Source organism: Cavia porcellus, unplaced genomic scaffold (assembly GCF_034190915.1).
Source record: "Cavia porcellus strain 051 isolate PalLab524CR breed Dunkin Hartley unplaced genomic scaffold, mCavPor4.1 scaffold_29, whole genome shotgun sequence".
NCBI lineage: Eukaryota > Metazoa > Chordata > Mammalia > Rodentia > Caviidae > Cavia > Cavia porcellus.
In genome coordinates this window covers 28,235,255-28,307,343 of record NW_026947512.1, presented here as the reverse complement: position 1 = coordinate 28,307,343, position 72,089 = coordinate 28,235,255, and the positions used below count along the sequence as shown (strand labels likewise).

Genomic DNA, 72,089 nt, shown 5'->3' with positions numbered 1-72,089 from the left:
AATGCAATTTGCAATTTCCACAGTAAATTTTCTGCAAATTTTGTTGATAATTAATTATAGGAGTAAGAGTTTCTTTGTAATTAATTAAATATGTCCTACAAATCTATTCTTATATGTATATCACAGGATCTTGATTATTGTAGCTTTATTATATGCTTTAAAATAAGATATGTGAGACTTCCAAATTTGTTTATTTTTTCAAGTATTTTGGCTTTTCTTGGTTTCTTGTACCTTATCATAATTTTCTTAAGTGAGCTGCTCAATTTGCAGCCAAAGTTTTTGTTAACTTAATAGACTTCAGAGATTGATTTGAGAACTCTGCTATCTTAACGATGTTAAAATTTCCAATTATAAACATGACAACTTAATTTATTTAAACATTCTTCAAATCATTTAAAAACCTTTGTAAAATTATCAAGGGGCAATTTTTACACTTAACTTGTTATATTAGTCCTAAGAATTTTATTATTTTGTGCTATTATAAATGGATTTTTAAAATTTTCTTTCTTTATTATGTATAAATGCAATAATTTACAACATATTTGTATCAAATAAACTTTTTGTATTGGGACATTAGTTCTATTAGTTTATTTTGTATGATTCTTTGGAATTTTCTGTATAGAAGATTATGACATCCACATGCGGAGTTTTACTTTCCACCTTTCACATCAAAGTACTCTAGTCTTGCCTGATTTTACGACTAGAAAAGAGTGTAAAATCTTGAATAGTAGTGGGATAAATTAAAGTATTTGTTTTGTTTTTGATCTTATGGCTTCTACCCTTTGAGGCAAATCAACAGAAAAAAGAAACCCTGAGCTTTTATTGTGTATTCCTGTGATAGGTTATTTGCTCATATCTGGTGGCATCATGAGAAATATTGGTAGTCAGTACCACTTGCTCTAAAAACTTAACTTTGCTTGGAAAATTAAAGGAAATAAAAGCCCAATGCAGGGGCTGGGGATTTAGCTCAGCGGCATAAACGCCTCCTTGCAAGCAGGCAGTCGTGAGTTCGATCCCTGATACGGATTAAATAAATAAATAAATAAATAAATAAATAAATAAATAAAAGCCCAATGATTACAGCTACATTCTCTTGCAGTAATTCTCTGTCTTGATAAGTGGCGGGATAGAAGTTAGCAAGTTGTTGCTCAGGTGCACAGGCTGTCATTTTTGGTAAGATTTGATTCATTTATTAAAACATAATTCTCTTTTGTTGCATGCTTTAAGCCTATTTATAGAACTTCTAATATTTATCTGTTTATCACTTGTTTAATATTTGCTTCACTAAAAGGAATCTTTCCAGCACCTCACATGGTCGTTGTAAAGTCTCGCCCATTATACCCAGACGCAGCGCTATTGCTTGTTAGTTTCTTAACTTTCACATTTTGATTGTTTAGAATCTTCACCAGCAAGACAGAGAAAATAGCAAATATCTGAAGGATAAAGTTAAGGCGCAACGACAGGCTCACCTGTTAGAGGCTTCTGCTTTATGAACAGCTTGATCCTTGCAGTTTTGTTCACCTTCATAACCTCTACCTCCACTGTTTGTCCAGCTGTATGAGGCTCTTTATGTTTAGTTTTTTCCTTTTCTTTGACCTTTGAGCTGAATACCAATTAAGAGCCAGTAAGTTTCTTAGGAAAAAAAAAAAAAAAAAGAAAGAAAGCAACACCAGAGAATATAATGATAACCTCACTGCGTTTCCATTCTCTCCTACATTCATCCCTAAATCTCAGTTGTCTTGGATGCTTCCTAATGCCCTACAGTGTAATCACTTTTGCAGTGCATCCAGCTTGTACAGTTGCTTTTATGGTGTTTGTGTACTTTTCAGTCATATCCAGTGTTCATGTTTGTTCTTAGAATTAAGTTAAACAGTGCTCTTTAAAGCATGTTTAGGAGAAAGTACCTGAAATAAACCCCTTATGTTAATGTATCTGTTATCTTTGGCATACAGTTTTCCTTTTTAACATGATAATGTGTAATAAAATTGCTTCTTCTGAAGCGATTTTACCCTGAAATTGCTTGAATGGTCACTTCTTGTTTCTGGTATTTTTAGATGTGGGTGAATGGCATTGATTATTACAGGTGACAGAAAATCTTTTAGGGAAAGAGATATAAAAGAAAAATAATTTTGGTTATTTCAGTTTATAAATTCACAAAGGTTTATTTGATCATAATTTTTGACATGGTTCACAGTTCGCAGATAGTATGTTCTCTTATTAATCAACATGATATCTTAAATATACATTTACATCTTCAAAATACTTGGACTAATTCAACATTATTGTGCATAGCTATAGTAGAAAAGGGCAGGAAAAAAGAGAAGAAAGTATAATTTAAAGTTAAAGCAAATATTTATCTTTAGTGGGATAACTAGAACCCTATTTTACCCTTGAAAGGCGGACAAAAAATGTTTTATACTTACAATTCAGGAATATCCTCAGAGATAGATAAAGCTAGCTGTTTTGCTTTTAAGACAAATGCACAGGGATTTCCCATCACATACAAAGCAATGCAAATGAAGCAAGAAGAATTAGAAAATCAAAAAAATAAGTGAACAGAAAAAAATGACAACAATGACAGGGAGCTAGAAGCAATCCCCGAGTGGTGCTGGTTCTTTTTAAAGCATTTTATAGTGTTTCAATTGCACATGTTTTTTAAGTTACATAAAAATTAATGGCACATCTTAACAGTTGATGACATTCTTAAATGTATAAAACAGAATACTATATATATTTTTTTTTCTGTACTAAAAACTCAATGTCATATAGATCACAACACAAGCAACATTTGTGCATGTTTAAATAATAGAATTTCTTGCTTGCAAAGTCAACTATAAAATATGATTTTATACATATTTTTGAAATAATTTGTATTTAAGTATATATTTAAAGTTAACTTTTTTTTTTTTTTTATCGGTACCTGGGATTGAGCTCACAACTGCCTGCTTGCAAGGCAAGTGCTTATGCCGCTGAGCTAAATCCCCTGCCCCTAAAGCTATCTTTTTATACATAATGTTGATATGTACTTTAAATGACAAATTTTTATAAATTTTCATATACAGTTTGCACTTTGCAGTTAGTGAAAATTTGATATTTTGAAATTTACTAAGGATATATAATAAAATTTATAAAATGCCATATTTGAGGTCTATAGAAAATATTTTTATTATTTATTGACAACTGAAATGCTTATTTTTGTAAGTTTTATAGCAAAGATATATCACTAGATTATTTTGTGTGTTTCCATTGAAAAAATGAAAAAATAGAAAATGATTATTAACTTGAAAGTGATTGTTAGAGAGACAACACTTTAGGGAACTATGAATTTTTCCTTCCCATTATTTTCAATAAAATGTCCTTCAATGACATTTCTTCACATTTTTTTTGAGAACGCCAGCAAATATGACAGAATTTTTCTCAGGTTATTGTTCGGGCAAGCTAGTATGAGATGTGCTTATAAAAATCCTGGAGAATAAAGATGATTTTCCAGGTAAGCCAAATTACCTCAGAGGTGTAATTTTGAACAATGTAAACTCTTTAGGATTATAGTTTGTTCACATAAATTTTGTGAATGTTGGGTGTTAACTAAGTTTCTTTTTCGCCCAAATTTGTTAAATTCTCTGGTTTGTTGTCATAATCAAAAACAAATTATTAAATTTCTCGTTATACATGTCAGAAAACACTTTGACAATGTTTACAGAAATTATTAGCATGTTGAAGGTAAAGCCATCTCAAATGAGAAGCTATTGTTTTGAATTTTCTTAGAGAGTTACTCATTAATGTTCTAGTGGTACTTTTTCTGAGACATTTGTATACACATTAGAAATATTGTGTTGTATTTCTGTTTTAGAACATTTAAATACTTAAAAATACAACAGAATTTTTGTAGCAATATACTCTGAGAATACCTTTGTTCTAGTTCTCAATTTTTTAGTTACAATATAAAATAAATGAGTACAGTAAAGTCTACTGTACATATTTTTAAATCCCTTTTTTCTACATTAAGGCAACAGAAAAAATTGCCCATAATATTTCTATCTAACTCAATTGCCTATAACACTACAAAACAGCTAGCAAAGCAAAACACATGCTGTTACTGTAAGCGATGTGGTTGTAGCAACATGTTGTTGTCGTGTACAAAAACTGACTTGAATAATTGAAATGTGATGGTTGAAGTAAACATAATTTTTGTTGTAGAATTATATGGGTACTTTCATTTAGTTCACATAGGAATTTATTTTTTCTCTTACTTTTTAGACTTTGTATATCAAAAAATACTCTGAAACTTTGATGTTTTAAATAAATACTAAAAACTCAGTTTTATTTTTGGTATTTTTTTCTGTTAAACATTCATTGTTTAATACATTAAAACTCATGAACTAAAATTAACAAATCATCAGTAGAAATTTTCTAGAAAATAAACATGCATATATATACATCCACAATAATGTGCCTTTATGACAAAATTTGTGTTATGTCCTTAAATATATGTACAATATTTTCAAAATACTGAGAGAATTACTGGATGCATACCTTATAGATTCTAAAAATTAAATAGAAGAATGATTCCATTGGCTTCATAATCCTAGAATTCTCCAAGACTCAGGCAGGAGGATCTTATGATCAAGTCAGGACTCAATAATTTAACAAATTAGTAAAACTATGCATGAAAATAAAAAAAAATTAAATGAACCTGGGGAAATGACTCAGATTAAAAATTCTGGTTCAATTTTAGCTTATGAGTTTTCTTCATGAAAAAAATATAATCAGAAAAAATCAGTTTTAAAAAATAAAATATTTTCTTTTGCTCATAAGTGAAAATAAGAAGAATATGAGGATAATTGGTAAACTCAAACTTTTATATCAAAAATAAATGAATTTGTCGCTTTAATTTCATTTTCTAATTGCATTTTTATTTCCACAAGTTTATTCATGAATGAAATTTTTTAAAAAGATCAAAGTAATTTTCCACAGAAATTTTCATTTTGCTAAGATTTTGATATAATTTTAAGATACTCTATTATCATAACATTATGGATCAGTTCATTTGTAATCATAATTTATTTGTAGACAATATAAAGAGCAATTATAAAAAAATGTTCATAGCTAGGAAAGCACTAAATTATTTTCATTCTCTGTGTATGCCTCTACATTGGACTCATAAACTTAAAATGTTTTGGAGCCAACATTTTTCAATAATAGATCACTTGACAGAATTGACCTGGCAAACTGGTAGAAAATGGAAAAAGACATCATTGCCAAAGTATCCACAAAAATATTGAAATGTCAAGTATCAGCTATAGTAGTGCCAGCAATGGAATGTTGTCTCTTGGCATTATCTATTTAATACATATTCCTTTAGATTGCATTCATTTCAATATTCTACATTTGTCCTAAGTACTATTCTTCTCCAAAGAGAGAAAATATCTCAAATAGAATAGGATACTCATGATTTTATGCAAAGGAGTAAATGATCCCAAGTATTATTATATGGGTTGAGTTTATAGATGTGTTATATTATGTGAGGAACATAGTCACTGCTGTTACTTTTTTGTTCAGAGGCCAGCTTCAGAAATCCATTCGTTATTGAGTTTTGACTCTTGATCTTTAGGGCTTAAACTTTAGAGATACTGAGAACAATCACTACAGAGATGTGTAGCATCTCTTGTTGCTTCACTGAGCACAAAGCCTTAGGAATAACCCGAGGGAGAAATTGACTCTCTGGCTGCATACTTAAAAATCATTTATGCTTCCTAGATTCAGCATTCAAGCAAGCCATGGTAAGAGAGCAATGCAATTAACCTTTCCTATAAATTAAATGCACAAATATTCTATGCAGTCTCCAGTTAGAATAATTCTCCATCATTTACAGCATGTGTTAAAAATGATTTTCCATCAGTTTGCTAGGCAGGTTAAAGATTAATTACAAATTTACTTTTTAAAAACACATTACATTTTCACAGGGAAGAGAATAAACTATATGCATCTTTGAGTTTAAATAATAAAACTGTTTTTGTGTATGTGTTTCATTCTTTTTAGCATCTTAAAAAGGTACATAAATTCAAAAAATGAAATAAAATGATTGCTCTATATTTTGTGGAATATATTTACAGTATAAATGATAATATTTATTAATATTATTTTTCAAAGTAGTTTAATTTCATAATTTCAACACATCTTTGCTGAACATTTTTATAAACACTCACTGAAAATGGTGATTGTGTCTTTGTTCTTTAGAATTATCCATATATATATATATATATATATATATCGCATATATGCAATGAAAAATCACTAAGAAGGTAATGTTTATAAGATGCAATTATTATAATTTTAAAAGTTAAATAATTATATATAAGTAAGAAAAAGAAACATGTTAGATATAGAAATAAAAAAAACACAATTCTTAGTTGATTTTTGAAATTTTGTTCCACTCCCTATGTTTAATAAATATATTTTTTGGGAAATATACAGTTTATAAAGCAAGATTCTACATAAGCATATTTTGAAAAAGCATGATCTTAGTATATCTACAACTATGCTTATGAAGCATGGTAGATAATATGCTAGGTGATAGTAATGCTTTCTAGGCAAAACCCGGTAACTGCTTCATATTTTGTTCTTTAAATTATCTAACAGAAATAAAATTAACAAAATTATATGAGAAGTTTTTGGATAACTTATTTATATTGATCAAAAGTTTAGTAGGCTGAATACAAAAGATCTCTTTATTAGAGAGCTCGAAAAATCCATTTAACTTCATCTTTGATTCAAAGGCAAAAACGCAAGGTGAAGAAAATTATTCTAAATTTCATCAAAATACATTTTCTAAGTGCCAAAAACATTTCTTATACATTAATAATTAAAATGATTATACTTGTAAAAAATCTAAATACTTATTAAAAATGTACCTCAATGTGCTAAGTTTTATCCCTGGATAATATGGCAGCATAAATTACAAGGTACTGAACAAGATTAATTAGTAGTTTTAAATATTTCAAGAAAGAAATCATTGTTGCTGACAATGTGAATCTTCAAAGACAGAATTTTGAACACTGTGGTAATTATTTATTAATTAATATTTTCAGTAATAAACATAGAATCAGCTAGCTCCTTTACTTTACTAGTGTAATATTTTTCCAACTTTGTTAATTAGGCAATTTCAGATATATACAAGGATAGAATCATAGAAGTTTACGCTATACAGAAGTGCTGTGCTGACCTTTACCTGTAAAATTACCATTATCATTTATATAGCAAGAGATATTTAGTAAAACATGTATTCAAAGACCTGAAAGATAGCACAGTTAATTTTTCAAGTTAATATGAATTTAGTCAGAGCTATTAAAATGCATTTGTTGTATTTCACTTCACTATTTAAATCATTCTTCTGAGTGCTCCATTTTGTCTACATTCTAACATTAGAAATTTATCAATCATGCTTGACAGCAATCGTCATGTGGCCTGTACTGAAAAGTGTTTAAAATGATATAATACATTCTTAGTAAATATAAGAAGATCCATGCCAACATGTACAAGTTGGTTTCCTATTTGAATTTTAAATGTTTGTCTAAGTTAATACCAGGGCTATGATATACTGTCATTAATTTCCCCCTGATATTTTCTTTTATCCTCTTAACTGTTATCTGGAAAATAAATTTTTCTTAATCCTAATTTTTACTTTTTTTAACTTTTGTTTCTTTTGCTTATAAAATGTCACTTTTGTCTTCTTAGTTTTATAATCAATAAATTCTGTTTTTCACTCTGCAGTACCTTACTGTGACATTGCTAAACCCCTGTAGCATGCTAGTGTGGCTTTTTTCTTTATACATATTGTATTTCAATCGATATAATTTTACAATGGATCATATACAAAAATTTTTATGTGAGAGTGAATTCCTATAAAATTCTTAAAATTAAAATCTAAATATACTAGCTTGCTTATATGATAAAAGCTTTCCTAGTCTATTTAGACTTGTATCATATAAATATGTTTTATTAACCTTTAATTCATAATAAAGTCATTAGAAGAACATGTTATAAACAATAAATAAATATATATTTTACATCAATTTGTCATTTTATGGTAACTAAAAGACTGGTACTTATAGAAAAATATTAGCTTTGGGCTGAATTTATATTTTACTGATCCTTTGGCAAGAATGGATTTGCGGGGGTTTTAAGCTAGATAGAAGCTTTGAAATCATTTACTGCTCAAAGAAGCAGAGACATAGTTCACAACTTAGCTTCCTAAATGTGAATATTCTAGTAAAAGGAAAGTCAATAGGTTAGATTCTAACTGAGGGTGACTAAAATCTGGTAAAACTAAGAAAGGAGCTTAGATTGTCTTATCATTAAATACGACAATAAGATAATGCATAATAAAATTTCCACTAATATTAAATTCTTAGATATTGACCATAAAATTTTTGCATAATAATCATTATTGTTTAGGATGAGTCACTTATTTGCTCTAAAAAGATTTCCAGTTATGCCTTCATTAGTACATTCACATCTATTTTATCCATTTGTTTTATCAGTGTGTTTTAATTTCCCTACATGCTTAATTTAATTTTCTCATTATTTTTATTGAATTCCAAGATGTATATACAGTTATAAATTGCTATTTTTATTCTAAGTTTACTTGTCACCTGTCATTTTGCTAATTAAGAGTAAAATTCCCTTATTGTGTATACTGGTCATATTATTAAATTTTTCTTCTTATTTATGTATTTTTTGGCTACTACATTTTAATCATTGTTTTATAGAGAATTAATAAATAGACAAAATCAGAAATTCTGAAAGTCTTTACTAGCTGAATTCACATAAATAAATATTGATTATATGCATAAATTGTTTGTTGCATTAAGTTTAATATGCCATTATAATGGATTTCTGAAGGAACAACATAATCAAAAGCATCACAATTTGAGTGAATCACTTGAGTTACATAAAAATTTTCATTGAAACTTCATAGTTTAAAGTATTCCATTCATTTTCTTTGCCAATTTTTTAAAAAAAGTATATTACAGAATGAAAAATATATTCAATATTGTTAACCTCTAGTACTGATTTTCCTATCATATGAAAAATACTGAGCCTTTTTGTTTTGTTTAAAACATTTCACTGATACAAGCTTGTTTCAACAAACAAAAGATACATTAGCTTCTCTTTATAGGTATTGAAACATTGGCTACAGTATTTTTGTTTTTATGATCTTCAACATATTAATTGTCTCAGATTATTTGCAGTAGATTTCTGAAGAATTACGTTATTGTTTCTTCTTACAATTAAGTTTAAGATTTCTAAACTCAAGCATCTGTTTCTTATGTTTACAAACTACATTTCTTCCAGGAAAAAAATACATGCTACATTCATTGTTCAACAAGCATATACACAGTGAAACATCAACGGTTGACTTTATGAAGTCAGACTTTTTCACTTTGTTTCAATTATATTCAAAGTTTGATCAAATTCCAGTTTCCTGTCTTAATCAACCACATAGATTTCATAATTACATTACTTTGTTACAGCTCGACTGTTTATAGAGTTACCGAACTTGACTATTCCTACCCGTATGATAAAAATACTAACCATAAAACCATCTATCATTTTGTAGACAATCATCCATTTAACAAGTGCATGGTTTTCAGGTAGAGTAAACTGCATCATTACAAGTAAATGAAAAGGGGAGATAAAACTTGGTTGCTTTTACTTTCCTAATAACTAATTTTTAAACATTGAATATGTCTGTATCCTAACACTGACAAAAATATGATTTCACAATTACTTTCTATATAATATGTAAAAGTTCCTGTGTCACCTTAAAATTATTAATATGTACTTAATTAAACTAAGTAACTTATAAATATGGTTCAATTCATTTCTAGCAACATATAAGAAACATATGTGATTGACTATACACAAACAGATTGATGATTATGAAGGCTAAAAGACTTCATCAACAGACTCCATTCTATCAAATTGTTAAAGGGATACAATTCTTAAGTATTAGAATACTTGTGGAAATTCTGACTGATTTATGTTATAATTGTATTTTGCCCCATCAGTTTCACTGAATCTAAAAAACACTTCAATCATTAAAAATAGTAAGTGAAATCTTGATTATTAGTCACTCTTTTATTGCTAGGACCAATTACCTGACAATGTTACTTATGAAGAAATGTTTATTTGCTTCATATTTTAGTGGGTTTGATCAATGATTGGCTGGTTCCAAGGCAGAAATGGCATCATGAAAGAGTGGAAAGGTGCTCACTCCTTTGTACCTAAGAATCATAGAGAAAAGGGAAGAGACAGAAAAAAAAAAAAATATATATATATATATATATATATATATATATATATATATACCTCCTTCTCAGAGATACAACCTTAGTGAACCCCTTTTTCAACCAGCGAAAGCATGAGAGCATGAGACTTTGGGGATACATTTTAGATCTGAACCATATCTTTCCATCACGGCTCCCTAAAAGATTATCTCATTATGCAAGATGAAAAGATTCATCTCATTATGCAAAATGCATTTAGTCTAAGTGTAAACAAAATTTTAAAGGTCTAGCATTGCTGAAATGTCTATGTTCATAGTCTTCTCTGGAACTCAAGGCAAACAGTTCTCTCTGAAACTTTGTCAAACAGGAAAATAAATATAACCAACATATGATGGCACTGAGTAACGAGTTTTGTTACAACAAGGAGAGCTAAAGGAATGGGAAGGAATCAAACAAAAACAAGATCAGCAGGGTAAATATTCTATCCTGTAAAGCTAAACATTCATTACCCAAAGTGAGTTATGGTAAGACTCATGCTTTGAGGATCTTGGGCATCCAGCACTATGGCTTTGCTTGGTGCCCTCTTTCAACAGACTCTGCTTACTGTCTGAAATTTTACTCAATACAATATCTATATTTCTGGAATTTCCTGGAGTCTACACTACATCTTTGGCTTCATTCTCATAGTTCTAAAATAGTGCATTTAGGAGGTTTGAGACCACATTCCTCCACTCACTCTACCTGGGCAATGGCCCATGTCCTTTATGATGAGGTCCACTACCTAGAAAAAGAGTGAAAATAATAATAAAGACTTCTGGAAATTCCTAAAACTTCAGGCCAGGACACATGCGTGTTACACCTGCTGTCATGATCTACAATGACTTTCTTTACTTGGAACTCTTTAAAAGTTCATAAATATGAACACTGTCTCCTGTCTAAAATTATAGCAGTGAAATATGGGAAATTACATGGGCAATAGGTACAGCTGACTCAGCACCTTAATCACACTGCCAATCACGAAAGGCCCAAGGAAAGAAACCTTAGGCCAAGAGTACAATTCAAATCCTTATGTGAAGCCCATTCGGTATCCACCCCATTTTGCTTTCTGTTTATACAGTTTTCCCTTTTCTAGTATAAGCCTGTCTGTTCTAACTTTAAATTCCATCATATTTAGCTCTCTTTCCTTACCATTGCATGCAACATCCAGCCCTTCATATCTCACACACAAAAACAGGGATACCTGGCCACAAGCATCCTACGATGCTCAGCAGTAGCTTCACACACTGCCTTCTCAAGACCATGATGCCTGGCATTCAGTATAAGGAAGCCTTCATGAACCCACAATTCTTTCATTGTACTTGTCCAAGAAACCAATACTAAGTGGGTGGTTTCAAGTTCAAGCACGCTAGGCCCCTTCAACTATATTTTCAGCCCTCTCCTAACACAATTTTCCCAAAGTAAATTCTATTAGAAAATAAGTTCTAGTGAGATTTTTGAAGACATATCCCCTGAAAATGATCCCTACTGAATTTCTGGAAACAATAACTTTAAGTCAAGCAAAAGTAAACATGATCCCACTGGATATGAGGCAAACCCATGAGGAAGAAGCTGTTGCTGTCAGGGTACATCATGTTTTACAGTAAACAGTTTTTGGTAAGTAGAAGGAGTATTGCCCAAAATAAAGATAAAATTACAATACAGAATTGTATAGTATGTACTTAAGTCAATAATAATGAAACATTAATCTTTATAAAATGTTTTCCTCTGTACTTTCACAACACTAGCAATTCTTAGCACACATTAAAAGAATAAAATTTACTATGTGCCCAGAATTATAAAAAAAATTCTATTTTATGGTATATTGGAAAATGTCCACAAATTTCCTATTTTGCATTTGTATATTTAGCTTCTTTTACGGATAATTTTCTTACTCAATTGTTCTAATTCAATTGTCAAAAGCCCTAAAATATCTGAAAGGCAGAAATAGGTCTTTTGGAAGAAACTAGTTATCTAAATGGCTGGACTCAAAAAATGCAAATAGTCAACAGGAGAAAAGGAAATTTAAAAAATTGATGAATGATCGTGCAATACATTTAAGTACTGCTATTTTGGAATACAGATTATTTGCAGTTAATTTCTACAACTAATTCTTAAATGTATCTGGATCACATGAATATATAACTTTCATTTCATTTTCTTCAACCTCCTTAAGTCAGAAAATTTGGGCCTAAATCTTTATAGCAATTTTATTATCCACCATTAAAGAATAAACAGTTGTAAACACAAGGCCTTCTATGAACTTTTGTAATGATAAACAAATTTTAATATGAACAGTTTAAATTAACATAAAATAAGGTGTCTCACAATGCAAAAGAGTTGAAAATAATAACTAATATATATTGTGATACTAAAATTTGACTTTGTAGTCATGTGAACTTAATATTTTCTTGGAAATAATATTGTGGTTTCAGCAAACACTTGACTGGGTAAAACACAGGCAGTTCAGTTACATTTTAATTCCCTGTTTCAAGTTTCATTTATGGGTAGCTGGTGTTAAGTGTGTATAATTCTAGAGTAAAATGTAATGATATGTTACATGCTACATTGTATATTGATAACTGGCATATTCATCATTTTAAACTTCTGCCATTTTTTTATGATGAGAAATTCAAAATCTCTCTTCTAGCTAGTTTGACTCATCCAGTACACTTTGTTAAATCTGGTCATCCAACCATGGAAGATCAGCAGAGCATCTTCCTCAAATTTCACTGTAGCTGTTTACCCCTTGACCAACCTCCAGCCTTTTCCTGTCTTTCATTTCTATTTCCCTACTCTTCTCAGCTTCAGGGGACAACTATTCTCTCTGCTAATATGTGTGTGTGAGTGTGTGTGTGTGTGTGAGTGTGTGTGTGTGTGTGTGTGTGTGTGTGTGTGTGTGTGTGTGTGCTACTGAGGATCAAACTGTCAGGGTGCTCTGTCCCTGAGTTCTATCTCCAATCCCTTTATGTTTCTTTTATTTCTTTATTGGTACATTTTAGATATTGATCATATTCACCATAGGGAATTTACCTATACACGACAGATTTTGCTTTTCCTATTTTTTCCATTCCCCTTCCTTCCTTTCAACCCCTCTTCCCCTCCTTATTTGTAAAAGTTTGTTTTCATTTTTTTGTCCATTCCTTCTTTTCTCCCTCCTCCCCCCCCCCCCCCCGGTTATCCTCTATTGTACAGGTAGAACTTAAATTTACAATCTTCCTACCTCAGTCTCCCAAAGCTCTGGTATTTTAACTGTATACTACCATACCCAGTTTATTTTCTCCGCTTATATGAGGGTAACAGTTTAGATTCCACATATTAGTCAACCACACAGTCTTTGTGTTAACTCTTACAAGAAATATGTACTGAGCATATTTACACTAAGAAGTAAAAACTGTTTAGCTGAAGTACAAATTTCATTAAGCTTTCTGTACATTTATGAACTTTAATCTACAAACTCTATTGCCATCCCAAATTTACTGGTGCATTTCAGCAGCAGCAATCAGTGACTGAACTTCCAACACAGCACTGCCGCTATTCTGCTGAGCTCTCAGAGACAGCTCTGAAATACACAAACCTGATTCCGCTTGCCACCTCTTTTCTAAAACTTCATGCTAATTTTATTTCAATTTCCTTTCTGCTACATTTATCTAGATAATGGCTTTCAAAAGGTCTATAATCAAAATTCAGTTTTAAGCATAAGTAGTTAGTTAATATGTATGTGTAATTCTTGGCATATGCACTTATTTAATATGTATTAATTGCATAATGCTTTTTTGCTTTAAAGTTCACTGTGGGATGTATAATTTTTTCAATTTACTCATCTTTTAGGGTTGGATCGTGGCCATATAAGAATTTAAAAAGACAGAAAACTAACAGAAATTCATAGTTTCACTAATGACTGAACATTATCAAGTGGTAAATTTTAATATGTCTTAGAGATTAAATCTATTGAATATATGAATGTATAGAATCTTGATTCAGCATTATGAAATACTATTATTTCCTTATACATGAAGCTCACGCAAATATAACAAATATATTACATACAAGTAATAATTGGTTGGATAGTTGAAGAACAATCCTCTAACTGTATTGCCCATATTTTACTTTACTATAATACAAACATTGCAATCTTGATTCATTAGAGACAAAAACATTTTCTGGAAAACTGAGAGGAGAAGTGAAAGAAACTAATTGTCATGGTTTAGGTCTGTGGCCCTCAGACCTCATGAGTTTGTATTGTGCATTTGTGATTGGTTCATTGTCTAGTGCTTGGATTGATGGTGTCAATGCTACACCCACAAAGGGGTGGAGCCATGATGTGATGTAATGGCAGGAAGAAGGTGTGTCTTGCTCTTTGCTGGGTCCTGCTTGCTGTTTGAAGCCACCATGAACTGCAGTGTAGCCATGCCAGCCTGCCTTAGAGCCAACTGAGTGTGGACTGAAACCTCCAAAAACTGTAAGAAATAAACCTTTCCTTTTTCAACTTGGACTTGAGGTATTTCGTCTCAGCAATGAGTAAAAAGTAAGTAAGACACTAATAGAATTAGTGCCTGAATTTACAGGGACATTTCACTGAGTAAGTTGGGTCTACACTGATTAAGAAGAAACCAATTACTGAAATAACTGCAATAAATAATTTTAGGAGATGTTTTTGAAACTTGAACAGTATACACAGAAGAGTTGAGATGGGAATAAGAGTGGTGCTCTTAAATATACTGATTTATATGAAGAATAGGAAAACTGAGTTTTTATATGGATTGGACACATTTAGCTCCTCTTTGGTAGGTGACACTACTGGTGAATAGAAAAGACCCTCAGGCTACGCAGGCTTTGTACTATTCTTTTACAGAATAATTGCTCAAAATGTTTTGATTTTAAAGTACCAAACTACTAGAAATTAACCTGCTTTGAACTATGCGAAGTGATTAATTATAAGCTTTTAAAGATAGAGAAAAGTATAAAGTAGTTTGGATTTACTTGGGGGTGGCTCACAGGCTAGAAGATTACCAGACAAAAAGAGGAGATTAAGGCATGCATGTAATCTTGATAACTTCGAAAGGGTATGTCTTTGTCACTCAGTATTTAACATGTACCCTAAGTCGAAATTGGAATTTCTGAAATTGCAGCAATTTGTGGCTTAAGGATATATGTGATCCGTTTTTGAAAAAATATTTTATATATTTATAGAGATATCCAAGTAGATATACAGTCAGTGTATTTAGATCTCAAAAACCAAATCATGACTAAATATATCAAATGTAAATATCTCTGCCTAATTTGATTTTAGAGAGTATGAATATATAATGACACAATTCATCCAGCATTTAAAGGTCAAATTAAAGATGCCCAACATGAGACTTACTAAAAGTAGTGGTTTTAGCTGGAAAAAAAAAATTAACGAAATCAAATTTTGAAAAAGTAATAGTGAGCAGCATTGGCAAAGGCTCCTGGAAGGCTAGAAAAGATGAAGATTTTGAATATACAGACTGTAAAATACTGGTTGGTTTTTTAAAGTACTTTGGAAAGATACATGGAAAAATCTTCTATTCCAATGAGTACAAGGAAAATGTACACATGGCAGGGAATTTCTTATTCCGTGATTTAATCTAGAAATATACTATTTTGTTGACAAATAACTTGATATTTTATAGTGTATTATGAATAATGCTAAAGTATATAATGCTGCCTTTATGCATCACTACAGTGATATTGCAGGGATAATGGAAAGCAAACTCATATTTGTAAACACTGAAAAGTAAATTAGGAGAATGATATGGGTTTCTATGTTTTTATATTTTCACAAGAAGTAAATGATGAACAAAAGTTATAGCTTAGAGGTATCTTTTTCAGGATAATATTTTTCTAAAACACAATGCCTATTGCTTTTAATAAACATAAAATTTTAAGTTACTATCTCAAGATAGCAAGCAGAAAGTAATGGCAATGAAAATAGAATGATCAATAGTAGACTCCTGGAACAGCATTTTACAGATGCATGATGCCCATACTATCTAAGTATGTGTTATATGATTTTGAAATTTTACTTGGCCTCTCTAAGAGTCAGTTGTCTTACCTACAAAAATAAATTATTGGTGTTGTTTAAGAGATCATTCCCAAATTCAAATATTTTTCCAATATTTGGTTTTTTATACTGGTATTGAGAATATAATTGCAGTTATAAACTCTTTAGAATTGCAGAATTTTAAATATTTTGTTCACTTATTTAAGTAATTCAGAATAAATATAGGTCTTAAGATTTCTTTTCACTTATGAACCCAGATACATTTGTTTATACCATAATTAAGCAATAGAAGAAATGTTGTAGTTATTAAAGTTCAAAGATTATACCCTGAATAGTAATTGAAAACCAATGTTTCAACATTCTGAACATGAAGTTAACAATTAATGAGACTATTTTTCTTCTCTGTACATAGAGTGATTATATTCTTCAGTAGGTACCACTTATAACTAATCATTTGAAAACCTCTATAATTTTATCTATTTATTTTTAACTAGGATATTTGAGATGGGTAAAAGTTTATTGGATTGAAGAATAAACAACTGATGACAGAAATTAAATTCTTTTTTCTGAAACTATTTCAACAAGTAACACCACAAAAAAAACCTGCATTAATGAATGTATTGTTTGCTTTTTATACAGTTATAGTAGATCTCACTCCCAAACAATACACAAAAAATGGTGGAAAAATAGGCGCTCACTGTTTTAAAATCCTAACTGAAACAAATGCTGCAGGTGTGTGTATAAACAGGGCTGTTCAGATCCTAACTTTCTATTATCAATGCTGCATGTGTATCCTAGAAAAAAATCTGGAGAAAAACAAACAAAAGCATAATGTTACTCAATAGTAACTCTTGGGACAATTCCTAGTATATTTCCTCAGAGTACAATCTGAAGTAATGTGACAGAATGAGAAAAAAAAGTGCCCGCTGACAGTTCTTGCATGGGCTTTTGCTAAGGACTTTCTCACATGATCCACTACATAACTGAAAATATCCCTGTGTTTTTCAGGTGTTCTGATTTTAGGATGTCACAGTGATCTGCTACCAATGCTTGATTCCTATTCAGTCGTTACTCAAGACTCTCATACTAGTAATCAGGCTGTCTAATTAAATTACTTTCAAGAAAAAATGGTAATCATAATATACGATATTTTCATTAATTTTACCTGACATAATCCTTCCCAAATTAGTAGTAGTTCTAGAATGCATTACTTTTGTCTGTATCTCACTTAATAAAGTTATAGAAAGACACACATCTGATTACTGTCTAATACAAGTCAGGAAAACTGAAAATAATTGAAATATAATAATTCTCAATTTCAGACATACTTGACCTTTTAAAATTTGTTTAACCTTTCCAAATATCAATTTCTAAATCTAAAAAACTTTGCAGCATATAATCATGATGTTTCATAAACATTATTATATGAAAATTACCAGTTTAGACCTGCTCCTTCCTAAGTACTGGTAAAAATATCTCTGCCTCATTCCCTCTCCCGCTCCATCATAAACCCAAATATTTCCATTTTCTAAATATTAAATGGAAAAAATGTAGGAGGAGATTGGGGAACTCAAAGCAAAAAAAAATTAGCCTTTATAAAAAGATCCTCCATAAACATATGAAGGGTTAAAATCTGAATGTATATCCTCTTATTAACATCTGAAATGGCACATAATTTTCAAATTTATAAAAATATTAAAATTGATAAATGAATTTTATCACACTGAAAAAGTAAAAGCTTAAATCTTTTAATCATTCATAGCTTTCAGTGTCTGCAATTATAAGTCTCAAAAAATTAAATAATTTTGACTTATTACCTGAATGAAAATAAATAGTAGAATTTTGTCTTTGTGTGTAGAGGAATTTCTGTAACCGTTTCTTCTACAAGAGGAGAGATGGTCAGAAATAAGATTGGAGAGCTATTCAGATTAGTGGGGTTAGTTTCATTTGATTTACATTCTAATGAGTTATCACTTTTCTATGGACAATTGAATGCATACGTTATCCAGTTCATCCTCAGGACTACTAAACAAATAAATAAATAAGTAAATGCAACCTGTATAATAATATTTTTAAAAAATTCATTCCCTTATCTAAAATCAGTGATAGCATACTTAGATCTTAAGTCAAACTTTAATAATTCTTAAAAAATTATGTTTATATCATAAGTGTTTCTTAACTGATTAATTACTTAAAATAATTTATGAGATATAACTATAAATCACAAATAAACTATGTATTTGTAAACAAACATTTCTGGAAATTTGAAATAATTCTATCTGCATCATGCAACACTACGGAGAAAATATTGAAATTTATATTTTCCTACATCATGAGTTTAGGAAATGAATGTAGCATTTGGTAAGTCAATACATTAATTTATTAATTTAAATTAATATTACTGGGTTGCTGGATGTATTGATGCCAAAAATATTGAAATATTTTGGGTTATTTCATTGAAAAGTATTTACATAGTATATATATTGCTTCATATTCCATTTTTACTTTGCTTTATGTATGTTGCAAGATTAAAATTTACAACACAAATCTAAGCATTTATAACTCACAAAAATATATCTAATATTTCCTTTTAATTAAATATGTAATTTGAAAACTACATTTGTGGTTATTTTAAATAAATGGTATTATTTAGATATACAATAAAATGTTCAAAGAAGGCAAATCTTTCAGGACATGGGATAGTATTGATTTTAAAAATAACTGTGTTTTAAAATAATTAATGATATCAAAATAACTAATTTACTCTGAAGGAATTTTTTCATGGTGATACTGTTTTAATTTCCTACTAAATAAGTTTACATTACTAGAATGAATCTTCAAATCTTATATTTTCTTTGAAAGTAAAACAAATGATTGCAGTTCTCCAGAATTCAACCAGAAATTCCAACAAAGTAGCCTATTATTTATGCTTTTTCAGGGCGTAAAACCATCACTTGAAAAACCATGTTAAAAGGTATCATAAACCATCACTTTTAAATTAACAATAAATCTTGTAAAAATGTGTATAAACTATATGATTTTTTTTAAAATGAGCTGTTAAAATGTATCTATTTGAAAATGGTTTAATATCTGTGTAAAGGCATCATTTTTTCTATGGAATAACAAAAAGAATTGCAGTAGGCTATTTTGCAAAACATCAATTCTAAAATATGTTTTATATAACATATCTCACAGTTTTGACAACACTTTGCTTGTATCAACCAATATGGATGAGATATGTGCTATACCAGGTAGACCTACAGGAAGAGGATTACTTTAGCACAGAGAGAATACTGAATGAGTAAAAGAGTACAGTGCACCAAAGCAGATGTATCCATGTTGTAACACGATACATGACAGAGGAGGCGCTATAGATCAATGGTTATCTAAAAAATTTAAATGAAAGTTATGAATTAAATTTTATTTGTTCCATGCAGAAAATTCAATTGTACAATGTAATCAGATAGGACAGTTATGTAAAACAGAGTGCACAGCAACTGATTACTGTATATAAACAATAAGGAGAAGTTTCACACATCAATGAAATTATGAGTTTCATAGTAAAATAATTGACAAAAACCTTGGAGGGTCGTTTTTATAAAGAAAGTAATTTTTTTCATGATGAAACGTAACTGAGGATCCAGAAAATAAAACTAATAATGAACCCTTAACACCTTGTTAAATTTAAGATCTTTGATAATGACAAAAGTAAGTATTGAATATTGATCTTTTACTTCAGTTATTATTAACAATGGTCTGTGAAATGGGTTATGAGAAAATATGGGTGAGTAAAAAACTCCTAAATAGGATTTGAAGTACAATTACAATTATTTAGAAACTCATATTTTCCTGAACCATATTATCTTAGAAGATAAAACATTAAAATAAATCATTGAGGTACCAATATGTTACATCTTAAAAATTCACTTGTATAGAAGTATAATCACAATACATTTGTTCCAACTCTTTAGGCATGATTTAGACTGAAAGAGTTTTTAACACGGAGACTTGAAGTGACTGTTACGTGAAATAAAATAGTCTATGTCAAAATACAAAGCATATAGCGCTAGATAAATATAACAAGATTTCTGAATTTTATGGGTGGAGTTACAAAAGTGGAAAAAAATCCTTTTTTTCAAAAAAATAAAAAACTCCAGTATTTATTGAAAGTAATGGTTGTAATTTTACTCTAGGAATTGGTGGGTCCTAGAGATAGTGACTTGGACTTTCGTGCTCATCCAGGAACTTATCAATGGTTTTAAAATTTAGTTCAGAACTGTATCCTGTGCTAAAACTCACTCAGAAATTAATATGAAATCAATTCAACCAAAATCAAGCAGTTTTTAATACTCAGTTTTTAGCATGTGAATAAAGTATTAAGTATTTTTTCATGAGGAAAAACTGCAGAAGTAAAAGGTAGCCATTGATGGTGAAAAACACTGTTAGTGTAAATATGTAGAAAGTCAATAATAATGATGATAATTACTTGGAGATAAAATAAGATGTACATACATAGATAATAATGTGAAAAGATTAAAGTGAAGGAGTGCAGGAAAGACTTGTAGGAATGGGCATTATTCAAAAAAATACACTAACAGAAGTTTTATTTTTTCAGCTTTGTCTTACGTAGTGCTGCTTCACTGATAGCTGATATCATTGATTCTTCATTGATACCAGCTACTTTTCCTTACATTTTTCTAATAATATGATTTTCTGCCATTACAAGTCTTCTACATCTGCATTCTATTGGAAGCAAGGGTATAACTGCATCATAGCAGTAGTTTTTGTTACATACCAAATATCTTGAAACACTGTTCCCCAGTTATTTCCCAACTATAGCACCTACAAAAGCTATAATTTTAATTATTTCCTGAGCTAATTGTATTTCTTTCCCCCCCACACACATTGAATCTCCATAAAGGTGGGCATGATAGATGGTTTTGTTCGCTATTTTTTATAATCCATAGTATTGAAAAATACATGATTAATGACTAATCAGTTTCTCAGTAGATAAATGAACTATCTTTGTCAGTTTCTGGTTATGTTTTAGACACAGAATCTGAATAATAAGGAATAAAATTACATTCTTCTACAAAATCACAGAATATACATCTGGTCTTCCCTGCACAAGCCATAGTTACCAATCACAGATTCTAATGCAGAGAGCTTCATGCCGATGGACCACTGAACAGGATACAAATGAAGAGGAGCTAATATTCTGGTTTTTCAAGCCATTCCCAGAGTGAAATGATCCAGAATTTGCACTTTAAACCAAAATAAATCATTTTTCACAAAATTTTAGGTGTAGTTTATTTTAGGTATCTCCTCAAATTCTCACAAGCTTGCGATCAGTGTGTGCATTGAACTGCATTTCTTGTGTGGCAGCTTCCTGGAGAGATTTCCTCCAAGCTTGTTGTGGCTCCTAGCATAATTCATTTTCTTGTTGCTGCATGACTGAGGGTCCTCTCTTACTCCTAGCTCTTATTCGGAAGCCACTTTCACTACCAAAGATAATCCTCACTTCTCTACTATGTGGCCCTTTCCACAGGCAGTTTGTAATATGATAATTTGTTTTTATAAGAAAGATATGTGTGTATGCATACTTTGTCTCTCTCTCTCTCTCTCTCTCTCTCTCTCTCTCTCTCTCTCTCTCTCTCTTTGTGTGTGTGTGTGTGTGTGTGTGTGTGTGTGTGTGTGTGTGAGTGTGACCCATCACTGCATAGTCCTATGCTTTACCAATAAAAAGACAGATATGGTAAAAAGTAATCATGATTATACTTATAATTTCACTTTAATGACATTCTCATCACTTTTTTCTCTACCAGAAATCAAGTACATGACTTATGCTTGCCAGATAGGTGCTTATACCATTGAGCTAAATGCCCAGCCCCCATCGTCATATTTACCAATAATCTAATCTGTCAAACAAGTAATATTTTTTTTTACTCAGAAGTAAATCACCGATTCTAGTGTTATTCTAAGATATTTATTTCAAATCTGACTCTCTGTGGATATCTTAAAGCATGTCAACTCTAAAGACAAAGGAGAGGAAGGCATCATTATATAAATTCTTCTTTGTCCCTTGGCTTCTGATAAGATAAAGACCGCTACTGTATGGTTATCCAAAGAAGTCACTTTAAGCAGGACAGTCAGTGTCACTTGCAAAGCAACGGTCAGCCAGTTTAATAATACATCTTTCTGGATTTAAACTCTCTTCTCTGCCTCCCATCTCATTCCTTTATTACTTTGTTTCTCTATGATTATGTCCTTCAACCACATGAATACTTTTAAAAACTAAAATAAAAAATAAATAAACAACAAAAAAACCTTAGCACAGTTAGTTGCTTAGCTATGAGTGTGATGAAGGCAAAAGATCTTGGATGACAAAATGGAAAGAAGTCTCATCCCCTGCAGTTGTGGGCTGACTTTGCCAACAACCATGTTGCAAAGCTGTTAATGAGAGCGACAGATTGCAAATGAAACAAATCCCCATACTCAGTGATCTCCTATCTCAAACGTCAAACTTTCACATGGCACTACTGGGGCAGAGACATAGATTGGCAGTGACAAATTATATCCTTTTCTTTTACAGAAGATAACACTCAATTCTGCCAAAGAAACTTAAAGTCAATGAAGTGAAACATCTTTGCATTATAATCCTCCTTCAATAATGTTTCTGTCTGCAGGTCAATATAAAAACAGTTATCACTGAAGCATGAGTGGAGAGTATTATCTCTCTCCCAGAAGACACCCTTAACACTAAGGGAATTATAAGCTCTCACTGATATTTAGCATATAAAACTGGAATTGTATGCCTGAACCTATAACATGGTGGTACTAGAATGGAGAAGTGGGTGAAATAAAAGGCTATATGGGAATAATTTTTTGACATGACTTATTCAACTATGATTTAAGAGTCAGTGTCTTGTATTAAAGCCATTGGTTGGTTTCAGTGGTGAAAAAGATAAAAAATTTATCTCAATAATTATTTATTTAACAAAATAATGACCACATAGTAGATGATAAGCATTATTCAAGATAAGTGGCAACATTATAAGTAGATAGAATTTGACCACATGGAGATGTATTTTATTGAGAAAGAGAAAATAAAATGTATGCATGAATAGGTATATTATATTCTTATGAAGTTTGTAAGCACTATAAAATTAGAGTAGTATCAGATATGGTAAGAATGCTATAAAATTATAGTATCACATATGGTAAGAATGCATAAACAAGGTTTGAAAATTCAAAGATTTTAGGATCAATAAGTGTGAGATTAAAATTTGACCAAAACCATGAAAGCAATGAAGAAAATCATGTTTAGAATGAAGAATTCAGAACGGACGGAGAGGCGCTAATGTTGGAGAGTACTTTTACTGGTCGAGGAACAGGTAGGGGATCAGATTACCTGAAGAAACATCAGTGAAAGATGAGAGAAATAGAACACATGCTAATGCATGCGTGTGCATGCCAGTGTGTGTCTCTCTCTGTGTGTGTGTGTGTGTGTGTGTGTGTGTGTGTGTGTGTGTGTGTGTGTGTGTGTGTGTGTGTGTGTGTGTGGTGTGTGTGTGTGTGTGTGTGTGTGTGTGTGTGCGTGCTTGTGTATAAGGGAAGGGATGAGAGACAAAAGGGAGAAGAAAGAACAGGTCAGTGTGAATAGGTATTTGCAATGACTGTGACTCTTGCTCAGCACAAAAAAGAGTTCTAAAGAGTCCCAAGAAGGGATAACTTAAATACTTGGACGTGATAGGGAACAGACAAGCTGTTATGTAGTAGAAAATATGTGTCTGGCTATGATTTTATGTTAGAATTTTATCACAGAAAACTGGCCAAAACAGGATAATTCATGATTCTTAGGGTAGACAGAGATAACAAAAACACCAACAGATTTAACAGGTTGTCATTATAGAATTCTTTACCAAGTGAAATTAGCTTTTTAAACTGATAGTAAGAGCATTGTCATAGAAATGAGGACTGAGAAATTGAGTAGACTTTTAGTAAAGGCCCTTGTTAAAACAAAGGTATGCTATTAAAAAAACCTTGCAATAAATATCACAGATATAATATATAAAGCAGCAAATTCAGTCATGTTGATAAAACTGTTTTGTGCAAATAAAACAGGAACATTTATGTACCTAATGTTAGGATTTATAAGTCATTGTAGAACTAAAGCAGGAAAACCAATTCAAGAAGGTATATTGGAATTAAATAATGGTGGCATTCTTATGTAAGTTAGACTATAATTATTGCATATATAATGTCATATTAAAATTAATATATTTTAGGATATCCATAGAAAGGTAATAACAGTATAATATTCAAAATCATAATGCAAGATAAAGTTATCCTAATATGTAAAATGAAACTGTTTCAAAATATAAAATACATGGTAAAAAATCACAAACATTTCAAAATGTACTCACAGACACTATCCAACAAAAACACAGAATATCAGGATAAATTGAAACTAAAGTACAAAGTTTTTATAGTATATTAAACCTATTTTCCTCCAGGTATCTTTTCCCAAAATTTTCAGTCATTGTACCATAGTATTACATACATATTAATGTGTGTAGCAGTATAATTCATAAGAGTTAAATCTTGGGAACAACTCATAGTCCCATCAGTATATGAATAGATAAATAAAATGTGATATTTATGTACAATTGAATAATACTCTGCCATACAAAAGGTAAATGAATTCATTTAGTACCATAATCCTAAATGAAATAAATTGTCAGATCTTGCCTTAGATTCCCAATATCCCAAACAAGTGTATGGCAAAGGCTTAAATAACTGAGACAAGTGGTATGAGTTTAGGGCTCCAGGAGGGGCAAAACCCTTTAGCTGAGTTCGAGACTCTGAGGGTTAAGACGAAGACTTCTCTAGACCACCCATTTTTATTAGGTCCAAAACAAAGAGCAGGAAAATTGAGGAAAGAGCGAGAAATGAACAGGAACTTGGGAGTCACTTCAAGGATGTCTCTATGTAATGAATCATGTCAATTTAGGAGAACTGCCTTATCATGAAGACATGGTAGGAGTGAGACTGTAGGAGTAATTTCTGCAGCCACAGTCTGTCTGCTAATTGATGTTTGAGCCAAGAGTCTGCAGCTGTGGCCTTATCTTGCCTTTTGAGGTGTCTCTGGCCTTACAGGCCACTACAGGCCTCAGCCAGAACCAGTGATTCATAGAGGTTCACTTACTATGAATCACTCCCAGGCCAGGCAAGGGGCCTAGGCCTAGGATAGAATCATAGATAAACATAGAAAGCCAATTAGTTAATTTTAAATCCTGCTCAGAGCCTGCTTAGTGTTCTCCAACAATAAATAAAACCCATAAGTTTAAATATTGTATTTTTCCCTTTAGATAAGAAACTCAAGCATAAACATTGAGCAAGATAGAGGATAAAGAGCTGGGAATATAGCTCCGTGGAGCAGCACCTATGTGACAAGCATAAAGTTGTGACTTTAAATTACTAGTACCAAAAATGAAAAGAAAGAACAAAAGAGAGAGAAAGGAAGAAAGCAAGCCAGCAAGCAAGCATGAAAGAAAGAAAAAAAAGAAAACATTAAAAGAAAATCAAAATAGAAGATAAATATGAGGAAGGGAGATGGAGGACATTTTCAAATGGGAGTGCAAACAAGAGATGAGGGAGGTGACAGGAAAAGAAGAAAAAAGGGAATAAAAAGAATTGAAAGTGATATGGAAATAGAGCTTTTATAAGTGGGGATGTAGAGTAGGGTTAGAGGGAGGAAAAGGGGATAAAAAAAAAAGAATTGAGATGCACACCCCTCATGATGAATGTATTCATTGGGTATTCCAAACACATGCTAATAAAAATCCTAAAAATATATTTAATATAAACCATTTTGAGTGTGAATTCAAAAATATTTGAAATCAAATATGTAGAAGTATAAAACTACCTTGGGAAAAATTACTGTTAAATTCAATTAAATATCAAAGATACATGACACTTGCAAGAACAGAAATTTTAATAAAAGTGTGAAATAAGATTAGAATTTGAAATTAAAAAGACATAAAAATACAAGCCAGCCAACTATTTAAGCAGCAAATCTATATTCATATTAATGTAGGTGAATACATAATTTTAAAAAGTAATAGCAAGTATTAAATTTTCAATCATCAGGACAATAAACTAATACTAAATGTCAAATAATGGTCATATGTACACATATATATCTAGGACTCACAATATTAAATAGCAGCAAATGATGCCAAACTTTTTATCTAAAATAAGATTAATAAGAAATGTATAAAAATTAATAAATATGAATACATTTAAGCAGTGTAAATTATTGATCTAAAATAAATTCATAGAATATCACAGATAACAAACAAAAACTATGTAAGTATGAAAATCATATGTCTTAATGGCACTTCAAAATAAAACTTTTGTGTAGAAACCAAGTTGTTCCTTGTACAAGTTCTCCTTGCACAAAATATATTTGTATAGTGAGAAATGAAAGATAACAAGAAATCAACTTGGTATTCGACAAATTTTAAAAATACCATTAAACTTCAAATGGAATAAAAGAAAATATTAACTGTATAAGAGAAATAACAATAAAAGTAATAGGGAAATACAATTGATCATCTCAACAGTATTTGGCTCCTTAAAAACATTAATAACATTTACCAACATGTACAAAAGAAAGGAGAACACAAGCAGTATTCAAAAGGGAAAGGAAAATTTATGGGTATATTTTCAGAGATAAAATAACAGTTTTCCATTGTACAGTTGGTGAAATAAATATATTTCCAGAAAAAATAAATTAGCAAAATAGAAATGAAAAGTTTTTTAATGAGTAGAAAACAAACTCACTGTCTTTTATCAGCAAATGTTATTATTCTTTCAAGAAATAGATATTTTAATAATACATAAATATTTTATGTAAATGTAGACATTCTTAGAGAATTTATAACTTCAGTTTAAATTATCACTAATAGAAGAAAATCAAGGCTATTCATAATCATCAATATAACAAATTTCTGAAAGGTATATATGGTTAAAATAGGAATACTTTTATAAACAAGTTAGCCCTATTTGAGAAATAGGTATTGTTTCATCAAACAATGGTTTGGTATTACTTAGCACACTAACACATTAATTATTTAAATGAATGAAGCAACAATTTCAAGGCTTAAACTTTGGATTGAATACTTATATCAAACTAGAAATACAAACCCCTGAGCAAGCTGAAAGAAAGTTGTATTCAAAGTAATTAGTAGACAGTATGTTTGTTGAGGAAATTTTGAAACTTTTCTATTTTTATAATCATCTTCAATGTCTAAATTCCTATTCTTTACAGTTCTTTTCATACTTTTACTAGATATTATAGTTAATACAATGGATTAAGCAAATAGGTAGATTTGAAACAAAAATATATGAGGATTTTCAGAAAATAATTTTACTATGTTGGAAATAAAATGAAATCTAGAAAATTATTTTAGAATTGATTTTAAAAAGTCTCAAGCAACATAGCACAATATAAGGTAAATTCCATCTGAGGCCACTAGGAACAACTAAGAAAATAATGAAAAAGGGGAAATTAGTTTTCCCGTAATAAGTCTAAAAATAGATGTATTTTGATACTTAGGTAGAAAATTATGTTGCAATTTAGAAATATTAATATAAATATATAAGTCAAATATGTATATATATGTATATGTGTATTGCATAACACTATGATGTCTCTTCTCTCCAATGCATCTATTTTGAAAGAAAATAAAAACAAACATTTCCAAAGCACTTCTGGAAAAAAAGAAAGCAAAGATTACTTTAAAATGTACTTTGGAGTCCAAAGAACCAGAGTAGCCAGGACACATTGAAAATTAAAATACTTGAAAAACTTCTTGTATCAAGCTATTTTTGTTAGAGACTACAAATTAAGACAATTGAATAATTCTCAAGAAAAAAATGACATTTAAACAACAGAAAACATTGTCTATTAAATACTATACATTCTGAAATAATCAGGTTACTATTGAAGATAGATTGCAGTAATACAGACTTGATTAGAGAGAAAATTGGGAGGACTGTATGCATGAATGCTCTTTACCTTGAAATACACCAAAAAACATTAATGAATGAAGTATTCAAATATAAAAAGAAAAATTTTCAAAAGTTACAAAAAGGAAATGTATTAGAATGCTTAGAAGCCCTGAAGTTTTTCTTCTAAAATGCACATAGACAAATTGTTCAAAAACTAAGAATTTCTATTCATTAAGAAGAAAAGTTCATTGTTTGATCATTTGATCCTATTTTCATGCCTGAATCTTGTAACCTGAGCAACTGCTTCTGGGGTAACAGTATGTAAAGAATCAATTAGTGTTAATTTTCTACTTGTGATAAATGTTATCAGTCCTTTTGTTTGTTCTTTAAAATAAAAAAGGAAAAATTGAAAATAAGAAGTTAAAAATAAATAAAGAAGACAAGCTCATTGGAAAAAATTTAATCTGAAAAATGGGGAAAATTACAAAATTTATGACTAAGATAACAAAACTCAAAAAAACAAGAGCATAACAGATAAAATCAAATAAATAATGTACATAAAAATGCTTTTCACAGAAAAGGAACCACAACTATTCAGGAGGAAAGAAATACTTAAAAGATGAGCAACTATTATAAAAGAAACTAAAGTCATAATGTTAAGAAATTTTATAACTATTGGAAAAGTACTGATTCTTAAAATTAATGATGAAAATAAAAAAGAACCAAAACTGTCATACTGTGTTAATGGGAATGTAAACTGTTACAAATATCTCAGTGAATACTGTGGTGTTAAACAGCATAATTGGATATACACATTCACTTTCATTCAAATGCCTTCAAAGTATATATCCTTATATAAGGATAAGCAAACTTTATGTTATCAGCATTAATTTTCATAGCAAGTACCTAAAACTAAAGCACATGTAATCAGAAATAATAAATTATGGTAATTTAGATAATACATTTATCACATGATTTTAATAATATAAAATAGTAGTATACTTCTCAAAAACAAAATATGAAGAAGCAGTAACCACAGATAAATACACATAATATATTCTAATCAACTTAATTTTGAAACATGTGTACCTCATAAAAGTATAGAGAAAAGCAGAAAGATTAATACAGTATTCACAAAGTAGGTAATAATCACTTAATGAGTTCAAATAAGCCTCAAAGACACTGGTATTCTCCCATCTGTTTAGGATTATAAACAAATTAGAGTTTTCTTATTTTAAATACTATCCTTTAAAATATCTACAAGGCTTAGATAAATGTATATTTAATACATTGAGTTATATAATTAATGCATTTAAATTTATAAAGAAAGATTTTAACAGGTTGATTAACATGCCTTTTAATTTTGAGGAAACACTTTCATGCATCTATTAGCATATTGATTTTATGCATTTTTGGATGCATAGTTGTATAACTTTGCACAGAAAACATTTTTGTAATCAATGGATTTCACTTGAGTCCATTTATCACAAAGTGTTAATTCAGAGAAAGAAATAGTCTACAACACATTTAGGAATCTTTACAAATTTAAAATTGCACATACTAGAACTAATTGTGTAACAAATGAAAGCTGTGCCAACAATAGCGTTCTGAGAAGTTAAGATAGTTTTAAAAAATAAATTTTTTAAAGGATTCTGTTACATGGAGACTTACTGTAATTTAGGCTTGCCTTGAACTCACTATGTGGCCCAAGCTGGCCTTGAATTTGCAGCAATATTCCTGTCTCAGCCTCCCATGTGCTGGAAATACAGGCATGTGCCACTGTGCACAGTAAAAGAATATGACAAATTTGATTTTGGGCACAAATCAATAATAACTTTCCATGCATTATGTAAAAGTGTTTATTAATGCCTCAGAATGAATAGCAGTTTAAAAACTGGCATTGGAAGAATGTGTCAGGTAGACAGAGTCATGTTTAAGTGAGGAAGAAGAGAATATAAAATATTATATCATTACCTGTCTGAGTATCAGCAGGAGGCAATTTGGGCAAACAAAGTATTTTAATATTTGTATCTAGAAACTTTAGTAGTGTGTCATTTTATTTCATCCTGGCTACTGTAATGATTTGCATCTAGATGTCCCCCAAAAACCTCAAGAGGTCATAGGTGAGGCTTTGCAGAGGATGGATCCAGAGTATGTGATGATGGGATTGGAATGAGAGGCTAGGATTGATACATTATACTGTGCTGTAGGGTAAAATATAAGAGTCAGAAAGAGGGCTGGTCTGACCACATGCTCTGCTGCTTGCTACTTAGCTCCTACTTGTCCTCTGCCTGCCCTGCTGTGCCATGAACTGTTCCTTCTGTGGCCCCTTTGCCACACCACCTGCTTTGCAGTCAGCCTATTATGGACTGAAACCTTTACTAACTGTGAGCCAATAAACATTGCCTACCTCAACTTTGGATGTTGTGTGTTTTGTCTTAGCATCAAGAAAAGTAACTAAGATAATTTTCTTTGCTCTTTTTGAGAATACTTCTCAAACTTATTATCCTCTTAGGAAAGACATATACATTGAAGAGTTACATACACAAAAAGTAGCTTATCCATTCCTAAATTAAAAATGAAAATGGTATGTCTCTCTATAAAGTGGAGATCATAATATCAAGCTATCACTGTTTGCTAGGGAAAACAGCCAAGAAAAGTTAAAAGTGTGTTCATTTATAGTTAAGAAACTGGGTAGCAGATGCCAAAGTTAATGGAGCATATAAAGAGTATGTAAATTTTTGACAAACTAGTAAACAAAATGTTTCCAAAATATGGCCTCTCCACAAGTTTTTATTTTAAGAACTTTTCATTTGTCATCCAAATGTACCATATTTAGAAGGATACAAATGAACTTGCATTCCAATATAGTAACAGAATTGATAATTCTTCTGGATATGTATAATAAGTGCAAAAACATTATTATTGGTGAGTAATAGTGATAGAATAATACTGCAAAAAGAGTCAAAAAATTTTTAAACCTGAAAAATCTGCAAAGAAGAACCAAGTCTCACCTAGTGTATAGTTAACAATATGAATGCTAAAAGCCAAGAGAAATTTAGTGTGTATTCCAGATAAATATCAACAAATTAAAGGAATTACACTGCATGGTTCTAGCTCACCAATAGACTCATGTGCAAAATTAGTCATGTAAAGAAACTATAATTGCTCCTACTGGGCTGCAGAATTATTCCAGCCATTATGTTCCTACTATAAAATGTGTGAATGATGAAGAAAAATTAAAGAAGTTAAGCTAATTCACAGAGGAAATATGATAGCCACTTAATTGAAGTTTAAAAACCAGCAAAATAAATGAAATCACTCTAATTGAACTTCTCATATTTGAAAAAAATGCTATACAGGAAGTAATGTTACCAAAATGTTGACTTAAATGTTTGACAGATCAAATAATGCACAGTACATTGCCACAATTTCACTAGATGTGTGTTTATAAAATGAATGTTTTCCAAAATATTTTAAATAAATTACTCACTTCCAGGTAGTAAACTTAGGGAATCACATGAATCAGACGATACAAGGTGAGTCCTTGTCACAAGTCACCTGCAATAAACACATTTTACAGTTGGGCTCCAATTTTGAATGGGACATTAGCAACACTCCAGACAAGTTACTCCAATGCCAAAATATTGTAACATTCTTCCTTGTATCTCCATAATCATCTATATTTCCCAATGCTGAAACTATCTGAGTTAATGAATACGAATAAAGAAAAGAGCAAGTTATGATCCATGTTTTATCTGAATTTAAAATTACATTTCTCTCAAATTCATAAGTTTTTACTGGAGACATCAAAATACTAGAATTGTTATTCGATTCAACATTAATAGGAATGTTGTAAAAATTTTAAAAGCTTATAATTTGGGAGGATTCCGTTTGAATATTCCTTTGTTAAAGAACAAAATTTAATACTCTTCACTTCGAGAAGTTTTTATTTATTGTCTTCAAAGGGAAGAATAACCAAAATCAAAATACCATACCATGGCCAAGGCCAGGTGTGATCACGCACTTTGAGCCTCACATGTTAATGCTAACTTTTTATAACTTGTAATCTTCTCATTGAAAACATCCTCATATTCTATCCTTCCATATGTACTGCCCTACTTCCATTCAGCAACACTTGTTACCTGATTCCTGAAGAGTTACTCAAAAGAAAATCTCAGCCGACATCAGACCTACATTTCTTGACACTGTCTTCACAGATTTACCTCTTTTTCTACAGGCATAGAATCTTGGTTTGACCAAACTTAATGGCAACTAGTATCCTACTCCACTCTTATAGAACCTAAGTATCATTTACCACTGTGGTTACACAAACAGGCTAGAGCAGGTGACCCAAATACAGTGTCAAAGTCTGCCAGTGACAATATAAAAATTGAAAAAGTAACTGCATAAACTTCATTAGTGCCACTCACAATCAGTTCTCAATTTCCCCTCTTTTCATGAACACAGAAATCTTGACAGAAAAAAATTTTTTTCTTTTGTGTATTTCACCAATTAATTTATTTCTTTTTCTAAGGAGATGTCAGTGGTCCCAGAGGTTTAACAGGATCAGTTCTGTATCTATTTAGTAAACCCTCCACTAGCATATTCCAACTTTCTATTAAAGCAATAAGAAAACCACAAGTTTTCTAAAGGCTCAGAAAATATTTGTTATCCTTTTATATATGTGAAATATATTGCTATAATTATCACCTCCTCAAGTTATCAGTTTAGTAAGTGTTGTATTGGATTCTGTCCTAGATCCCTGATCTCCCAAACGAGTATACAATAGAGATTAAATAAAAAAAGAGACAAATTGTATGATTTTTAGGGCTCCAGGAGTGTCAAAACCCTTTAATTAAGCTCAAGGCTTTAAGGGTAAAGACAGAATTCTCTGGATCGGTCCACTTATATTAGGACCAAGGACGAAGGGTGGAGAGACTGAGGAAAGAGCAGGCAATGAACAGTACCTTGAGAGTCACTTCAAGGATGTCTCCTAGTCATGAATCAAGTTAATGTGGTAGCACAGTCTTATCATGAAGACATGGTAGGAGTGAGACTGTAGGAGTAATCTTCGCAGTTGCAGTCTACCTTGTTAATTGGGTTTGGAGCCAGAGTGTCCACAGCTGTGGCCTTATCTTGCCCTTTGAGGTATATCTGGCCTCACAGGCCACTACAGGCCTCAGCCAGGACGGTGATTCATAGAGCTTCACTTACTATGAATCAACTCCCGTCACCAGGCAGGGGGCCTAGGCCTAGGACAGACTTAGCGATTTACACAGAAAGCCAATTAGTAAAATGTAAATCCTACTCAGAGCTGCTTCGTAGTGGTCTCCAACAGTGTTGCATCTAGTCATGTTGTTGTGTTGCTTGAGTGTAACCTAAGTATGTATTTCAGAGTTACTGTGTTTCGGATGTTTGTACAGATAGTACAACCTGAATAACATCAAGCCACACAAGTATCTTATCCTTTTACAGTAAACTATTCCTGGATTATTTGCTGTGTTTTCTCCTTAATTTAGTAGCCATTTGCATTTAAATCTCAGCTACATACATTGTATAACATATCTGAGATTTTAAAAATTCCATCTATTATACCATATTCCTGCCAAAGAATACTATTTATCTTCCAGAATATACTCACTTATATTTATTGTTAATAAACAGGAAGCACATTTCTTTCAAAAATAGATGAAGGAAAAAAGAAAAAAGTAAAAAATGGCAACAAAACTTTGGAAATAAGGGGAAGAATGGCTGAAGGGAGAGGAATGGAGTGGGAATGAAAAAAGAGACAAATCAAGGTATATTATATGTACCCTATAGCAAATATGATCATTTTATAGACCTAAATGGTACCATTAAATATAATTAACTTAAAAAGTAGATTAATGTTTCAACTTTTCCACTCTGTTATCTAAAACATGTTAATTTTAAATTATGAAACTTGCTCCCCTTGAAGCAGCATGTTGAAAATAACATTTTAGTCAGAACACAAATTATAAAGTTCATGTCCATCTATAATTTTAATCCCACACTGTATTTACTTTTTTTCTCTCTACATCATTGCATAAATAGTTCAAACATCATCTATTAAATATCATTTTTAAAACATCAGTTTTTTATATCATTTAAATTTTGAATGGTTTTTGATAATTTTAATTTATGTAAAAAGTAGCAACTTTTTTCATGAAAACATTCCGATGATGGTGAACCTATGCCCTGGGTGCCACAGAGGGCTGCTTGTGTCATTTGTTTTTCTGCTTGAGAGCTCCAAAAGGTTCACCACTGAATGTGCTTTTTTTTTTTAGCTGAAAACTATTTTCCACCTGCATAGCATTTTAGTACAATTTTGAAAGTTAATGTTTAATATTTTAGGGTGAGTTGTTAAATTTTTAAAACAGTAAGTGTAGATTTGTCTTAATTCTAAAAACTATATTTCTGAATTATAACCTACCAGTAGCCTGATTTTCTTGATGTAACTTAATATCTCTTTATTTATTCATGACAAAAATGAAATGTTATTTAATGACTGAAATGTTAGAAGCAATGTTACATTTTTTAGAGTTGTTCAGGGATTTGCTGCAGGAAGTTAGAAGTATGATGAAAACAATATCTGCTGACAGGAATCTACAAAAATGCAGTGAGGCATGTACAGGTCTGCAGAGACCAACTTAGTGCCTGGTATGTAATTACAATTAAGTATTTTTTTACACATTCATTGAAAGTATTTTGTTAGTAATTACAGACTAATAATGGAAGGTACAGACTTGGCTTTTGGGGGAGATAAGTAATAAAAACCATGAAACACAATTCAGATAAAATAATTTTATCTTTTCCTGTGTGATGTAAGATATCTTATTTCATGGTTTAGAATTTGATTTTGCTTCAGAATCTAATAAGTGAGCAAATTTTTGTTTCATTTTTGTGTTTGTGTATATTTGTGCACATTTGTATCTTATGTCATTCCAAACATCTTGTGTTTGCTAAATTTAGAATTTAACCATATTTGATTCTATTTTCTTTTATTTATTATGTGTAAAAACAAGTTAAACATGTAATTTTAAAAAGTATCAGAAAAAAAAATGATAAATATTACAAAAAAATGATTGGTAAGAAGTTTAGCAAAATTAAAGAATTTGCAGTTGCAATTAAAATCTTGGATACTATCAGAAAAAGTGAAGAAATGTAATTTAAATATAACTATGTTTTGTATATTTTCACATTTGAAAATGATAGAAGATAATTAGTTTGCCAATTCAATCTATGTCTTTGAAATCAACATAAAATGTTAATGTTGGAGAGTAACAAAAATACAAAGAAGTAGTCAACATTTGTAAACATTTATAAAACAGTGTTTATCTACCTGGTATAAAATATTTGAAAAGCAATTGCACTTTACTTATTTTTATTTTGAAGTTCTTTTAGAGTATATCATACCAATTTATAATATGGATATAAATGTCAATAATTTGACATTTAACTTCTCTGATGTGTTGTTATAAATTAAATTTTACCATGAATTTCTATAGTTTGTTTTTTTCAAGAATCTGATCCTTTGAAGTAAAGAACGCATAAAACATTATAGCATGTTTACAGTAGTAGAATTTTTGCTATTCTGTTAACAGATCATATTTTTTTAGATAATCTACAAGGAAAATATAATTTTCATAAACACTAGTGTGAACTTTAATTCTTTATAAACTAAGGCTATACTTTTCAGCATAATGTGACTTAAATCTATTTATGTATCTGTAAATATTGAAATTTTCTTCCTCCTAGACACACATAGACAAACACACACCACACACTAGCAGTTCAAGTACAGATGACTATGTTAGTAATATTCAATTACATGTTTTAGTCAATGAGATCACCCAAAAATAAATAAAAATAAATAAGTGTGTATATGCATATATGTATAGCCAGAAAGTAAATACCTTCAATTTTGTAGTCTCTATGGACTTTAGCCTAGCTATTTGAAACTTTTATTTCATAAAAGAGAAACCCCAAAATCACACAATATTTGTTTTCTATTAAAATTGCATTTAAAAAAACAAGATTTGATCTTGCTTTGGGTCCAAAGGTCACAATTTGTTGAGCCTTGCCTTAGATGATTATTGGGTAGGATCCAGTTGACGGGTCTGAATGACAGGATAGGAGAATCAGAAATATTCATTAAACCTTCCCTAGTAGTGGAACTATGAAGGAGAAAAGATGGAAAGGCAAAGGAAACAGTGTTGCTGCTGCCTATTTGTGCTGGCCTGAAATTCCTTGTTCACCAGATCCTAATATGAGAAATACGAAGTGCTGTGTTAAAGAGCTTTGTGTTGCTGTGAGAAATACCAATATAATTAACTTCTATAAAAGAAGATTTGATTTTGGCTCAGGGTTTCAGAGGTTTCAGTCCATGGTAGCATGACTTCTGTTGCTTTGGCCCTGTGGTGAGCTGGAACACCATGGTAGGAAACCAGTGGTAGGAAACCTGTTTACCTCATAGTGACTGTTATGGATTGAGAACTGGTGGTCATCTTAATGCCAGCTGGATTACATCAGCATCGCATTGAGTGAAGATGCTCCACCTGAGGAAAGTTCCAGGATAAATAGGTGGAGAAGAAGGGAGGTGTTGAGGGTTGAGGCATTAAGGAGGCATTGTGGGTTCTCCTACAAGTTGCTGTCTGAGCTGTTGGTTCTCCTGGAGAAGCTTTGGTCTTCACATCGAGCATTGCTTCCTGGCTCCGGAGGGGAAGACATGTGCTGCTTGGTCTCCAGGATGAACTCCTCATGCTGCTTCCTGGCATGTACCTGACTGTGCTTGTCGTTGGAGGAGCTTGGGGCCTTCGTGTCACTGAGGACAGCTGTGGTGCCTTTCAGGATAGCCCTGGTCTTTGTTGTGATTGTGACTTCTCGGTTCCAGTGTAGAACTCTCATCCCACTAGCACAGCTCCTTATCCTGCTGGCATAGACTTTCTGGCTTCCACCGCTGTCCCTTGGGTCTTCCAGGCACGGGTCCATAAAAGAGTCTGGCATGAGTCCTTCTTGTGGGCTCTGGACTTCCAGTTGGACTCATGGAAGCACTGTTGTGAGCTCTGGGTTTTTATCTGGTCTCATGTGGGACGTCGCTGTGGGGTTTAGGCTCTTGACTAAATAATCTATGTCTTTGTTGTTGTGGATAGATTTCCTACATTTTCCTGTGTTAACTTCTGGTGACCATTATAAAATATTATAAACTCCACATTCTAATCCTAGTTGTTCTCTGTGCACAACCCCTGACTACAACAGTGACCTAAAAGCAAAGAATGAGGACAGGGTGGCCAGGGTCTCAAAATCCCTCCAAAGGCAAGCCACCACCAAAGACTTAGCAACTGTCCTCTAGTCCCCACTTCCTAAGGATTCCACTAGTTCCCGTAAGAATCACAGGTCTGTGAGTACACATTTAACACACAGGCTTTCCTGGACCCAAACCACAGCAGCAGGAAATGGAAAAGAACAGTTAAGGGAACACTGGAACTTACATTATAGCATCTGTCTCTCTCTTCTTTTCCCCAGCTCTACAACATGTCTCACGTCCAGCTACGATGACCTTCAGCCAGTGATGTCTATTGCTTTAACTCTGTTCTCAAAGGTGATAGTTCTCTTTGTAGCAGAGTGCACCTTAGTGTAAAGCAAAGGCTTTCTAGGAAATGGAAATATGGTTACACTTCACCAAATTTGACTTGATGTAAAATTACTGGGTACATTTTGGACCATCAGTAATTTAATAGTTCTTTAAAAGACAGCTTTCCTCTTTTATTTGAACTTTTTTCATTTTTCTTTTCCTATTTCTATATGAGGGTGTATGTGTGGGTATATGTGTGTGTGTTATGATTGTTGTTATTGTTTGTTCGTTTTTTACTACTGAGGGATAAATAAAGGACTTGAATAATAGGCAAAAACTCTAGTTTAAATTTTAATTCTATTATCCCCAACATACACTCTCATTCCTCCATCTTTCTTAAGCAACTTTTTCTAATGGTTTTAATGTGTTCTCTTTCTTGGTTGTATCTTTCAATACACATTGTATATTATTATGTGTACATTTATTTTAAGTCTCTGTAAGTGTGGATATTTCATATATACTATTGTGCACCTTTCATTTTTTAAATTTTAAATAAAAAAATAACGTGGTACAAAATTTCAAATAAGATTATAAGAGAGTAACAATTGTTAGTACATTGTCTATTGTTATTTCCAAAGTAGTTACATGTATTATAAGCTATAGGCATGAAAATATGATCAACCAATAGAGACATACACTTTTCTTTCCAATGAACTAAAATCAATTATAGTATAGCTATCTTTATATATATATATATATATATATATATATATATATATATGCTTTATATATATGTGTGTATTCTGCTAGTTCCTGTATACACAGAGAGAATATGTCATTTACATATGCAAGCCTGGTTTATTTCAGTTATAAGTATGGTCTCAAGTTGCACCCATTTCCCTATAAATATCTCATTTACTCTTTCTGTAGCTGAGTAGGATTCCATTGTATAAAATAGCACATAGTTTTTATCCATTCTACTACTGAAAATTAAGTTTGTTTTCTGAGATTTAGCTATTGCTAATTGTGCTGCTATAAACATGGATGATGGTAGGATGATTGTAATTCTTCTGTGAAAATATGCAGAAGAGGAACATCTGAGTCAAATAGGATCCCTAATCCTAGTTTTTTGAGGCATCTCCATACTGATTTTCATAATGATTGTACCAATCTACATCTTTACCAACAGTGAAGAAGCATTCCTTTTCCCCTTAGCCTCTCCAGCATTTGTTATTGGTTAATTTCTGGATGAAAACCATTCTTATCAGGGTGAGATGTAATCTCAGTTTAATTTTAATTTGCATCACTTGAATGACCAATAATGTCAAGCAATTTTTCATGCATTTATTTGTCATTCATATATTTTTATCTGAAAAGTTTGTATTCATTTCAGATATCCATTTTTTGTATTGAGTCTCTGATTTTTGGGGGTTCTGAATTTTTTCATTTCTTCATATGTTCTACATAGAAGTCCTTTGTCTGATAGACAGTTGGTTTAATTTTCTTTCCCACTCTGTAAGTTTTTGTTTTACTCTGTTGATGATTTATTTTGATGTGTAAAAAATTTTTTAAAAATGATATCCCAATTGTTGATTCTTTCAAGTGTTTCTGGTGTTGTTTGGGTTTTATTCATGAAGTCTCTGCCTATACCTATGCCTTCAAGATTTTTACCTATTTTCTCTTCCATTAGATTTAGTGTTTCTCTTTTAATATTTAGATCTTTGATTCATTTCCAGTGAACATGTTTCACCCCTGTGTCAAAGATAAGGGTGTTGAGTGTGTTTGTAGTTACGTCTGCCTCTTCTCATCTATTCCATTTGTTCAGGTCTGTTTTTTTGACAGTACCATGCTGACTGTTACTGTGGCTTTGTAGTATAATTTCAAGTCAAGGATTGTGATGCCTCCTGCCTTGCTTTTGTTGGCTAGGACTCCCTTTGGTGTTCTAGGTTTTCCATTTCCAGATGAACTTTAGGAGGTTTTTCTCCAGTTATGCAAGATATGTTAATGATATTCTGATTGGGATTGCATAAAATGTGTATAACAATTTTGTGAGTATGGCCATTTCACCATGTTGATTCTTACTATCCATTAGCAAATGATATCTTTTCATTTTCTAATATCCACTTCAATCTCCATTTTCAAAATACTGTAATTTTCAATGCATACATCCTCATCCTTTACTTCCTTTGTTAGATTCTCACACATTTCGTTTCATTTTTTTTTTGAAGACTATTGTGAAGGGTGAGATTTCCCTAATTTATCTCTCACTGAATTTCTTGTTTGTGTACAGAAATGCTATTGAGTTTTGAGTGTTAACTTTGTATTCAGCTACAATAATGGATTTGATTATTAACTCTAAACATCTTTTGGTGGAGTTTATGGGGTATTCTATGTAGAGTATCATATCATCTGTGAATATTGATAGTTTGATTTCTTCCTTTTCTATCTTTGTTCCTTTTATTTCTCTCTCTTGTCTGATTGCTCTGGCTAATGTTGCCAGAACTATATTGAATAGGTGTGGTGATAGTGGACATCCTTGTCTTCTTCCTGATTTTAGCATGAAACCTTTCCATTTTTGTCCATTTAGTAGGCTATTGGTACTTTTTTTATCGTGTAAGGTATTTGGAAGAATTACCCATCTAATCTCTCTGTTTTATGTAGTCATTTTGAAGACTTCTTTGCAGCCATTTTGACCATAAATTTCTGGTAACAGATATTGCTAAAACGAGAAGCCTTTGACACATTACTCTACTGACCACTAGACATGAAAATTCTATATTATACAGTATACAATTATTAATTTAATTATTTTTTTTTCTCCAGAGTGGAGGGAGGGTCACATTTATTATTCAAAAACAAAGGCTGATTTTCCAATTTATTGGCCAGCCTAATGCTAAAAATAATCATTTATGTTTCAATTTCATTTAAGTAATGAGAGATATTTTTGCTCTCTTTATATATTTATTAGTCTTATAGTTTCTTTCTCTATAATTTCATAGCTAAAATTCTTATCATTTTCATGTTGAATTAAAAGATATCCTTGTGCTTCTTAGATATTAAGCAATTATTTTAGGAAGTTAATGCTGTCCTTGTTATCTCCATTGTAAAGAAAATCCTTCAATTTATATTTTTCAGATAATAAGCACATATACTATAGTCAAATGTGATCCAATAATATTCCATGTAAATAACTGTATTGAAAGAATAGACACAAAATAAACATAAATCTCTAATGAAAATGAGCAAATGAATTAACACACAGTAGATGGAGTCCTCCAAAAAATTACTCAGTTCAGCATACTAATAAATGTCTGGAAAATAATAGTCCGCACTTTGAGCCCCTCTTGCAATCATAGAGGTTGAAAGTTACTTGTATCGACTTCCGGGAGAACATGGCGGATAGTTAACAGCAACTACCGGAGGCTCTCTGAAAGGCTCGGCTCAGAAATCAGGAATGATGCGGACTAAGGAGACATGAACCGGTAGAGATATGCTCTGCTGACTCAGGAACGAACTGGGCTGAGAGAAACAAACTTGGAATGCAGTCCTGGCACTAAAATAGGAACAGAAAAATCTCAGTGTGGAGGCTGGACCCCGTGCCATTGGAAACCGCGGTTTGGATTTCCCGCCGCTCAGCGGCTGACTGCCTCCACAGCGGCTCGGCAAGGAGAGACGCAGAAGCTCGGGAATGGGAGTCTGCGAACGGAGTCGAAAACAGGACGGACAAGGAGGCGTACACTGACTGGTGGCGAGGTGAGTGAGAGAAACTGACACTCCACCACAGTTTGACTCCAACGGAGGACTTTCTGGGCTCGGGCAGTCCTGTAAGAGCAGGGCGCGGTGGCGACTCCAGCCACACATTGCCCTCTTAGACGGGATTGGTGAAAAGTGCCTGGCCTGCGTGACGCTGCGGGCAGACTCCGTAGGCTGGCCTAACCCAGATCCCAGAGCCTGATGGTGGCCCGGAGGGGTCACTCCCGCGTAGGCTGCCTCCTCCGCAACTCGCTGGTGCAAAGCGGTGGGCGGGAACACCTAGCCAGCGCAATTTGATCAGGCTGTGGCTGACAGGCAGGGAAGCCGGGCCTCCTATGTAAGCTTGCATTTTATAAGGAACAGAAAATATGGGGAAGGGAAGCAACAAGAAAGGCTCCTCGGCCCCCAATTCTGAGAAACAGGCAATAGTGGACACCGCACCAATAGACATTAAGCGCCATATAGAGAGCCTCATAGACCAATTCAGGAATGAAGTTATCAACAACCTGAAGCTAGAAGTATGCAGAATAGTTAGAGAAATGCTAAGCACCACCCAGGAAAAAACAGATGGTGGAATGGAAGAACAGAAAAAGAGGGGAGAATTGTTTGATGGAGAAAACAGAGAAAGCATAGAGTATGTGAAGCAGGTTCAAAGGAACTATCAAGAAATTAAGAAGTCCATCCAAGACTGGCATAACAGCTTGAAAGAAACTAAGGACAGACTATCTGAACTGGAGGGCAGACTTGTAATATGGGAGAATGAAATGAAAAACTTCTTAAAAATAACAAAGAAACAAACAGCAATAATACAAAGACAAGAAGATGATAAAAGGAGCCATAACTTAAGGATTCAGAACATAAAAGAAGAAGTAGGGAAACAAAGAAGTGAACTACAAAAGCTACTCACAGAAATAATCCAGGAGAATTTTCCTAATTTAGCAAAAGGTAAAGATACTCAGATGTACGAGGAATACAGGACCCCAGCTACCTACAACCCAAACAGAGCAACACCCAGGCATATAATAATAAAAATTCCAGAAATTCAATACAAGAACAGAATATTAAAAGCTGTAAGAGACAAGAAACAGACCACTTACAAGGGAACACCCATCAGAATTACAGCAGATTTCTCTGCACAAACCATCAAATCACGAAGAGCATGGGGGGAAATAATTCAAGCTTTGAAAGATGATACTCTCCAGCCAAGATTGAGATATCCTGCACAACTGTCCCTGGAAATTGATGGAAAAACAAGGTGCTTTCAGGATAAAGAGGAACTGGGGGAATTTGCAACCACCAATTCAACCCTACAGAAAGTATTGCAGGATATTCTAAAAAAAAGAAAAATACAAAGAACCCAGAAATGGTGGCAGGGAGGCCACAACGAATGGAGCAGAGAACAAAATGAAGAAGACAAACTGACAGCTACTGACAGAAAAAGAGCTCAACAGAAACGAGACAGAGAAGATTGGATGATAGGAACAGCTATTTTAGAGAAAATGACATCTTAATAGGTAATACTGATTTAGTATCATCTTGTTTTGAAGTCTCATCTAGCTTTTGTTCTTCTGTCTCCAATGGTCTAAACAGGTTGTATCTTATTGGATTTTATTATGTACGATAGTATAAGCAAAAGCCTTTTAAAGACAAGGAGATTATACAGAAACCATTGTTCATTTTCTGTTAGTCGATTCTAAATACTCTGTAATGCTGTCATTCTCTTAAATGGTTTTACATTGTTTTGATATTCTTACTGCTACAGTATATGAAGTTGTACTCAAGGACTTCAAGGAAAGAGTCAATATGGTAACTACTTTTAGGTTGGAATTATCTGGTGGTGAAACACTATTCTGCTTAAATGGTTATGTTTTGATCTGCGCTGTTTTGCTGTTATGCCCTCTTTTTTCTCAATCTCCACTCCATTATTTACTTTTTTATTTTTATCCGTTTAATTAAAGGGAAAAAATAGCAGGATATAATATAGTAACCCACTTTGACTTTCTATTATCTCGATTTGAAGCCCTGTATTACTCTCACCATCCTGTTTTTGACTGATGTTCCCCTGTTCTGTTTTGATGGATAATATCAGGTTCGAAAGTTTAGGCATCAGCTGAGAAGATAATGAGATTCATTATAACGCCCATTCTCGTTGACTTTTATCTACTTTTGAAGACCTACAATGTCTCCAATGTGTTGGTTTTGTCAGTTTTGTTCTTTACTATTTTGTTCAATTGTATTATAACTAATGATATAGGCAATTCTATTAGAGATAGCGGGAGGCATTATGGTAACCATTGATGATCACCTTGCATTATGTTTATATATTATCTATTATGTCCACCCTTTTGACTTGACCGATTCTGTCCTGTTATGTCTCATTTGGTTTTACTCTCTTCCAAAAAAGCAATAAGAACCGTGGGAGCAATGAAACCCAAAATGTGTAATAGTCATTGTACAAAAGAGAGGAAAAGAAAGTGCTCTAAACTATAAAACTGCATGTATATTTAAGTGTATAAGATAGAAAATGATATCACAGAGTTTTATTGGATCATTGAACAGAACTGTTTGCAGTATCATTGTTGGAATGTCCACTCTACAAGCTTTAATTTTGTGACTTGAACAATTATTTTTAAGATGGCAATTTGTAATCCATTAACTAGTGATTTCCTACTGTTCATTTTTTTCTTCTGTAAATCTGTATAACTTGTACCCTTTCACTTTTTTTTTCTTTTCTCCTTAAATAAATTTTTTTAAAAATTAAAAAAAAAGAAAGTTACTTGTATTAATCCTTGATCTCATGATGTTTCAATAGACTTAGTATTTTTTAATTTTTTATTATCTTGAAGACAGTAAAATACAACAGAACAAGACAGAACAAAGCCAATTGACACAGTGCAGTGAAATGGGTACAAAACCTAACAGCAGGTTACCAGGTTAACACTAACAGGTACCATAGTGTATCTCGTTATCTTCAATACAGTTCTATCAATCAGGTATAGCAAAATCAAAACAAATACAGAACATTATAGAACTTATCAAAACAGAATATTAAATAGAGCAATACAATTAATCAGAACAAAGCTAAACAGTGTTAACAATATTTGCCTTCAAAAAGGTGGTAGAAGGAAATCCCCCCTATTTGCTATATTGTATACAGTCAATCTCCCAAGAGGTACTCAGACTTCTGGCGCCCATTTGCTAATGGTGAGGAGGGTGGGAATAGGATGCTTGATTCTCAGCCAGCATGCCATTAGGCTCATGGCTGCTTACCAGGAAAGCAAGTGTGTTGCTTGGTTTCCCAGTACCCTAAGTTTCGACATGGCACAGATCTCAGGAGACACTGGCTGGTTCTTTCTCTGGGGCAGGTACCATTTTCTCGAGCCATTGCCACTTACTAGTGAGGGAAGAGGTTTGCTTTTGTTTTCCAGACCCTACGTTCCAACATGGCATGGATCTTGGGAGATGCTGGCTGGTTCTCTCCCTCCGGCAACCACCACTTACTTGCCCAAGCCATGGATGCTTACTAGCCAAGTGAATGGGTTGCTTGGTTTCCCAGTGCCCTAAGTTCCAATGCGGCGTGGATCTCAGGCGACTCTGGGTGGTTCTCACTCTGGGGAGGCTGCAACTTGCCCAAGCCTAAATTTGGGGTTAAAACATTTGTACAAGCACTTCTTTTCCTGGTGTGTGCAATTTTTGCAGACTTTGTGTATAAAAATTGAAAAAATATAAATAGAATGGAATAGACTTGTCAGACTAAAAATAATGAAATAATGATAATTTTAAAATAAAACAAAATTCCCTTTCTCAAGAATTCAATTTGAGTGACATCAATGAAGTTAAATGTAGATTGTTAAAGGCCCACCATCCAAAAATAGAATAGAAAATCTCTTGGTACAAGAACACTCATAGTGTGTTTGAGGGGTACAAAGAAGGAACATATTCAACATAGTGAATGCATTTAAGAATGACTCCTTGTCAAAGTGAAATGGCATATTTACATTATACACAATGCAGTTACTGTTTGAAAAACTTTATAGATGTCAGCTTGCCCAAACTTCTAAGATAAAATTTTATATCTTGTCTTGTAGAACGTATGTGAAAAAATCCTCCCAAATGCAGAGTCAAACTGCTACTAAGTTGTTTTCTCACAACCAATAATGTTGAATTGAGTTAAATTACACACACACACATATACATACATGGAAGGAAGGAAGGAAGCAAGGAAGGAAGGAAGGAAGGAGGGAAGGGAGAAAGGAAGAAAAAAGAAAGGGAGGAGATGATGGAAAGCAAGAGAAAATATCCATGGGGCTGGGGATTTAGCTCAGCGGCATAAGCACCTGCCTTAGAAGCAGCAGTTGTGAGTTCAATCCCCAGTACCAATAAAAAGGAAAAAGACAAAAAAAAAAGTTTGGATACTAGAATAGGTACAAAAAGTTATGTCTTTAAATTTCTTAAATAGTGTCATAAAATGGAGAGAACTTAAGTCAAAACCTTGGCATCAGGAGAATTGGTATCTGACAACACTTTGAGCAATGCAGCAAATTCTTTTGTGAATGTTGATACTTTCCATACTTTCTAAACTTGCTGAAGAGATTATCAGAAAATAGGAATATATCCCCTACTTTGCTGGAGCAAAGAAGGACTTTTCAACAAGTGGTGTGGGGAAAACTGACTTTGCACATGCCAAAGGTTGAACTCAGTCTCATATCACTCATCATGCACTAAACTGAAATCAAAATGGATCATAGACCTCAACATTAGAACAAAAACATTCAATGTCCTGGAAGACAAGATAGGTAAAACTTTTAAAAACACAGGTATAGGCAAAGACTTTCTGAGTTAAACCTCGAGTGCCTCACAAATAGCAAGAATCAACAAATGAGATCACATCAAATGTACAAGATTCTACACAACAAAAGAAAACACCAACAGAATAAAGACAACCTGCAGAATGAGAAAAACTTCTGCCTGTTCCTCTTCAGGTAAAGGACTAATATCTAGAATCTATAAAAAGCTCAAAAAATTACAGCATCCAAATTTAAAGACCCAATTAAAAATGGGCATTTGAAATGTATAGATACCTTTTAGATGAAGAATATAACAGGCCAGTAAAGACATGAAAAAATTTCCTACATCACTGGCCATTTGAGAAATGCAGATTAAAACACTGAGTTTCCATTTCACTCCAGAAAGAATAGCTACCATCAAGAAAGCAACCAATAACAGACACTGGTAGGACTGGAGGGAGAAAGATATCCTTCTATACTGTTAATGGGACTCTAAAACTGATACTGCTACTATCATAATAGATATGGAAATGCCTCAAAAAATGAAAATAGAAATTATATTTGACCCAGCTATTCCTCTTATAGATTATCTTTCCCAAAGAATCAAAGCATCATATTACAGTGACGTATGCATACTTATGTTTACAGAACCATAATTCATAGTATTTAAATCTTGAAAACAGCCCGTATACAGATGAATGGATAAACAATGTGGTTTTTATGAACAGTGAAGTAGTACTGTGCGATAAATAAGGGTAAATTTTAATCTTTTGTAGGAAAATGGACACACCTGGAGACCATAATATTAAATGCAGTACTAGCTCAGTACCTCAGATTTACAAATTTAAATATATGATTTCTCTTATATAAAAATCCATATGTATATCTACTTCTATATGTCTATGTATTATGCTTATCTATCTATCTATATGACAGGCAGAAAGAATGAAAACAATAACATGTTAGGGACACTGTATCTAAAAGTATACCTTGAGTTCATAAAATTATCCTCCATGTATATGTGTGTTTTGGCCTACTAATTTGATTTTTTTAATGTAATAATTACCTTAATAAGGTTTTTAAAAATAGGTAAATGAATCTGATGCTAAAAAAACAAAGGAGGAAGTGGGAGGGGAAAAAGAGAGAATTGAAATGTGTTGTGTACATGTACCAATTTGCTAGTGAATATAATCATATGTACTGCAAACATGTACTAATAAAACAAAAAACTAAATGGAAAATTTAAAAAGAAAGGTTTATTAAAAAGCATCTTGTCGGTTGTTATTGATATTAAATGGTCTGACAATTCACTTAAATTTAATTAAAATGTTGATAATTAATTGCAATATAATCTAAAAAGACTGTTTTGTTTCTTTGCACAATTTGACATAAGAATTTATGTTTATATTTTCATTTTAAAGTGCTAATTTATGATTTTTAGTAAGATAAACTAGCTTAATTTTTACATAACTAATTCTTTTTGGACATTTTAAATTTATAGTTGCATTATCGTTTAACATCAGTGCCAAAGATATTTGTCATGAAGAAACACATCTTTATAACACACAATAATAATATTAAAATTTCGTATCAACCATATATGGAAATCAGTTTATACCACAGTGCACACTGCATAATTATACATATGGATACATGTACCTATATGTCAAAGGAAATTTTTAAAAACTTCATCGAACAACTGTCATGCTATTTTTTATTTATAGCACAAATTATTCAAAAATCAAATCATGGTGGCATATGGATGGATTTAAAGATACAAAATATGTATTAAAACTAATTCTTACTAAGTAAGAGAAAGAAAGGTGGATCCAACCTCCTTCTAGTTAAATGCAGAGCATATACATATTTAATGCTAAGATACATTTGACTTAATATGAACAAACAATCATTAGCAATCACATGAGTTTTTTCTGTACTTGTTAGGAAATTTTTATATTCATAACAAAACTGATTCCTAATGAACACTCCTTAATGTTCTGAAATCACAGAAGTACTAGCATCATTTGCCATATTTATTAGATTTATTACAAATGATAAACCTACATTAACATAGTGGCATTTCACCAAGTTTATAGCTTCTGTAAGTATTCACAGGTTATGAGAAATACATAAAAATAGTATGTTGCATTTTAGTGTCATACAGAGAGTTTTGTTTCCACAAAAATTCTCTGTTCTGTGTCTTTTGTCTCTTTTCTCCTTTTAGTCCCTGGAATATAATTAATATTTTTATAGAATGCTTAGTTTTGCCTTTCCTAGAATGTCCTGTACTTGAAATTCTCCAGAAAGTAGAATTGTCAAGCTGACTTTTTTCCATATTTGTATGTGTTTTAATGTTCTTTCATGTCTTTTTGTTTCTTAATGATTTGAGCAAATAATATTCGAGTCTCTAATATGTCCCATATTTTATATATGTCCTCATCTAATGAATGACATCTTGTTTGCCAGCAAGTTTGGTAGTTATCAATTATCAAGATGCTATGAACATTCATGTGCAGATTTTGTATGGACTTAATTTTCAGTTCCTTTAGTAAATATTAAGAAACATTTTTTTGGATTGAATGGTAAGAATATTTTCTTTTTAAGTTGTATAGCAAAGCAATTGGAACACTTTGGATCTTCACCCAGCAATAGATGAGTTTCTGTTGTTCGTCATCCTCACTAATATTTAATGTCAGTGTTCTCAGTTTTGGCTAGTTTACCTATGTGCATAGTGCTGTCTCTTTATTGCTTTTTTATATTGTTTTGTTTTCTTGTTGTTGTTTGTTTGTACTGGAATTTGAAGTTTGAATATTTAGGGCCTTTGCACTTATACTGTTACATTCTTAGCATTTTTTTTGCCAGGGATGGTACACATGAGGTCTTATTAAGGAGACAAATTGTCTAAAATAACTGAAATTTATAGTCCTCTTGCTCAGACACCCACATTGCTGAAATTTCAGGCATATACCACCACAACTATTTTATTGTGTTTTAGAAGAACTTTGTATAATTTGACAACATTTTATCAATTGTATTCTTTGAATATTTTTCTTCTCTGCATCTGTGACTTGACTTTTGTTGTATTGACATTGTTTTTCAGAAAGCAGAATTTTAATAAAGTTCGGCTTACCAGTTATTATCACAAGTCATAACTTTTGATTGATGTACCTAAATAGTCACCACCACTTCTGAACTCACCCATGTATTTTTCTTTGGAGGCCTACAGTTCCCTTTTTCATATTTAGGTCTGTAATACTGCATTTTATTTTTTATGGGATTGAAGAGTGAATCCAGGGCTATGATAAAGCACTACAACCTCAACCCTTCCTTCCTTCCTTCCTTCCTTGTTTCCCTCCTTCTTTCCTGCTTTCTTTTCTTATCATTTTATTTTGACATGTAATGTCACTAAGTTGATAAAACTGTTCTGGCTGAGCTCAAACTTCCAATCCTTCTACCTCAGCCCCTGAGAGTGCTTGGATTCAAGCATGTGTTACCACTGAGGTTAAGCCCACAATGCATTTGAATTAATTTTCTGTGAGAGGAATAAGATATGTTTCTGCACTAAATTTTTTTGCATATGTATTTCCAGCTGCTTTGTATCATTTAAATTTAACATTCAAAATTGGAAGTGTTAGCTTTTTCAATAAAGCACAACTACTGATGAAGCTGTAGCCAAAAGAAGAAAAAAAACTGTAAGCTACAATAACTTGTAAGAATAGTACTATAACATCAACTGAATATATACATATATATGATAGGAAAAAACTATTTTGTTTATAGTCTCTCCTTCAGTTATACCAATGAAGAATGATTCATAAAAAATCCTTTGATAAAATGCAGGGAAAATTTTTCCAGTACATATTTCTTGGGAGTAATGCTAAATTGATTAAATCTTTCTATATAAAAATAGTTAGATTACACTATATGTATGTGTGCATGAATGTATGTGTGTATGCATATATCAAAATAACATAGACTTAAATTATATATATATATATATATATATATATACACACACATATATATCAGGAAATTGTATTATAGTGTTTCTTGTGTAAAGCAGTCAATCATTTAGTAGGCATTGAATATTACTGAGGCGTATTTTTCTAGCAACACACTTAAACGAACCTATTTTCTACTTACAGCAGAAAAGCACTAGTCTGTTGGCTGTGGAAAAGAGTTTGTAAGGTGTTCATTGCCTATTCACACCCCCAGGAAACCTTTAAAGGAAGATACTGAAAATGTACACTTAGAGGAACTAATCCCAAAGCTTTGCTTTGTACCTGATAATAGTCACTTTCTGTTTTCAGAGAGAGAAAATTAAAAACAATGCCAATGAAAGGATTTTTGGCACTTTTCTCACCAGTTTTCTTGTGAGTTATGATATTTCCATAGCAGCAGGAAAGGGAAAAATCACATGCATTCAGAATAGCAAATCAGTTTTATCCTTTGCTGGCGATCACAAAAGTTACTCTAGGTCGGAGACACCATGCAGCCACCTGGGTGGTTGCAGTGCAAGGTGCCGTCTAGTCATCATCCCTTATGTTTGATGCTACCTGTGCTTCAAGACACAGTTAGTAATTGCGTGCCGAGAGCTAAGGCACTGTTCCCCACTGTGCACACTTGCTCTTGTAGCCTAGATCTGACAGTGAAAAAGCATTCAGATACGTCTTTCAAGGAATTATGGGTAGACAAAAATAATTGAACAAGTATGCAATATAAAATGATTGAATTATTTGCAAGAACAGTGAGATAAAACACATAGCAAGAGATTTAAAGTAATTGCTACATTATATAAAATGATTGTGATAACCCCATGAATGACACTTCTGAAAAAGATTCATTGTGAATCAAAAGAAGGGTCAAGATAAAGGGAAGACAGGATAATTGTAGCTAGTATCTATCTTGTTTAGAAGAAAATGAGAAATAAAACTTCCAGTAAATCCCTCCCCCAAATACATGTTTCTCCAGACTTGTCGTATAATGTAGCATCATCATTTTGTAACATTATTTATGGTTGAAATGTCTTCTAGTCTTATTTCCTTGATAGCATGTACCTATGAACTTCCCAACATTTTGCTTTTAATTTTGTACTGCAACTCACAGAGTTCACTGTGACTGAACCATATTTCTCTCATCTGTTTTTTTACATTTGAAAGATTAACAGCTGGCTAAGATATATATATAGATTAGGTAGATACCAAATTTTCTTTAGCCATAAAAATAATAAGGTCCTGACATTTGTGGCAGCGTGGATGGAACTGGAGAACATGTAATTTAGTAAAATGATGCAGGTGCAGAAAGAAAAACACTAGTTGAACTCACTCATTTGTGAAATCAAAAGGCACTGATCTTATAGAAGTAGAAAGTAGATCATAGAAAATTGACTACATGAGGAAGGAAAATAGGAGAAAATAGCTAATTGATACAATATTTCAGTTAGGAGGAAGAACTTTTTATTTTTTATTATACTGTGCGATAAAAATATTGCATTGCATACTCAAAAAACAAATAAAGGATTTTGAATATGCTCACTTGATACTTAAGTGATAGACACCCAAAATTGATCATTGAACAATACACCTTGTTCAAACATATTTTACTTGCAAAATATATAGAATTCTGATGTATCAATTAAAATAATTAAAATATTTTCTCAAAAAGTCAGTGACTGTTCTCTTACACATTAATCAGCAGAGCATTTAAACTCATGGAGAAGCCATCCTTAACCGTGGAATGAGACCCATTGACATGGCTTTTTTCCCCATTTGCTCTTTCTCAATCTCTTCTTCAGTACAACACTTCTTTTCCATTTTTTGACTGTGTTTTATCTCACTAAACCTAATACTGATGGATCTGTTCCGAGCAAACTGAATCCTTATACAAAACTGTTGTATGTTTAAAAGTTCTCTATCTTCCTGAAGTAAAAACTTGAAACAAGAAAGGATGACAAAACTGTATATGAACATTAAAATCATTTGTGTGCATTTAACATAAAGAGAAAGCAAATATTTTTAAAAGGAGTTTACAACAAAGCGAAATGAAGAAATGGAGTGCAAGTGAATTACAAATTCCTGATAGCATAATGTCAAACTCCAATCATTTGTTAGAATCTAGAGTAGACCATTAGAATAAATAAATAGAGAATGTGATTCTTAATGAAACTTGAGGTATTTTAATTGAATTAAACTTTATATTTAGTATTGGTATCTTTTTATTTTTTATTTTTTATTTTTTTGGTATTGGGGATCGAGCTCACGATCTTGTATTTGCCAAGTAGGCACTTATCCCACTGAGCTAAACCCCGGCCCCAGTATTGGTATCTTAATCATCAATTCACTACATGTATTTAATTCTAATCACTTAGCTATGTGTGACTGCAAGGAATTAGAGTACAGGATAATATTTGCTAATTTTTATAACATTTCTAAGGTTAACTAAGGTGATAGTCACATTTAATCATTTAAAATTTGAATAAAAATATGAAACATGCTATCATATTTCATGTGTCACTTTCTATTCAGTCCCTCACACTCAAAGGACAATGGACTTATAGTGATACTCCTGTACTTTGGTTTTTATCTTGCATTTCAAAGGTATAGTTTCCTATGCATCTTGTGACACCTGTAACTATACATGGAAGGACATATTGAGCTCAATAAACCCTATGACTCTTCTGGGTAGTTTCAATAATCATACACAATTTTCAAATATTTTATGACATGACTGCTAGCAGCACATATGTGGTTGTCTAAGGCAAATCACAATAACAACAACAAAACCATAATAACAACACGTCAAGAACCACAGAACAATCTAGTGACTTCACTCTTCCAGAACTTCCAAGAATAGTATAAATATTGTAACACTATTTTCCTTTTCTGAAAATATCTATGATTATTTTTGTTTTCTCTGTAAAACTATTAATGGAGTTTAATGTAGCTCCAAAAGTGGTTCCATATACTAGAAAATCAAAATGTTAGATTAACAATTTTTGTTAATCTTTCCCAATAATTTTGGGAGGCATGAGTTTTATTGCCAGTGAAACCTAAATGCAGTTTTTTTTTTTTTTTTTTTTTTTAGCCATGGAATTGAAAATCTACTGATAAATTTTCATATATGCCTCAGTAAAGTGTTTGTTGAAGTCATCACTTGGGCAGAGCACAATATATACTTACATAAAAACAGTATGAAAGCCACAAGATTTGATGGCATCTCATCACTTTTGTCTTTATAACCTGACTTGCAGATATGAAAAAACTGGTTTCGGGCTTTGAATTACAGTTTAAAAATGGTAGAAGGTTTTCGGTCTCTTACTAGTCTCTTATATATTATAGTTGCAAAATACAGAGCATTTAGAGCAAGCAAAATTTAATTCTATAGTTTCCAACATTAAGAACTGAGTGAATGCATAGCGTCCATAAATCTCTTGGATGAAATTTAGGGAATTGATTAGGAAGGAATTATATTTTTAAATTTCAATTAATTACATGAAAGATTTAGATAGCTCAATACTGAGACTATCTGCTGGATTTTTGGGGATTGTGACTCTGAAACCAACAGAAGATGGTGTGGATTTCTGTACTGCTTAGAATAACAGACCCTGCTACATATATAAAAGTTTAAATAAGTGTGTGTATAAGATTTTTTTTTTGGTCTTTTTCGTTTTTATCGGTTTACCAGGGATCGAACTCACGACTGCCTGCTTGCAAGGCAGGCGCTTATGCCACTGAGCTAAATCCCCAGCCCCAAAAGTTTAAATAAGTGTGTAGCTGTCATCCACAGATTTCCTGGGCCATTTCTTCTACTTCCTTGTGTAGAAGACAATCAAACATAATGCTGTTAGGGCCACCAAAAATTCTTCACCAAATAAAGAGAAATAGCCATTTAAAGTGACAGCTGGAGGACTAAGGAGATGAACCAATAGGAGAAGAAAGCATTTAATTAAGCGCAACATCTTTGCACCCAATATAGAGACTAATGTGAATAATTAGTCATATTTATTTTTTTTCATTTTTATTGGAACATAATGAACTGTGTATTTCTATTGTTTAAATATTTCATACATGATGCTTATGATTTACTTTATATTTGTATAGTTAAGCATCATATGAGTATACCTTGACTTAAAGCATAAATATTATCCAGTGAGTGAATAAAATGTGAATCTCTCTTTTCAGAAGATTGATAGTAAATATATTTTTTAGTATTCTTGTTGTTTCTAGTTTTCTTTATTGTATACCTTTTTTTTGAAACATGCTAAAGTTTATTTTTGCTATAAAATATCGTAGTATGTTCAGGTAGCCAGTCAACCATTTTCTTCATCAAAAACTGTTTCACTAGACAATGATGTAAAATTTTGAAATTATGAAAATGGACAGAATTTATTTAAAAGATCAAATATCATTTTGATGTATATATTGCTGAACTCCAAATAAAAATACAATATAACTATTCCTAAATATTTAGTGTTGCTAATTATTTTCATCATATAGCAAAATTGTTAGTTTTTAGGAATCATATTAAAACATTAACAAAATCCTTAAAAAGCCATAAAAATTATTTTAAGAACACATTCTATAGTGATCTCTTTGACCTCACTTGTTCTATAAACAATAATCTCAGTGGATTAGTCAACACTGCATTTAACAAGTGGAAGTTTTCAGCAGGTAAATCCCTGTGTGGTTTGCGTCAAACAAACAAACATGTTTGGGAGCCATCACCAGGGAAACAACGGTGAACGGTCAAAGAGTGATTTACTGAGAAACCTGATGCTGAGATTCAGAGCTTCTTGGATATCAGTTTAAAAAAAAAATTCTTGTGCTTGTTCTTCATGCTCTTCACTGTTAAAAACATGCTCTTCACTGTTAAAAACATTGCTATACAAACAAAAAGTGGAATCATGGTTTGCTATCTCTTTCCCTCTCTGTCTCTCTGGTTTTTTTATTTTTCTCAAACCTAGTCTTATTCACACTAGTTAAATGCTTTAAATTGAGCTAAATTCTCATGATAGAAGATAAAGAAAAACTATTATAATTCAAAATTAAAATGAATTTAGAAGCTTAGATAAAACATTATCAAAATGGAAAGACTGATTAAGAATAGGAATCAAGTAATCAAACTTTTAAATAAAAAATAGCTAGATATAGATTTTTTACATAGAGATACATAGCTAAATTTAGATTTTTTACATAGAGATACATAGCTAATACATACAAAATTTTCTGCTTGCCTCTCTAACAATATTTCCCAATATGCAGACCACAAAATTCAACTGATTCATGATCTCTGAGGAACGATGTGACACAGCAGGAAGGGATCAAAGATTTTTCTGTATTTAAAGCCACTCTCTCTGTTTCTTGCATTGCCACCTGACTTCTGCCTCCCGTCATGGTAACATTAGACTCTAATAGGAACATATACTATATTGTGTCTTGCAGATATAAAGGGTCTTCTGCTTGAGGGTATGCTATATGCATTTTGTTGTCAACCCACATGGCAAGTGTAGAATTTATGGAATTTTTGAGTGATTTCATATAAATAAAACATAACTGGTCATTTTCTATGCATCTTTGTATGTAAAAAGACCAACAGCCATGACCATGTAACTTCCTGGTTTCAATATTCAAGTCAAAGAGATGACTTCAGGATATGAGGGAACACACTGTGTCATTCATATATAAAGGATCACAAGCTAAAAAATGTTGCCTGAACTTAATGATTTTTTAGGCTGTCATTAACATTATCTGCCACATTGAAATACATGACTTTAACTCATGTTTGTTCATGCAACTTTGACAAGATATAGATATATATCTATCTTCTCTTTCACAGAGAAATGAGAAGGCATTCTAAAGGTGGATCACTGTTGTAGTCTGGGGTTGTACACAGAGAACAATTCAGGTCAGGACATGGAGTTTATAATATTTTTATAATGGTCACCGGAAATTAACACAGGAGAATGCAGGAAATCTATCCACAACACCAACGACATAGATTATTTAGTCAAGAGTCCAAACCCCATGGCAATGTCCCAAATGAGTCCAGATAAAAACCCAGAGCTCAGAACAACGCCTCCACGAGTCCAACTGGAAGTCCAGAGCCCACAAGAAGGACTCACACCAGTCTCTTTTACAGATTCGTGCTGGGAAGACCCAAGGGTCAGTGGTGGAAGCCAGAAAGTCTATGTCAGCAGGATGAAGGAGCTGTGCTAGTGGGATGAGGGTTCTACACTGGAGCTGAGAAGTCACACTCACAAAAAAGACCAGGGCTGTCCTGAAAGGCACTACAGCTGTCCTCGGCGACACGGAGGCCCCGAGCTCATCCAATGACAAGTACAGTTGGGAACGTGCCAGAAAGCAGCGTGAGGAGTTCACCCTGGAGACCAGGCAGCACATGTCTTCCCCTCCGGAGCCAGGAAGCAATGCTCAATGTGAAGAGTCAAGCTTCTCCAGGAGAACCAACATCTCAGACAGCAACTTGTAGGAGAACTAACAATGCCTCCATAATGCCTCAATCCCTCTCCACACCTCTTTTCTCCACCTATTTATCCTGGCAACCCTTCTCAGGTGGAGCACCTTCTCTCAATGCATGCTGATGTAATCCAGCTGGTGTTAAGTTGACCACTAGTTATTGAACCATAACAATCCACCCCTGGTCAACTTAATAACCACACTCATTACCTTAAACTATAATCCTTAGTGGCAGATTTGTTACATTAATAAAACAATTACATATATACAGAATTCTTTTTACACTTAATTCCTGCATCAAAACCAAAACATTGAAAAGGGTGACCAACGTTCAACATTAAAACACAGTACTTTGACAAATCAACTGGGTTACAAACATATAAAACATTAAAATCACACTAAAAGAACAATTACAATCACAGTCCTTGCTTCCCGTTAACTTTAACATGGCATGGCAAGACTCAAATATAAGAATCTCCTGCAATTCAAATGTACTCTTGATTTTTCCATTATCCTATTCTTCTAAACAACCATGTTCTCTGTTTCATCTTTACAACCCACAGTTCCAATGGAGCCTTCTTCTTGGCCAAGTGTTTTAAATTACTCTACTGGCCCTTTGCTCTAAATTTCAAAATACATCTGGTCGAAAGTTCTCTAAAATGACCATGCTACCATCCCAAAAGTAGACTGCACTGAAATTCTTCTGCCACTCAGGTAATATCTGTAAATACAAACAAGAAGACCAACTTTCATCTAAAGCAGAATATACTACCTGGACTCCAGCAGACATTGCAGTCTTTCTCAACAGAAGCCTCCCAAGCTTCATCTTAATTGGCAGCATTTCCATCAGTACTCCGATCTTCCAGGTTCCGACCAGAGTCTCCAAAATAATACAGCACACAGGGGCTGTCTCTTTGGCCAGTATCTCAAATATTTTCAAATTAGTTTCTAAGGCTCTCAAGTCACATGACCAGGCAAATAGCAGCAATGACCCCACTCCTCTGGTACCAATTTCTGTTGTAGTCCGGGATTATTACACAGAGAACAATTCAGGTCAGGACATGGAGTTTATAATATGTTTATAATGGTCACTGAAAGTTAACACAGGAGAATGCAGGAAATCTCTCCACAACACCAACGACATATATTATTTAAGTCAAGAGCCTAAACCCCATGGCAATATCTCACATGAGTCCAGATAAAAACCCAGAGCTCAGAACAATGCCTCCACGAGTCCAACTGGAAGTCCAGAGCCCACAAGAAGGACTCATGCCAGTCGCTTTTACGGATTCGTGCCGGGAAGACCCAAGGGTCAGCGGTGGAAGCCAGAAAGTTTATGCCAGCAGGATGAAGGAGCTGTGCTAGTGGGATGAGGGTTCTACACTGGAGCTGAGAAGTCACACTCACAACAAAGAGCGAGGCTGTCCTGAAAGGAACCACAGCTGTCCTCAGCAACATGGAGGCCCCGAGCTCCTCCGGCAACAAGCACAGTCGAGTACCTGCCAGGAAGCAGCGTGAGGAATTCACCCTGGAGACCAGGCAGCACATGTCTTCCCCTCCGGAGCCAGGAAGCAATGCTTGATGTGAAGACCCAAGCTTCTGTAGGAGAACCAACAATGCCTCCATAACACCTCCATCCCTCTCCACACCTCTCTTTTTCTCCACCTATTTATCGTGGCAACCCTCCTCAGATGGAGCATCTTCTCTCAATACATGCTGATATAATCCAGCTGGTGTTAAGTTGACCACTAGTTATCGAACCATGACAATCACTAGCCGGAGTTTTCCGAGTTATGAGAGCCAGACTAGAAATGAATCTTGGCAAAACAGTCTCCATCGGTAGTGTAATTCACTGATACAGAATCGTTCTGAACACTTGTTCTTTTGACCTAATGAACCTGTTTATTAAACTCAAGTTTTCATGTGAGGGGTGACTCATAAGTGTGTTCACATTGGCAGATACTGTAACTACATTCAAAGCCAAACTGGAATCGTGGGACAACAAATAAATTTTGGGATTTTTTTTTTCTTTTAGACATTAGCAGTAATTTCTTGAAGAGGAATGGTTTGGGCCTTCTCATGTTCTGGTACATGTTCTCCTATCTCAAATTTCAAAAGACTTGGAGCATTACTTCAAAACAACAAAAGGCTCTCAAAATAGGATGCAATTTGTCTGCAACCCATTTGAGTAAAGCTACATGGATCAAGTTTATTCACTTTAGAAAATCAAGTGTTTGCCATTGCTTTGTCATAAAATTTAATCAGATGGAGATAAAGCCCTTTGATATCCATTTTATTCAGATGTTTTATTATGAATGTATACTAAATTATGTCAAATTTTTTTCTTCTATTGATATCATGAAATTTTTGTGCCTATTTCTGTTTATGTGATTTTCTGCATTTATTGATTTGTGTCTGTTGGATCATTTGTGCAATAAAATCTCCTCCGTCATGATGTATGACCTTTTTGATAATTTGTTTGATTTTGTTTGCCACTATCTTGGTGAGGAATTTTGTTCTTTGTTCATTAGAGATAGAACTATTATCTGATTCTGTGTTTCACTGTTTTTTTTTTTATTTCTTTCCTCCACTGTTATTAGAAGTACTAGAATAAATTTTGGAGGGAGAAGGATTTTTGAAGGAAACCACCATACTAAAATTACAATATTTCACATGATTGGGCCACTCTGAGTGGTTGAAGTAGGAATATGGCAAGTTTGAGCCCAGACTGGGCAAATTAACAAATTTTCATCCCAATATTAGTAATTTTAAAAAGGCTGGGGACACAGCTTGTTCCAAAATCCATGGGGACAATCCTCAGTAATGCAAAAATAATAAAAATAACAATTATAAAAGTAAAATGCAGCATCATTAGCATACTTTATTGTATTAATTCCCAATTATTTCATATCTACGTATTTACTCTTAACTTATGCTTTGATGTTATTTACAGAACAATACCTGTGTGGCTTCTGAAATATTTAATATCTGTTTAGAGGAACTCAAACACACTGTTATCTTGCTTGGTGACAAATTCATTCATATGTCTTTTATTGTCATCTCTGAGAAATTGTCCTCTAGACTAAGGAAGAAAGATGAAATATTGTGCCTTGCTTCTTTAATGATGGTTAAAAAGTAGACTGGAAGGTCTTTTTAAATTAGATGTACTTTAAAATTATACTAAGAACCTGTTTAATATGTTAAAAATAGTATATATGTACATTTTATTGAATTTCAAATGTTTTAAATATTACTAGGAGTCAAAGTGAAACAGCTAAAAATTAAATAGAATAATTGTTTTCTAGATCACATTTGTAATTAGACAAATATCAACAATAAAAATGTATCAATAATTCTAACAGGCTTTATCTTTCTCATATTAATCAAAAAGACCTACTATTTTTTGTTTTTAATATATTCAGTCTAGTTTCCATCCACACTTGCACAGTAGCTGTGCATATATTGTAGATATAAATCACGGCTTCCAAAATGCTAAGCAAATGAACTTTAAGCTCATGTTTATTAAATATTTCTTGTCTACAACAATTGCATCTCTTTTCAGTACATTCTTTACCATCCTCCTTCATGACAAGTCCTTGTTTACACTTCAAGAGTCACTCGTGTATTATTCTCATAACACACATGTAAACTCAGCCTGAGGAAACATCTAATGCTGCAATCATGTTTATTACTCTTTCAGATGAACTAAATTCCACCTAATCATGTGGTAGGATTGAGGACTAAGATGATGAATGTTGATTGCTTTGCAAAATGTAAAGTGCTGTAGGAATAAAGGTTGGTATATTTGAATGAATACACCCAGAATTTATCCTGCAATTTTCCTTTCCAGTCTAAAGTTCTAATTTTTATTTCTTAGGAAAACTGTATGAGTAAATTCTGTCAAATTTATGATTAAGTTTGAAAAACTTTTGAATGAGCTCTCTAGAGAAAGTATACAAATCCACCACATGTTCTCTTGTTTTTGTGGCTTATGATTCATGTGTCCAGAGATAGTCATTGCAGCCATAAACTCTGTATGAAAGTGTACACAGTATTTGTTCTCAGTCAGAAACTCAGCTCATGCTGTATAAGATGCTAAGGAAATGTTTTCTGAATTCTAATTTCATCAAATATATTATAATTACATGGGATATTATAAGTTAAATATATAAATAATAGAATAATAAAACTGTAAATACAGATGATTATAAAAAGTATGTTAATTATGTACATATCCATAATTTCAGTGAGACTTAAGGTATTTATTTATTACTGTTTGTAAGGTATATACTAAACTTTTATATACCAGGAAATTTTATACAGAGAATTTTTAATGAAACTTTATCATACAGCAGGATATCACATCTGTCTAGCATACATACTATATAATTTAATGTCAAATTACTTAATGTACTTTAGAACTACTACTGGGGAAAAGAAGGGAGATATCCTGAGCAGGTGGTGTTTTTACTTTTTATTATATCATTCTCTTTTTCTTGCTTTTGGCTACCATTGTCTACCAGATGTGCTTTTTATCTTGTCTTTTAATTTAAAAAAGTTTTTCATGTTACCTACATCTTCTCTGGGTTCCATACTCCAGGAAGAAATGTTCACATACTACTCAACCACCATGACAAAAAAATAGTTACAAGAGGCAAGATTGATAACATATGTAAAAAAATAACCCTCTGGTAAGTATTGAATACATTTCTTTCTAAAAGATGAATTTTTAAATAAAGTAAATACTTTTAATATATTTAAAACTAGACACTAAAAAGAGTAAATATTTTTATATTATTGTTTGTCAACTTTCAAGTGGCAGATACAATAGATTTTCAACATAAAAGCTTTCTATCTATATATGATATGAATAAACATGGAAACAATGTGAGAATTCTCATTTAAGATGATTTTCATAATATAATCTTAAGTTAATTCTTATTTTTGTACTGTATTTGGGACATTAAGGAAAAACGAAGAGAAGAAATTTCAATTCTTAATTGAAATTTTCTAGATTAATGTAGATGATTTGGTCATTGATAAATATAATGAGTGATAAGTATACTTCTTTCTATAAATTTATAGAAAAAATTTCCTATTCTATAGGAAAGTCAAATTTCATAATGGACCAAAGCAGTCTGAGATGGAGGGAAGGGATTTCATATACAAATTAAATATATTGATTATAAAGGTGATCTAAGGTGACACTGAGATCTAAAGAAGAATAGGATGCAAATCAAAACAGTAAGAGAAAATATTTCATGGAAAATGAGGGGGCTGGAGATTTAGCTCAGCGGCATAAGTGCCTGCCTTGAAAGCAGGCAGTCGTGAGTTCAATCCCTGGTACCAATAAAAAGGAAAAAAGACAAAAAAAAAAAAAAAAAAAAAAAAAAAAAAAAAAGAAAATGAGAACAGATTTTATCCTGAAGCATGAGCAAAACCATTCTAAACTGAGTGTCTGTTGTGATGCATGTGGTAGTGTTTGTTTATGGGGGAGGGACTCCTAAAAACTGAAGGATCCTTACAGTGTAAAGGATGTGACATTAATAGGAAAATTGAATGTTGCTAAGATTCCAATAGGTTTTCCTGTTCCTTCAAATTTGTACATGTATATACAACCTTTCCTTTTCCATTGTGTAATATAAATGACTAACTGATTGTAGATTACAAAAGAAACTTCCTTATGCCTCAGAGATGGGAATGTACAGGGAGAAGACTACAGATACTGTTTATATAACTATTTCGGTGCAGTAGCTACAATCTTATTTAAAACACACACACACACACACACACACACACACACACACACACACACACACAATTTCCAACATTAAAAAAAGTAGAATTCTCTTTGCACTGAAAATAACACCTTGGTTTGTAAAGTGTTCAAAGAGCATGAAAATGAGAGTCAGTAAAACTTACATTATGAGACAAATTTTATAATGCCTAGAACATTGTATAATTGCACAGATTGTTTCTCTTCCTGTACCTCATTAGTCCTTCAGAAATAACAGCAGCCCTGCTTAGAGTAGGACTTGGAGTGAGATCAAATGCCTTTTTGGCTCCCATATAGTGGGAATAATGTATCACCTTACCTTAAATCATATTAAAAATTCACTTCAATATATATATATATATATATATATATATATATATATATATATATATACTTTCTTCTTCAGGCTCAGGATTTCTATTAGATACTTTGTGTTCCTGTAGAATCTTTTTCTAACTATGAATGTGTGAGAAACAAGAGTCAGTTTTTCCTAAAATAGTCAGAATAACCTTGCAGAGAACTTGTAAGATAAAGTCAAGAAACTTTGGGCAAGATTCATTTCAAGTCTGCCAACAAAGGCGCTAGAGTGCAGGAAAAGCTTGTGAGATAAACTCAGTTTAACTGGAATTTGCAAATGTTAGTACTCTATTGTTAGTGTTGTAATATTCCCATTCAAATAAATAAATGAAAGACTGAAGTATATTTTAAAATACATTACAATTGTGCTACCTTAATGATCATATTTCATATCTTTAGTTTAGGTATATATTTCTTATAAGAAATACAAGATTCTGTTAAAGCATTCGTAGAAGCCCTATGCCTTTCTAATTTTTCTATATATTTTCTTTTCTAGGACATCTTCAGGAATGGTCACCTAACCTAACAATCATTAGGCTATTCTGCCAACAAAATCCATTGTAGCAGCTCTCTTTTTCCTACATTCATTTCAGAAAGAATCACTTATTTTGGAAGAATCCAAGTGATCATATAAAGGTTTGTTTTTGCATTGTGTATCAATGAATTTTAGTATCCTACTTCTATGAAGATTGAAACCATTTATTCACTAATGAGCTAATAAAATTAGTAGATCAGTTCCAAATTTCTATCTATAGGAACTTATATTTGAAAACCACTATTGAACCATACATATTTTATTTTAATCTATTTTTCTCCCTTAATATTTCATGAAAACAAAGCTTTTAATATTGGTGAATATATATTTTGTAATATTTGTTACACTATTGATGGACATTATTATAAATATTCTATCATTTCCCCAAAACAAAGAGAATTCTTTCTCAATAAATGCCTAATAAATAGCAAATTTGTAGTAATCTTGGATTATTCTAAAGCACTTTCCAATTATGTTAAGCATTGCCTCATCATTGTCTCATTCATATTATAAGACATATGCCCAAGTATGACTCTCATGCAAAGTGAATATTTAGTTTAAAAGAAAACAGAGAAAAAATAGAAACAATCTAAATGTACATCAACACACACACACAAATATATATGTATATATATAGCTGAAAGTGCAAAATGCAAAATACTGAACATTTTTGGTTGCTTACATTGACCTCTAATTCCTGTTAACAGCTTGGAATAATCATCACGTTTTTCTTTCTCTTCCAAAATGGCAATAATAGCTCATGCGTACATCCATAGGTCAGCATCAAAATAGATACAACATATTGATGTGGAATAGTCAGCAATGACTCCTGAGGATTGACTATTATTCTTTTCTCTCTAAAGCACCATCAAATAAAGGTGTCATATCTTACAGAATTTCTTTGTGTATCAGAGAATATAGAAGTGATTAGCAATGGTGTTAAGGACTTTTAAATACAGGAAATGACTTTTCATTTGGTCATGAGTTTTATACAAAAACCAAAAATGACCTGTACAAGCAAACAACATGCCTATGACTTTTTCTCAATAAGGCTGATATTTTCAGCAATGGCATTTGACATGAGTTATTAAAAGATTCTAAAATGGATGTAAAATGACTAATTTTTAAAAGCATGTCTTTACTCAAGAAGATAAATATGTGCATTTGCTACACCAAAGAAGCGTAAAAGTGTAAGTAAATAATAAAAAATTGAAAGTTTTAAAATATATTTTTAAAATATTAAACAGATAAATGACGAATTGCAGGATGCATACATATACAGGAATATCTTATAACAAGGAAACTGACACAGAAGTATTCTGCTAGGGTTATTTCCAAAAGATGAAAAATATTAACAAAAGATGAGAAATATAAAATAAAAAGCGGCCTTTATTCTGAGAACACGGAGAGAGATGACTGGCATCCCCACCGCTGGCGTCCGGCGATCTCTCTGGCAGACACGTGGCGTGGGGGCCTGTAAATAGTCTCGGTTTGGGGTGGAACCTAAGGCGGGCATTAGGGATGCACAGGTAGCCCATTGGTCCTAGGTTTGGTGCCATATGTAAATTTCCAGGGGCAGGAAGATGGCATCACAGGTAATTTCCTAGGGGCAAGGGAGATGGTGCTTCCTGCTTCCGGTTGAGGTTTTCCTGGCTACAGTGTCTTGTCTGGGCCAAAACCCTTTCATATTCTATTGCAAGAATAAAAAGAGAGAGCAAGTAAGAGAAAGAGAGACAGAAAAGATAAAAGAGAACTATTTAGACAAATACATAGTAGCTGTAACAGAGCTGGGATTTTAGAAGCTCTCAAATGTAGGAAAAGGGAATATCTATGTGAAACTAGAGGAAGATGAAAATCTTCATATTAAAAAGGAGGCCAGAATGGAAATAGAAAGAGAAAAAATGGATAAAACACAAATATAAAATAGAAATAGAGGCAATAAAAATGTGTTATAGTTTCCAAAAAGAAAAAAAAAATTATCTACAAAAAACAGATTTATATCAGGTTTATGTTTAGAAATGGGAAGGTTTGCATAATCTGCCAATGTTGTAGCCTAGTTCTAGCCAATGCACCTCCTTCCTATTCTGTATGTGCTGTTTCAACAGAGATTGAAATTCCATTTCCAGTAAAGACTTAATTTTCAGCTCCTTGTAAATCCCCCATCCCTCCCCATTCTTTTTAGGTTAAGTCTCCATTTCCCGTAAAAGTTTTAGTTTCAGTTTCTTATAATCCCCACCACCCCTTTCAGCCTATCTGTAATAAAATGTGCTGTTCCTTAAAAAACATTTAACCACAAGGAAATTACAGGAGATATCAAGAAGCCCAGATGCTATCAAACTGTGTCAAAGTTCGCGACATTCCTGTGGTTTTTTTCGGCTTTAAAAACCCAACCCTTTAGCTGTTAGGAACGCAGTCTCCATATTGGCTCCTGGAGGCTGTGTCACCAGACCTGGCCTAAAATAAAGCCTTTGCTCCCTAAATTTTAATTTCTTACTTCCTTGGATTTTATTCTGGGGTTCGAGCTATCACACCAACTGGTTTTTCTTGAATGCTTTTTTCTGACTTTAATATTACTTTTGACATTAAAGTGCATTCTCAGTCTTCTTTAGCCTTAGTTATACAATTTTATAAAATTATTTTTATTTTTCTTAAAATGCTTATATTCTACATAAAAATGTTTCAAATTAAAGACTGTGTTGTGAAATTTGTATGTGTATATCAAAACAGATAGTGTAAGTACCATATTCACTTAAAACTGGTAGAACAAATATATTTTGTTGCTAAATATTAGGATCATTGCATAAGAATTTGAGGGGGTCAAGGAATATATTGTCATATACATATGACAATAAATATGGCAAAAACAAGTGCTAAAATATTGAGGTTGTGGCCTACATCCCCAATCTCCCAAATAAGTATATGGCAAAGGCTTAAAATAAATGAGATCAGTGATAGGACTTTAAGGCTCCAGCAGGATCAAAATTCTTGTAGAGATCTTGACTCTGGAGGCTGAGACAAAGAATGTCTCTGGGCAGCTTCTATCTATTTAGTTTTTCAAACCAAGGAAGGCGTTAGAATGGAAAACAGGAAACTGAGCAGGATTTTGGGAGTGCTTCAAGGACTTTTCCAAGTAACAGATTATGTTAATTTAGAACTATTTTTATGTTAAATTAGATTGTCATTCACTACAGGAGTGAAATGCCTCAAGGTACAATCCCTATTGCATTAATTGGGTTTGGAACCAGGTATCCTCAGCTGAGACCTTACCTTGCCCTTTCTTTGTTCTCAGGTCAGCCATGCCCTGGCTGTGCTGCAGGCCTTTATTTGTGTTCAAGTTCCAATTTCAACAGCTCCCAACACTAAATTAACAAATCTAATAACAAAAATGACCCCAGATGGAAAGCAAAACTTGTTACAATTAATAGAATATCATGTGTGATAAATAATCAAAGAATATTATCTATATCTTGGATTTGTTAGTATGAAAATAAATTTCTTTAAAATTTTTATTGGTCCATTTTTATTATTCTCTAAAGAATTTCCATGAATTTACATAACTTTATATGTACTCATCAATATTTCTGCATTTGGTACACTCTGTATTTCTTACTCTGTCTGAACTAATGTGAAAGTTAACATGAATCTATAGTTTGGGCACCATTTTATAAGATGTTTGTAGGAAAAATCCCCTACTTATACTTGCACTAAAACACACATTAAGTATCTTTTATTTTGTTCTTTCATTTAGTGACATCTTTGTCTTATTTTAAATTAGTGAGAACCTGAGTGATCAGGACTGCTTTTTATTAACTGTTTTTAACCATGAATATGAATTTTCTTACATTTAGAGAGTTATAGTTTTACATGTTTCATACATTGACACTACTTTTCTGTTTCCTTTTATATTTGCCTTAAGTGCAGTGAAATGTAAAAATTATATATTGGCACTGTAAATGTCAAGAATCAATGTTAAACAAGTCTCACATTATTTGGGAGGTTCAGAAAGTAGTGCTGAATAATTCATATGTGTTTGCTTTGTATTTTATTAAGTATATGTCATGTCACATAATTTCTATTTTCAAGTAAATATATTTAGAAAATTGTAGCACATGGACATAATTTCAAACAATAATTTACATTACTTATAATACTAAAAATTAACTGAAAATTTGATCTTCCTATTAATTATATTTACATTTAAGACAGAATTTTGAGGCAATTGTTTTCTGGATTAAATTACTAACCAAAAATATATAAGCTAGGATTAATACTTGTGACCATGTTAGAATAAAATGTCCATACATAACTTGACTATAAAGAAGCCCATGGGAAGTACGGGCCACCATCAGACTGGAACAGGCACACCTCACCCTCTCCTGATGAGTCAGTGCTATTGTGGCCTGAGGGTAGATAGAACAATGCTACACAAGCAAGCAAGCCAAACCTGAGAACCAGGGCTATGCATGTGCCACCGCTGGACTGGAACAGACAGACCCCATCCCCTCCCAGCACATGAACTCCCAAGCAGAAATACCAACCCCTACTTTCCACCTTAAGGGACAGACCTATCTGGAGAAACACAAGCTGTGATGATAGCTATGGAGGTGAAAAGCAATTGGATGCCTGAGGTGCTTTGGAATTTCACTAACACTGTAAATTTATGGCCAGTGGTCTGATCATAGGTGCAGAGGATAGTGGTACAAATGTGACATCTAGCAGGAGTCTCTTTCTGAGGATTGCAGTTATTGTTGATTCCTATGGTCTTGTTTTGAAATCCTATATTGTTTCCATTGTTGTGTTGTGTTGGGTTTTATTCTCTTTTGTTTTGTTTATGTCAAATCCAATGGCAGGAGCAGTTATTTCAAAGATAGCAGTATTATTATAGCAATTTGCATTTACTATAGGCTTGTTTTAAAGTCCTTTATTGCATTCATTGTTTTGTTTTAATTGTTTCTACTCTATTCTGTTCTGTTTGATTTTTACAGTTATCTGCAGCTATTTTGAAGACATCAAAAGACATTATGGTAACTATTGTTGATTTTGTAACATTTTAAAGTCCTGTATCTTTTACACTAGTTTATCTTAATTGGTTTCATTCTGTTTTATCCTCCTTAAAATATAAAAAAAGAAACTCATTGAGAAAAATTGCAAATGAAAGGAAACCATCAAATAAAATGTAGAAAATGAACCACAATAAGACAAAACTATGATCCAAGAAAGTAAAAAAGTCAGGGATATGCAAAATAAACATAACAATCATAAATACACATGCAAGAGATACCAGTGCCTCCAGCTAAATAAAACAAATATTAAGAGACCTGAAAAATCAAATAAATATTGATAAAATTATATGGGAGCAATTCAGTACCCCACTGTCACCAACAAACAGATCAACAAGACAAAAAAAAACAACAATGAAATATTAAAACTGAAACAAACTTTGACTAAATGGATTTAGTAAATGTTTACAGTCCTCTACCCCACAACATAAGAATACACATTCTTCTCAGGTACACACGGGTTCTCCAGAATAGACCACATATTAGCTTGTTGAACATGCTTAGTAAATATAAAGGAACTGAAATTATCTTATGCATATTATCAGACTATAGTGCAATGAAATTGGAAATCAATGGCAAACGAAACTACAAGAATTTCATTAACGTTTGGAATTTAAATAACACCCTACTGTACAACCAAAGGGTTGCAAATGAAATTAAAGTAGAAATTAGATAGTTTCTACAATTAAATGATAATGCCAGTGTAACAAACTAGGACTTATGGGATAAAACAAAAGCAGTCCTACAAGAGAAATGTATAGCAATGATATGAGTATATCAAGAAAACAGAGCAAACTCAAATAAACACCTTAATGTTGAGCCTAAGCTTCTAGAAAAAGACAAGCAGATCAAAGCCAAAGCTCATACAAGGGGAAATTATAAAGATTAAAGAAGAAATTAATGAAATCAAGGCTAAAAAGTATTACAGTAATCAAAAAATTTGTTCTTTGAAAGATTATATAAAATTGGCAAACCTTTAGCTAATCTTAAGAAAGAAGGTAAAAAAAAAAAGACTCAAATCCATGGAATTAGGAATGAAAAGGATGAAATCACAGTGGATCCTGTAGAAATCCAGATTACTACATACTTCACTTTTTTTTTTTTTTATCTTTTTCATTTTTATCGGTACCAGGGATCGAACTCACGACTGCCTGCTTGCAAGGCAGGGGCTTATGCCGCTGAGCTAAATCCCCAGGCTCCATACTTCAATAACTTGCATTCTATAAGATGAAAAATGAAGAATAAATGTACGTATTTCTAGGTACATATGGATTTCAAGATAAATCAAGAAGATACAAAAATTCTAAATAAACCAGTATCAGTCAACAACATTCAAAATGTAGTTAAAAACCTACCAACAAAGAAAGCCCAGGCATTGATAGAGTCACTGCTATATTCTACAAGAAATTTAGAGAGTACCTAACACTACTTCTCAAACTGTTTAATGAAATTTACAAGAAGTAATACTCCCAAATCCATTTCTGTGCCCTGATGCCAAAAACAGAGAAGGACCCTATTCAGAAACTACAGGCCAATCTCTCTCATGAACAAAAATGCAAAAATCTTCAATGAGATACTGGCAAATAGAATGCAGAAAATCATCAAGAAGATTATACACCATGATCAAGTAGGACTTATTTGACAGAAATAAATGTGGTTCAACATATGCAAATGAATAAATGTAATATCTCATATTTTGGAAACTTTAGCCAGAGTAATTAGACAAGAGAAAAACATAAAAGAAATCTCAATAAAAAGGAAATAGTTAAAATGTCATTATTGCATATACCATGATACTCTACATAAGAGACCCCCAAAAATCTACAAAAAAATTTTAGATTTAATAACCCAATTCAGTAGCAAAGCTGAGTACAAAGTCAACATTCAAAATTGAATACTTCATATACACAGATAACTCTCTGAGAGACAAATTAGGAAACCAATACCTCTCACTATAGCATACAAAAAGTGAATTATCTAGGATTCAGTCTAACAAAGAAAGTAAAAGACCTATACATTGAAAACTTACATATATCCCTGAAAAAGGAAATTAAAGAAAAAAAAAAGGAAGTATCAGATAATGGAAAGATATCCCCTGCTCTTGGGTTGGAAGGAACAATGTAGTGAAAATAGTCAAAATTCCAAAATTTTATGTGGTTTAGTACAATTATGCTCAAAATTCCAACTGTGTATCTTATACATAGGAGAGAACAATCCTAAAATTCATTTGAAACCAGGAGACACCTAGAAAGGCAAAGGCAATTCTGAGCAACAAAATTACAGCAGGAGACATAAAAATCCCTGACTTGAAAATATACTACAAAGCTACTGTGATCAAAATAGCATGGTACTGTAAAAAAAGGAAAAAAGTCCCTAAGGAACAATGAAACAGAATAGAAGATGCAGAAACAACTCCAGATACTCAGCCACCTTATCTTGGAAAAAGATGCAAACAAAACAAAACAAAATAAAACAACCCACATCAAAAAACAGACCTAAGTATCAGTAGAGCAGATTAGGAGACATAGAAACAACACCAAATACATTCAGCCACCTTATCTTTGACAAAGGTGCCAAACATCTTCACTAGATATATTTCTATATCTATCATCTTTAATAAATGGTGATATATAAGGTGGTTTCCATATGCCAAATACTAAAAGTTAGTTATTTTTTTCAATATGCACTAAACTAAAATCAAAGTGGATGAAAGATGTAAGGTTAACACAAAAACATTAAATCTGTTGGAAGATAAAATGGGTAAAACTCTTGGAGACATTGGTATAGGCAAAGACATTACGAATAAAACCATGATTGCACAGGAATTAATTATCACAATCAACAGTGAGCTTTCATCTTAATAAAAAGCTTTTTAACAGCAATAGAAATTCTCAACAGAGTGAAGTGTCCAGCTACAATACAGAAAAAAAACTTCTAGCTGTTTCTCAGATAAAACATTATTATCCATAATATATAAAGAACTAAAAAATCAGACAACCCAAATTTAAAGGCCCAATCCAAAAATGGGTAGAATGAAAGATACTTCTCAGATGAAGAAACAGAAGCGGCAATTAAATACATGAAAAACGTTGAATATCATTGATCATTTGTAAAATGTAAATTAAAATAAGGCTGACATTCCATCTCACTCCAGAAAAATGGCTATTAACAAGGGATCAACCAATAAAAAAATGCTAGCAAAGGCTAAGGAGGAAAAAGAATCCTTTTCTACTGTTTGTGTGCTGGTAGACTTGTGCAACCACTGAGGAAATCAGTGTGGAAATGCCTCCAAAAGCCAGGAGGACCTAGGTTACATTCGATCCAGCTATTCCTCTTGATATCTTGCCGAAAGAATTAAAAGCATCATACTACAGTGATCTATG

General features: G+C 32.4%; 1 long non-coding RNA gene across 1 annotated transcript; it reads left to right on the top strand.

Moving 5' to 3' along the window:
- Positions 1-14,717: 14,717 nt before the first annotated feature.
- Positions 14,718-68,668, top strand: LOC134473949 (uncharacterized). The gene is made up of 3 exons (XR_010044454.1): positions 14,718-14,853; positions 63,608-63,747; positions 68,632-68,668. It is a non-coding gene; the product is annotated as an uncharacterized LOC134473949 (long non-coding RNA).
- The last annotated feature ends 3,421 nt before the right edge of the window (positions 68,669-72,089 follow it).